The following is a 72,089-nucleotide window of genomic DNA, read 5'->3' on the forward strand; positions in this document are numbered from 1 at the left end:
GTAATTCTTGCTGAACAATAAGTATGAGATGGTTGGTAATTCTTGCTGAACAGTTAGTATGTGATGGTTGGTAATTCTTAGTGATCAGTTAAGTCTGAGATGGTTGATAATTCTTGGTGAACAATAAGTCAGAGATGGTTGGTATTATCTTTGATGAACAATAAGTCAGAGATGGTTGGTAATTCTTGCTGAACATTAAGTCTGAGATGGTTGGTAATTCTTGCTGAACATTAAGTCTGAGATGGTTGGTAAATCTTGCTGAACAGTAAGTATGAGATGGTTGGTAATTCTTGCTGAACAATAAGTCTGAGATGGTTGGTAATTCTTGCTGAACAGTTAAGTCTGAGATGGTTGGTAATTCTTGCTGAACAGTTAAGTCTGAGATGGTTGGTAATTCTTGCTGAACAGTGAGTATGAGATGGTTGGTAATTCTTGGTGAACATTAAGTCTGAGATGGTTGGTAGTTCTTGGTGAACAATAAGTCTGAGATGGTTGGTAATTCTTGCTGAACAGTTAAGTCTGATATTGTTGGTAATTCTTGCTGAACAATAAGTATGAGATGGTTGGTAATTCTTGCTGAACAGTTAGTATGTGATGGTTGGTAATTCTTAGTGATCAGTTAAGTCTGAGATGGTTGATAATTCTTGGTGAACAATAAGTCAGAGATGGTTGGTATTATCTTTGATGAACAATAAGTCAGAGATGGTTGGTAATTCTTGCTGAACATTAAGTCTGAGATGGTTGGTAATTCTTGCTGAACATTAAGTCTGAGATGGTTGGTAAATCTTGCTGAACAGTAAGTATGAGATGGTTGGTAATTCTTGCTGAACAATAAGTCTGAGATGGTTGGTAATTCTTGCTGAACAGTTAAGTCTGAGATGGTTGGTAATTCTTGCTGAACAGTTAAGTCTGAGATGGTTGGTAATTCTTGCTGAACAGTTAAGTCTGAGATGGTTGGTAATTCTTGCTGAACAGTTAAGTCTGAGATGGTTGGTAATTCTTGCTGAACAGTGAGTATGTGATGGTTGGTAATTCTTGCTGAACAGTGAGTATGAGATGGTTGGTAATTCTTGGTGAACATTAAGTCTGAGATGGTTGGTAGTTCTTGGTGAACAATAAGTCTGAGATGGTTGGTAATTCTTGCTGAACAGTTAAGTCTGATATTGTTGGTAATTCTTGCTGAACAATAAGTATGAGATGGTTGGTAATTCTTGCTGAACAGTTAGTATGTGATGGTTGGTAATTCTTAGTGATCAGTTAAGTCTGAGATGGTTGATAATTCTTGGTGAACAATAAGTCAGAGATGGTTGGTATTATCTTTGATGAACAATAAGTCAGAGATGGTTGGTAATTCTTGCTGAACATTAAGTCTGAGATGGTTGGTAATTCTTGCTGAACATTAAGTCTGAGATGGTTGGTAAATCTTGCTGAACAGTAAGTATGAGATGGTTGGTAATTCTTGCTGAACAATAAGTCTGAGATGGTTGGTAATTCTTGCTGAACAATAAGCCTGAGATGGTTGGTAAATCTTGCTGAACAATAAGTATGTGATGGTTGGTAATTCTTGCTGAACAATAAGCCTGAGATGGTTGGTAAATCTTGCTGAACATTAAGTATGTGATGGTTGGTAATTCTTGCTGAACAATAAGCCTGAGATGGTTGGTAAATCTTGCTGAACAATAAGTATGTGATGGTTGGTAATTCTTGCTGAACAATAAGTCTCGAGATGGTTGGTAATTCTTGGTGAACAGTAAGTATGGGATGGTTGGTAATTCTTGCTGAACAATAAGTCTCGAGATGGTTGGTAATTCTTGGTGAACAGTAAGTATGGGATGGTTGGTAATTCTTGCTGAACAATAAGTCTGAGATGGTTGGTAATTCTTGCTGAACAATAAGTCTGAGATGGTTGGTAAATCTTGCTGAACAATAAGCCTGAGATGGTTGGTAAATCTTGCTGAACAATAAGTATGTGATGGTTGGTAATTCTTGCTGAACAATAAGTCTCGAGATGGTTGGTAATTCTTGGTGAACAGTTAAGTCTGAGATGGTTGGTAATTCTTGCTGAACAATAAGTATGTGATGGTTGGTAATTCTTGCTGAACAGTGAGTATGTGATGGTTGGTAATTCTTGCTGAACAATAAGTCTGAGATGGTTGGTAATTCTTGCTGAACAATAAGTATGTTATGGTTGGTAATTCTTGGTGAACAGTAAGTATGTGATGGTTGGTAATTCTTGCTGAACAATAAGTCTGAGATGGTTGGTAATTCTTGCTGACTAGTTAAGGCTGAGATGGTTGGTAATTTTTGCTGAACAGTTAAGTCTGAGATGGTTGGTAATTCTTGCTGAACAATAAGTATGTGATGGTTGGTAATTCTTGCGGAACAATAAGTCTGAGATGGTTGGTAATTCTTGCTGAACAGTTAAGTCTGAGATGGTTGGTAATTTTTGCTGAACAATAAGTATGTGATGGTTGGTAATTCTTGCGGAACAATAAGTCTGAGATGGTTGGTAATTCTCGATGAACATTAAGTCTCGAGATGGTTGGTAATTCTTGGTGAACAGTAAGTATGGGATGGTTGGTAATTCTTGCTGAACAGTGAGTATGTGATGGTTGGTAATTCTTGCTGAACAATAAGTCTGAGATGGTTGGTAATTCTTGCTGACCAGTTAAGGCTGAGATGGTTGGTAATTTTTGCTGAACAATAAGTATGTGATGGTTGGTAATTCTTGCGGAACAATAAGTCTGAGATGGTTCGTAATTCTCGATGAACATTAAGTCTGAGATGGTTGGTATTTCTTGCTGAACAGTGAGTATGGGATGGTTGGTAATTCTTGCTGAACAATAAGTCTCAAGATGGTTGGTAATTCTCGATGAACAATAAGTCTGAGATGGTTGGTAATTCTCGATGAACAATAAGTCTGAGATGGTTGGTAATTCTTGCTGAACATTAAGTATGGGATGGTTGGTAATTCTTGCTGAACAATAAGTCTGAGATGGTTGGTAATTCTCGATGAACAATAAGTCTGAGATGGTTGGTAATTACTGCTGAACATTAAGTATGGGATGGTTGGTAATTCTTGCTGAACAATAAGTATGTGATGGTTGGTAATTCTTGCTGAACAATAAGTCTCGAGATGGTTGGTAATTCTTGCTGAACAGTGAGTATGAGATGGTTGGTAATTCTTGCTGAACAATAAGTCTGAGATGGTTGGTAATTCTTGCTGAATATTAAGTCTGAGATGGTTGGTAATTCTTGGTGAACAGTAAGTCTGAGATGGTTGGTAATTCTTGCTGAACAATAAGTCTGAGATGGTTGGTAATTCTCGCTGAACAGTAAGTATAAAATGGTTGGTATTATCTTTGATGAACAATAAGTCAGAGATGGCTGGTCATCTTTATGAGCCATACGTCAACGCAATAATCCTGTTATACTAGATACATATAAATCAAATACCAAGTTTTGTTCTATAGTATCATTTGATGAAGAATTGGTGTTTCTTTGTTAAAAACCCTTGTTCTACCTTAAGCCTTTCACAAGTGTTGCTTAACTAAGGCTTACTTGTTGATTGGCCTCACTCCACCCTAAATAAGCCTTACTTGTTGATTGGCCTCACCCTACCCTAAATAAACCTTACTTGTTGATTGGCCACACCCTACCCTAAATAAGCCTTACTTGTTGATTGGCCACACTCCACCCTAAATAAGCCTTACTTGTTGATTGGCCTTACTCCACCCTAAATAAGCCTTACTTGTTGATTGGCCTCACCCTACCCTAAATAAGCCTTACTTGTTGATTGGCCTTACTCCACCCTAAATAAGCCTTGTTGATTGGTCTCACTCCACCCCAAATAAGCCTTACATGTGGATTGGCCTCACTCCACCCCAAATAAGCCTTACATGTTGATTGGCCTCACTCCACCCCAAATAAGCCTTACATGTTGATTGGCCTTACTCCACCCTAAATAAGCCTTACTTGTTGATTGGCCTTACTTCACCCCAAGTGAGCCTTACTTGTTGATTGGTCTCACTCCACCCTAAATAAGCCTTACTTGTTTATTGGCCTTACTTCACCCCAAGTGAGCCTTACATGTTGCTTGGCCTTACTCCACCCTAAATAAGCCTTACTTGTTGATTGGCCTTACTTCACCCCAAGTGAGCCTTACATGTGGATTGGCCTCACTCCACCCCAAATAAGCCTTACATGTTGATTGGCCTCACTCCACCCCAAATAAGCCTTACATGTTGATTGGCCTTACTCCACCCTAAATAAGCCTTACTTGTTGATTGGCCTTACTTCACCCCAAGTGAGCCTTACTTGTTGATTGGTCTCACTCCACCCTAAATAAGCCTTACTTGTTGATTGGCCTCACTCCACCCTAAGTAAGCCTTACTTGTTGATTGGTCTCACTCCACCCTAAATTAGCCGTACTTGTTGATTGGCCTCACTCCACCCTAAATAAGCCTTACTTGTTGATTGGCCTTACTCCACCCTAAATAAGCCTTACTTGTTGATTGGCCTCACTCCACCCTAAATTAGCCGTACTTGTTGATTGGTCTCACTCCACCCTAAATTAGCCGTACTTGTTGATTGGCCTCACTCCACCCTAAATAAGCCTTACTTGTTGATTGGCCTTACTCCACCCTAAATAAGCCTTACTTGTTGATTGGCCTCACTCCACCCTAAATTAGCCGTACTTGTTGATTGGTCTCACTCCACCCCATTTAAGCCTTACTTGTTGTTTGGCCTCACTCCACCCTAAATAAGCCTTACTTGTTGATTGGCCTCACCCACCCTAAATAAGCCTTGTTGATTGGCCTCACCCCACCCTAAATAAGCATTACTTGTTGATAGGCCTCACTCCACCCTTAATAAGCCTTACTTGTTGATTGACATCACTCCACTCTAAGTAAGCATTACTGGGCTGTATATTGCCATTAATTAGTACCAGTATATCTTCCCATACCAAAAAAAGGTATAAAAAGTTATAACTTTTTAGTACCTTTTTAGTACCTTTTCTGTACCTTTTTCAAAAGGTACAAAAAAGTTATAACTTTTTTGTACCTTTTTGAAAACTTAGAATTAATGAATGTAACTTTTGATAACTTTTTTGGACTTAGACATTTTAGATGTAACTTTTTTGTACCTTTCTAGACTTAGAAATTTTCAGGTATAACTTTTTTGTACCTTTTCTGGACTTAGAAAATTTGAGGTATAACTTTGTGTAACTTTTCTGGACTTAGAAAATTTGAGGTATAACTTTTTTGTACCTTTTCTGGACTTTGAAAATTTGAGGTATACCTTTTTTGTACCTTTTCAGGACTAAGAAAATATTTACAACATCTGAAAAGATTGATTAATTTTAGCAAAACTTTGCTGGACTTAGAAAATTGCATGTATAACTTTTTTGTACCTTTTCTGGACTTTGAAAATTTCGGGTATAACTTTTTTGTACCTTTTCTGGACTTAGAAAATATTTACAACATCTTAAAAGACTGATTATTTTTAGCAAAACTTGTCTGTATCTTTTCTGGACAACCATAAGATTACTAAATAAATCTTATGTTTGCTTATGACACATAATAATTACTGTAAATGTAATCACAAATAATTATACAAGACAGTGACAGTGAAATTCTATTACAGGTAATTCAATCAATATAAGCTCAATCCCCATTTAAATGGAAATCTTAATTTAATAATGTACATACAATTGATTAAAATACAATTATCAGTGAACTGTAGGGAATTTGTGATGGGTCAGAGAGGCGAATCGCCTTTAGAAGACCTCAACGACAGGTAAGCTAGGTAACAGGTGATTGGAATCCGAAATGTGTGTTGAATTGTCCATGCATAGATAAATTTTTCATTCCAGAGAGGCATCAAAAATATTTTGATAAATAACATACATATAGATTTAAAATTAAACAAGAGATCCCAGAGGGATCTTGGAGCCCACCATTGAATGATCTTCATAGGTTCCATGTTAGATTGATCTTTTCTCTTTTTTTCCCCTTCCTCTTACTAATCTGTATAAATTGAGAAACATCCCTCCAGTGCTTTTTAAACAAGGGAAACTTATATATGAAATTTGAGATTTGGCTATAATGGTTGTCTGTCGACAATGTTTTCAGATTGGTCCAAAAATGCAATACGACGGACCAAGGAGAACCTACATATGAAAATTGAGAAAGATTCCTTCAGTTCTTTCTGAGAAATCTCGATACCAAACTTCAATTGTCAAAATCCAAGATGGCTGCCTGTCGGCCATGTTGTTTTCTGATCGGTTCCAAAATGCGATATGCATAACTAAGCACCAAGGGGAACCTACATATGAAATTTGAGAAAGATCTCTTCAGTACTTCCTCAGAAAAAGGGATAACAAATTTCAATTGTTAAAATCCAAGATGGCTGCCTGTCGGCCATGTTATTTGGTGATCGGTCCCAAAATGCAATATGCATAACAAGGCACCAAGGGGAACCTACATATGAAATTTGAGAAAGATCCCTTCAGTACTTTCTCAGAAATAGCGATAACAAACTTCAATTGACAAAATCCAAGATGGCTGCCTGTCGGCCATGTTGTAATCCGATCGGTCCCAAAATGCAATATGCATAACTAGGCACCAAGGAGAACCTACATATGAAATTTGAGAAAGATCCCTTTAGGACTTTCTCAGAAATAGCGATAACAAGAATTGTTTACGGACGGACGGAGGGACGGACGGACCACGGACCACGGACGCAGGGCGATTTGAATAGCCCACCATCTGATGATGGTGGGCTAAAAAGGTATTCACTTTTAATTTATTGCATTTTTAGTACAATATTCACACCCTTGAAATGCGTTTTTTTTGGGGGGGGGGGGGGGGGGGGCAGTTTTTTTAAAGTTTATCTTTTTATCTCAGAGTACCAATCATTGCTCAGAGGACTTGAATAATTACAACTTAGCATTGATAAGTCACGACATGAACAAACTCAGTTGTTATAAAAGATAAGCAGTTCGTTATATCCCAACACAGACGTTCATAAACGTACGTACATAGAACATGATGATATAATTTACTTCACGTGGGACGATGGGTCGCTCACCCACAAAAATATTTTCCGGAAAACCCAAGCTTCATTCATCCCAATGGGATTAATATAGCATGGTCTTTGTCAGTGCATCGCATATTTTCTGGATGTTTGCGCTTTTGACATTAATCTTGTAGTAGCATGCACAATTATGCCGCATTGGACACAAACTCCAGCGGTAAACAAACACACGTGTGTAACACTTGTGTCATTTTGATCGTCCAAACTCTCAGACGCTTTGATTTAACTCCATATAAGTAAAGCGTTTTTATGATCTCGATATGACGTAAATTGCAATAAACATTTTAATCTGAAAACAGCGCACACGATGTTTTGTCAATGAACACATTAAACAAAACAATCAATTGGTCATATATCTATAAGCCAGATCGTCAGATTATTCACAAAGGACATCTGCAGGAGAATTGATCTCGTAGCATTACAGTAGCCTAGTTAGTGCTGTTACTGAAACTTGAGGTTTTTAAAGTAAAACCAATTTTCATGAGGTAATACTTACCATAACTTTAGTATGCATATTCATCACTTACACCCATCTTTGTATCCCCAAAAAACAAGATTCAAAAATCCCGCCCTCCCTACCGTCACGTGACCTGTATCTTAATGATTACGCAACAGAGTGATCTCCCATCCTCAAAAACCTTTATGGAGCCACATGGGCAGCCAGGATAATGAGTTAAGGGGAGGAATAAAAGGGTGGGACTCCATAAAGTTATGGTAAGTATTACCTCAGGAAAATTGGTTTTACTTTAAAAAGCTCAATTTCATTTCAGTAATAATTACCATAACTTTAGTATGCGAATTCGTCTTACCGTAGTGGAGACTCGAAGCCAGGCAGCCCATAACGACGGCACAGCAACCCAGACGCAACTCCAGGTAGGTAGGGAGATAAATAGGTTCAAGAACCCCCCAATTTTAGCCGACAATGATTAAAAAATGGCAACTACCTCCGCGTATGCAGAGCAGGTGTACCATTGTGATGCCTGATCGCATGATAAATTAAAAAACCCTACAGATTACTGTGGAGGCACAGCCACAGACTGTGCCACCACCACCGGACCAAGAGAGTACAACCCATCTGAATGCGAAGCCAATGACCGGAGATAAAAATCTGTAAAGGTATTCTGCCCACGCCAGAAGGCAGCGGACATGACATCCTGAAAGGAGGAGCCATTGAGAAGAGCCCATTATGTAGCAAGGGCCCTAACCTCATGAGCTCTCACCTTGTAACGAGCCTGAACCTGATCATCAGAATGGTCATAAGCAAACTTGATAACCTGACAGATCCATCTGGAAATGGACTGGGAGGAGATCTCCTGCTGACCCTGCTTGATGGACAAGAAAAGCCGGGATCAAGTACCCCGCCCCCCCTTGGTTTTCTCAAGGTAAAACGTAAGTGCCCGACAGGGACAGAGCAGTTTATCCCGCTCCACAGAACCCATTGAGCCCTGCAAGGAAGGGATCTTGATAGGCTCAGGCAAGAAACCAGGAACCTGATTCTTAGCCAAAAAGGCAGGATCAGTGAGAAGGGTCACGGCAGAAAAGTTCCTAGCCCAACGGAGGCAAGAGGGGTGAGAGGACAAAGCATGGATCTCACTTCTCCTACGACCAGAAGCCAAGGCGATGAGGAACACCACCTTGAAAGTAAGAAACTTCAAGGTGGCCGACTCCAAAGGCTCATAAGGAGCACGCGTAAGAGAATCGAGCACCAGAGCCAGATTCCATTGAGGAGCCAACTGCCGTATTCTAGGTCTGTCCAACCCAAACCCCCTAATCAGGGCAGATAGAGAAGAGGATGAGCTCACCTCTGATCTACCCTGAAAGGAAAGCACACTGGCTATCGCCGTACGATAACCAGCAATTGTGCCCGGGGCAAGATTGCGATCTCTGAACAACCAAAGCAGAAAATCAGCAATCAGTTGTACACATGCCTTGACCGGATCAACCTTCCTGCCGACACACCAATCACAGAAAATCTTCCATCTTGATTGGTAGACGGCAGAAGAGGAAGACCTAATCGATCAAGCGATGCGAGCTGACACGTCTCTAGAAAAGCCCGCCTGAGCGAGGCCTCCTGAGATAGCCTCCACTCGTGAAGGTGGAGTATCTCTGGACGAGAGTGCATCGTCCTGGACCGAGGCTGGCGAAGGAGATTCGTTCTGAGTGGGAGAATCAGAGGATCTTCCACCAGAAACGACAAAAGCTCCGGAAACCAAGGCTGCCTCGGCCACAGGGGTGCTATCAGGAGCAGGGAGCAATGATGCTTCCGAAACTTCTGCAACACCCTGCCCACCAAATTGAAGGGGGGGAATGCATAAGCATGCATCCCCTCCCAGTCCAGAGATAGAGCGTCCACGGCCCAAGCCCTCGGATCTGGAACCGGAGAGACAAACGTTGGCAACTGATTGTTCAGGGATGTGGTGAACAGATCTATGTGAGGTCTGTCCCACACCTGACAGACTCCCTCGAAAATCGAAGGATTCAGTTGCCATTCCGTCAACACCGGTTGGCGGCGCCTGGACAGAGTATCCGCCAACACATTCAATCTGCCCGGAAGATGCTTGACAAGGATAGTTAATTGCATCTCCTGGCACAGAAGAAGAACACGGATAGCGAGGGCACACAGGATGTGGGACCTGGTACCCCCCTGCCTCTCCAGATACGCGACAACTGTTGAGTTGTCCGTAGCCACACAAATCACCTTGGATTGCAAGATCCCCCGAAGAGACTGCAATGCCAATAGAACAGACCTCATCTCGAGCACGTTGATGTGCTCGGAGAGCTGTTCCCCAGACCACTCCCCCGACCGGCAATGCCCGTCGAGGTACGCCCCCCAACCCGTCATGGAAGCATCCGTGAACAGGGTCATAGTGGGAACGGGCTTGGACAAAGGAACCCCACGGAGAACGTTGTCCTGAAGGGTCCACCAACGGGCAAACTCCTTGACCGACTGGTCCAGAGGAATCCAAGCTTCCCAGTCCCTTGACGAAGGGACCCAATTGCCAAGAAGGAACATCTGGAGAGGTCTGATGTGAAGTCTCCCCAAGGGGACCACATCTGCCAGGGAGTTGAGAAATCCCAGGAAACTGAGAAACCAACGCACCTGGACCCGAGACCAGCCGATGAAAGTCAGGGCGAGATCCCTGGCTTTCTCGAACTTCTCCATTGGTGGAAGGGCAATGCCCTGAACCGTGTTAAAACGGTTTCCCAGGAAAACGAAATCCTGAGATGGGGTCACCTCCGACTTCTCCCTGGATGGAATGAAACCGACCTTTAGGAAGAGTTTCAGGACCAATCGGGTGTCCTGCAACAAGGATCTCCTCACTAGGTGAAGCATGAGGGAATCGTCGAAATAGATGTGAACATCTATTCCCCGAGAATGCAGGAATCCCACGACCACCTGCAGCAGCTTGGTAAACACCAAAGGTGCAGTCGTGAGCCCGAATGGCATGGCCCGGAACTGAAAGACCTTCCCGTTGCAAGTGAACCGGAGGAACTTCCGTGCCGACTTCTTGATGGGGATGTGGAAGTAGGCATCCTTCAAATCTATTGAAGTGGCCCACATTCCATCTCTCACGGAGGCGATTATGCCCCGAGGAGTCTCCATCTTGAAGTGAGGAGAATCTACGTGCCTGTTGAAGGCACTTAGATCTATGATCGGGCGCCACGCCCCGGACTTTTTCCGTACCAGAAACATTCTGGAATAGAAGCCGGGGGTGCACTCCGCCAAAGGTACCTCCTCGACCGCGCCCTTGACAAGCATGGTCCTTACTTCCTCCTGGAGAGCCAAAGCCTTTCCTGGATCCCCGGGAGGAGGAAAAAAGATTGGCCTTGACGCTAACGGCGGATCCCGCAAAAGCGGAATGCCTAGCCCCTCCTTGACCACAGACAAGGCCCAGGCGTCCTCCGTGATCTCCCTCCACTCTGGGAGGAAGGCGGATAGACGTCCCCCCACAGGAAGATCTGGCCGTGGCAGATCGAGCCCTTGCCAAGCAAGAGAGTCGTCTGCCAAGCCTGATCCTAATCCTGCGAGAGACGGACCGGAATCTGAAACGGGAGGACTGCACTCCTCCCGTACAAACTCCTCGTCTGAAAGGACCAAGGAGGGTAGAAGAGAGTCAGGAACTCTTCTTCTTACCCCCAGGAGGGTTCTTCCCTTTCTTACCTTTCCCTTTGTTGCCCTTGAAGGAAGGCTTCGCCTTTGGCTGAGCAAAAGTTTGCGTAGCCGAAGGTTTTGCCTTCTTCTTAGGAGGCGCTGACCCCTGCGAGGTGCGGGCCTTCTCAGCCTGAATCCTCTTCACCAAAAGTGCTGAGGCGACTGAGTCCTCCTTCAAATCCTTCTGAACAGAAGGAAGGGACCCTCCAAAAAGAGTGGACCCAGAGAAGGGGGCAGTCAACAACCGGGAGCGGTAAGGTTCATTGACCGGGCGGTTTTTCAAAACTGAAAAACGCCTAGCCAACAAGACATTGACCAGCAAAGACACCTGCAAGGCTGCCAGAGCTCTCAATGCCCCGTTCAGGGCAGAGGTCATCCTGTCCTGGATGTCGGCCTGTTCTGTCTCGGAAATCCGACCCTCAGGCACATCGGAAACCCTATACAGACAAACTGTCAGAAAGTCTATATATGACAGAATCTGGATGGAAAGACGCAGCAGTCTCTCCATCTTGTGGTGCTCTTTAGATCCAAACACCACCTGATCCACTGACTTACCGGGCCAAGCCGCCAGCTCTCTCGATTCCAGTCTAGCTGGTTGAGAAACAAGCAGGCCATCATGTGTGGCATAGTCAGAGGGATGAACCTCAGACAGGTCACCAACACTGAGCTGCAACCCAGCAAACCCAGGCGTACGGGTTGAAGACGAATTCTTCTCCAGAACCCGTGACTGGGCAGTGGCCAGAGCTGAAGACACAATAGTGCCTTCTGGCAGAGAGCGGTCCGACTGGGCGGATGCTCTAGGAGCCACCAAGGAACCCAAAAGGGTGGTGGACTCCGGGATAGATGACGCAGAAGGAGGTGGGCAAACCTTCTCCCCGAGAATCCGGGAAACGTCGGCCCTAAGGGCCCGCATACCGGACAAGACGTGCTGGGCCTCAGCCTCAGCAGCCTCAGGGTCACCCTCATCCTGGGAATCCCCACCTAGAGGATCATCATCAGACGACCCGGACAGACCAGCGTCTATGTCCGAGCACCCAGGAGAGAGATGAACGACATCCTCCTCATCTGCCATACCCGCGTCCTCACAGTCCATAGCCTCCACACTAGCGGGACATGAAGTCTCGACTGCATGGAACGGGCCAGCCATAGGAACCAATTCAGGAGAATCCTGAAGGGGCTCCACAAAACGGCGTTTAGGTGCAGATCGCCTAACAACCGTGGCTGCAGGCTTAGACTTAGAAGTCACAGCCCTGCCCTTGGACCCGGAGACAAACGAGTCCGCACGCGAGGCAGAAGTCCTAAAGGTGCGGCAAACCTTCTTAGGACCGGCCACAGTGGCCCCCGAAGAAGCAGAGCGCTGGAGGGGGTCAGCGGAACTGCCAAAACGTCTCCGTGAGGGGGAGACCAAACCCCAAGGGTTCCAAGCAGGAAAAGCCATAGGGTTAAAACCATATCCCTGAGGAAATGGAAAATATCCCGCGGGTTGGGAGTGACCCCAGAACTGGTCAAACTGACCCGCCTGAGACTGGGGCTGGCCACCCAGTCCGAAAGACATGGGTGGACCACCACTCCCACCAGGTGGAAACCCGGACATGTGCGGGCTAGGCCCGCAACTGCCGGGATGCTGACGATACCCAAAACCATCCGCAGGCTGGCTTGGGTGGCCCAAGGATGGTTGCCCGCAGGCAACCCTATACCCTGAACCAGAGGGAAACGGCGCCTGGAACCCAGTCGCCTGTCCAGCAAAACACTCCCGTGGGAGAACACCCCCTGGGAAACCCGAACCAGCACACTCCGGGCTGGACCTAATAGGACCAGGGCCGGGTAACTGGCCAGGATGAAAAGCCGGACCAGAATTGATGCAGGAATAAGACAGCTGCGCATCCCTTACCCCAGTGGAAGTGGACAATCCCGCAAGAAAATCCGTAACCCCTGGACCTGAACTCGGAGGAACAGGCCCTGCATCAAAACTGCCCCCATCGACAACACCACCTGGATTGCCGAGATCACTGACCAAACCAGTGACCGGCGGCTGAAATTCCCTACCCAAAGGCAAGCTCGAAAGCTTACGGGAATTGTCAGCCAATTCGACCCTGGGCAGAGTTAAACCAGGGTCGGGATGTCCCTCCCCTACTCCAGGGAGTTCCTGAATGGGAAGGACCACCCTCCCGTCACGAGAAGAACCCGACGACACGGGAGCTCCCGAGATAGGAACAACAGAGTTGACAACCGACTCAGAGCCGGGAGCAACATTCTTAACATGCTTCCCTCTCTTGCCGGAAGATAAAGACGAATCCTTCCTACGGGAAGAAGAGGGTCGCCCAGGTGCTGAGAAACCCCGTCATGAGGTTCGTCCTGAGTAGTAACGCACGGCAAATCCTCATGACCGGAACGATCAAGGGAACATATTTCATTAGAATCCCGTTCTCCGTAGAGATAGGAACGCTCATGAGACGAACCCCGTCGTAGTCCCGAACGAGACATACTACCTACTAGCACACGACGTTTGTATTCAAAAAAACAACAAACACGTAAAAAACAAACTAAAACATACAACGTACGTAAACAAGAATGAACTTTACATGCAGTGTAAAACAGGAACGATGTCAAAAAAAACAACGAAAAACTGCTACAAACGGCCGAACAAAGACCGGCGATTTACAAACGACAGCGACTGCAAAACAATGGCGGACCACGTGGTACACCGCCCGCACACGTGGAATGTAAACACCGGCCGAAAACGGCACAAAACAAAAATATGTATATACAAAATGTATGTAACTCAACGCAAAAGGGGAGATGGGCAAAAAGCAAACAAGCGTTGCCAAAATTTGACCAAATAGTCAAAACAAACAGCTAAATAACAATGTTGGGATATCCACAAACTATGAGCCGTCAGCTATCAGCAAGCGCCATAAAGGAAAGAGGATGGGAGATCACTCTGTTGCGTAATCATTAAGATACAGGTCACGTGACGGTAGGGAGGGCGGGATTTTTGAATCTTGTTTTTTGGGGATACAAAGATGGGTGTAAGTGATGAATATGCATACTAAAGTTATGGTAATTATTACTGAAATGAAAGTGCACATCATGTGTGTAGGCTACCTCACGAAAAGTGGGACCACGCACCAAAAGTTAACCGACCCCGTCAGACACAAGCTGATCACCGAAGACCTCATACTCGGGGCATCAATTAGAATATAATTAGCGGCAGTCTACTGTACCGAACTCATTGAATTTTGTAAATACCTGTGTACCTGAGGAGTGTCCAGTTCACCTGCTGACATAGCGGTGTCCTGGGGCGTTAATTAATTAGTTACATCGTTGTCATGCCTGACTGCCTATGATTTGTTGCATTGGCCAGTTTACCTGGGTATCTCACCTGTGCACAATATTATCGGTATCAAGAATATAACAGAACATATGACACGTTAGTTTCTCTGTACAGACACTTATGCATGTGTGCCATCATGTGCACTGTGAAAGAGTACGATGTTGCAGTAATCATAATAATAATTAAATAAAAATATATAACAACAACTAAAATATATATATATAATAATATCGATAGGATTTCTCATGATATCGTAGGCGGCCTAATAACTTTATTCGACATTTTTCTTCTTCGTTCACTTGGCCCTACTATACACATGTATACCCACCGCCAGGCGGCGCTCCCTTCAGTTTAGCGGGAGATTTGTATTACAAGTGGCGGCCATTTTGTTTGTTTACGGAAACGTGATGAAAGCTTAGACCTAGAACAAAATCACGTTATATATACAGTACGGTATATATTGGCGACATTTAATTTCCCCACTCACGGAATACAATCGACAAACTGGGAACAGAATATCAAATTTCGTCTAGCTTTTGGCGACTTATGATACCCCTTTCACCGGCAAACACTGAATTATCGGACAACATGAAATCAGGGTAAGTTATGTTCTAATTTGTCTTCGAATCGCAGATTTTGTCGCTCTCGCGATCGTCATACATTAAACAACATTGAGTGAATCTGTTCATATGAAATACTTCATGTTTCAGGACTAAATTCACCAGCATTCATGATCCTCGGACCACCCGCCCCCTATGCACAGCCGATTTATAAATGTTGCATCTTTCAATCGTAAGTTTAATTTGCTTGCCAAGTGATTATTTTTTAATCCTTCACCTTCACATTCAGGGTCAATATTATGATATATTTAAAATGGATTCACACATATATGTGGCCATACACGTTTTTCGTTTATGGCGTTTGGTATGAACGTCCCAAAGTATATATAATATACTTCGTTTTTCAATGGATTTTCTTGAAATTCGATCCACTATATATTGGGGTAGGCAATAATTCGTCAGCTATTTTACCTGATAATTTTTTTCATGTTTTCCCGTACATTTGTTACTATTTTTTACTGAAATAGACGAATATATGCACCATAATTTATGGTAAGTATGAACATTTTGTTCTTTATTCCTAATTATACGCACAACACTATTTTTTTTTAAATGTAATTAACATGCAATTAATATCTACGGAATCGGCTACGGTAAATTAAATATATATAGAAATGAGAGGGATTGTTACTTGTTGTGTGCGTGAAATTTCAAGGAAATCCAATAAAATAAAGTCCTAATTGAAAATTTGTCAAAGTATACGCATTTGAAATAGATCTACAAAGTAAAATCTATATACAATTTTAGCACATTTTATTTATTATACATAGACCATTGGAAAATTTGAGAAGAATCTTTCTTCTTTTATTTTATGTGAATTCATTTAAAATGTTTTATTGCTGAATTAACACACATTGATTACTCTCACCATCAGTTTCCCTTTTAAGTTGATCATCCCCGCCCCCAATATATTAGCTTGTATGCAATGCAAGATGGCTGACAGGCTGTCATTTTGAATTTTATAATTTTGAAGTTTCTCAGAAAGTTATTTATGGATCTTATTCAAAAGAAACATTTTAGGCTTCTGTTTTCAAATTAATAAGATCTAGAAGAAGAGAAAAGTGATTCCTTATTTGGGAATCACTTTTCTCTTCCTTCTTAGGCTAAAGAACAGTCTTGTATATATGATATATATAAAATTGATATTTATATAATAATCATACAATTACATGATATCTCTGGGGGTATCTTCTTTTTGATTTGACATGATAAGTTGTGTTTGTTAGCCTATAGTAATTACTTCTGTCTCCCAGCCCTTCTAGAATTTATTGACAAATTTACACGAAATGGGCCAGGTACAGTTCACAAAATTATGTCAAAACCCAGGGTCAAAGCTCATGAAGGTCATTAGATTGAAAGGTCAAGGTAATTTTTTTTTCTTTTCATCAATATTTTGTTTTGGCATGATGAAGCAAATTTAGTTGGAATTAAACTAGGTGTAAACTGACAAGGTCAAGGTCAAATTTTGCGTTTTTTCACTGATTAAATATTTTGTTTCAAGGCTAAAGCAAAGTTGGTCAGAATTAAACATTATAATAATGCATGGAGTCAACTGACCAAAGGTCAAGGTCACTTGGTCAAAGGCCAAGGTCAGATTTTGTTTCAATATAATTCCAACCAATATTACTCTGTGATTTAGGCAGATGGGTTCTTGATGATTATGGGAGATATATATTATTTATTGCCTCATGATGAAATTGATGGGGTCCTTTAAATTTTCAGTGTTCTAGTTAATAAATTATAATAACCCAATTAACTCTCAGCCTGTCCTAGTTATTAAGTTATTACACCAAAACCAGCGTTACAATATGTAAATAGATCACTAACTGTTTTCTTTTCTTTTCTTTTTGATGGACTATAGAGTGTCAATCCCAAGAAGAACCCTGATCAGCTCCTGGAAAAATCAGTGTTCTTGCAGTATTGTCAGTCAAATCTCAAGGAAAGGATCCCAGAAGAGGAACATTTACATTATTTCAGACTTTTTTCTTTCCTGTGTAACAATGCCTCAAACAGCTAACACATTTTATATAGTAAACAATACAATGTGTATTAATAACAGTCCAGTTAGAGTGCTGTGTTATGCAGTAAAAATACTTAATTCTTGATGACATGTTGGTTTTATGTTTACATTAAACGGTAGTTATAATATATACTAAAGAAACATAGTGGATAATGCCTTGTACAGGAGCAGGAGTATGACAGTGTAATAGTACATGACTGCTGCGTTCATCCATGGAAGGAGTCTGTTATTCGAAATAAAGCTTTCCATGAGGACGAAAAATAGTGCTTTTGTTAGTCTTTCAAGAAAATGTGCAAAGTGAAAGGAGATTTCCGTGATGTTTTATGAATAGTAATTCATTGGTCTAGAAGACATGTATTTAATAAGTATATTTCTGGATAAAAAAACATTCTGAAGCAAAATCTTTTTATATTTTTCTGTACCTTTTCCATACTTTTTCTGTAACTTTTCTATACCTTTTTTGTACCTTTTCAGTACCTTTTCAGTACCTTTTTCATACCTTTTTAGTCCCTTTTTTATAACTTTTTAGTACCTAGAAAAAGTTATAACTTTTTTGTACCTTTTTCATACCTTTATAGTACCTAGAAAAATTTATAACTTTTTTTTAACTTTTTAGTACCTAGAAAAAGTTATAACTTTTTTTTGTACCTTTTTTATACCTTTTCTGTACCTTTTTAGTACCTTTTTTGTAACTTTTTAGTACCTAGAAAAAGTTATAACTTTTTTTTAACTTTTTAGTACCTAGAAAAAGTTATAACTTTTTTGTACCTTTTTCATACCTTTTCTGTACCTTTTTTAGTACCTAGAAAAAGTTATAACTTTTTTGTACCTTTTTCATACCTTTTCTGTACCTTTTTAGTACCTAGAAAAAGTTATAACTTTTTTTTAACTTTTTAGTACCTAAATTATACCTATTTTTGTGTGAAATGTAACTTTTTTATACCTTTTTTGTACCTTTTTTATACCTTTTTTGTACCTAATAAAAGTTATAACTTTTTTTAGGTACAGAAAAGTTATCAAAAGTTATAACTTTTTAGTACTAGATTGGAACCGCTGTTTAAACATGGTTCCAATCTAGCATCAAAAGTTATAACTTTTTTGTACCTTTTTTTGGTATGGGTTTGTATACAGAAAACTTGCATTAAGGCAATTTGTTGTTCTCATTCATAATAAATACTTGAATCAATTTGCTCAGTGATAAACCTTTATACATTGATACATAGTATTGTTGTGGGTAAAGCTTTGTAAAGCCATTCTACACTGACTGTTCCAGTCACACCTAGGTATAATCTCCTATAAATAATCAGGAATACTCTGGGTACCCATTTAACCTGTTGTCTTCTGTACTAAATCCCCCTGGGTTTATCCTCGGTAAAATGTGCTATCATTTGGAGACAAGAAGACTGTGCTAATCGCCCTCATCACAGTAACTGATCAGAGAATACCCATCAAAACAGCTTATTCTTGTCACACTATCACCAGCCCTGTACAGTTTCTATAAGTACACTACCTTGTAGACATATGTCAGTACTTCAAACTGCTACCACAACAGGTTTGGAAAGAGTTTCCAGTCATTGAGAGCCTGTACAAAGAGATGTCACTACCAGTCCTTTATACTGTTAAAATCTTAATTAATTAGAGGTTTAAGGAGATACCTTGGTTCATTGACCCCAGCCCTGTGTCTGTATGGGATGATAACACTTTGTCATTGACTGAATTCTATCTAAGCATGCAAATCATCATAACAATGGGACAAAATCTTGGTCTAGGAGATTGGCTTAAAAGACATTCTCCTACTATACCATAGTGCAATTGTCATGTCTTAGAAAATGTTCTACAATTTCAAATTAGAAAAAATTGATCAGTATGGATTTAGATTATCATTGTGACACGGCCACCCAAATCTGTAATGAATGTGCATATTCAGCAGAAAAGGTGTAGGGTGTGTATTTATTGAGTTTTACAACCATTTAAAATACTTTCAGTCATGGTTTGGTATAGCCATTTGAAAATATGTTCAGACATAGTTCATAACAGCCATTTAAAAATGAAAATGTACTTTTAGTCATGGTTCAGTACAGCCAGCAATTTAAATATATTTTCAGTTATGGTTCATTTCAGCCATTTAAAAATACTTTTAGTCATGGTTCATTTCAGCCATTCAAAAATACTTTTTGTCATAGTTCAGTACAGCCATTTTAAAATACTTTTTGTCATGGTTCAGTTCAGCCATTTAAAAATACTTTTAGTCATGGTTCATTTCAGCCATTCAAAAATACTTTTTGTCATAGTTCAGTACAGCCATTTTAAAATACTTTTTGTCATGGTTCAGTTCAGCCATTTAAAAATACTTTTAGCCATGGTTCAGTATACAGCCATTTAGATTTAAATACTTTTAGCCATGGTTCAGTACAGCCATTTAAATTTAAAAACTTTTAGCCATGGTTCAGTGCAGCCATTTAAATTTCAATACTTTTGGCCATGGTTCAGTACAGCCATTTAAATTTAAATACCTTTTGTCATGGTTTAGTACAGCCATTTAAATTTAAATACCTTTTGTCATGGTTCAGTACAGCTATTTGAATTGAAATACTTTTGGCCATGATTCAGTACAGCCATTTAAAACAAGTTTCAGCCAATGGCTGAATCTTCGTGAGACTTCATGTTTTAAAACTGAAAGTTTAAGCATTTTGCTATGGATGCAGCAGCCATTTAACTTTGAGAACATTAATTTTAGATCTTCTGTCAGTGTTAACACTAGACCTTGGTACATATTAATTTTAGATCTTCTGTCAGTATTAACACTAGTCTTTGGTACTTGTTAATTTTAGATCTTCTGTCAGTGTTAACACTAGACCTTGTTACTTATTAATTTTAGATCTTCTGTCAGTGTTAACACTTGACCTTGGTACTTGTTAATTTTAGATCTTCTGTCAGTGTTAACACTTGACCTTTGATACTTGTTAATTTTAGACCTCCTTTAACACTAGACTTTGGTACTTGTTAATTTTAGATCTTCTGTCAGTGTTAACACTAGACCTTGGTACTTGTTAATTTTAGAATTTCTGTCAGTGTTTGTACTAGACCTTGGTACTTGTTAATTTTAGATCTTCTGTCAGTGTTAACACTAGACCTTGGTACTTGTTAATTTTAGACCTCCTTTAACACTAGACCTTGGTACTTGTTAATTTTAGAATTTCTGTCAGTGTTAACACTAGACCTTGGTACTTGTTAATTTTAGAATTTCTGTCAGTGTTAACACTAGACTTTGATACTTGTTAATTTTAGACCTCCTTTAACACTAGACCTTTGGTACTTGTTAATTTTAGATCTTCTGTCAGTGTTTGTACTAGACCTTGGTACTTGTTAATTTTAGACCTCCTTTAACACTAGACCTTTGATATTTGTTAATTTTAGATCTTCTGTCAGTGTTAACACTAGACCTTGCTACTTGTTAATTAACCTTCCTTTGGTGTAAGGATCTTTAACCCTTTAACAACAATAAAACTTCTGTATGATAGCTCATATTTATGAAAATCAAATTAGTCTAGAAAAAAAGAGAATTCAAAAATATTTTTTTTAGAGATATTATTTTGAGAAAAGAGGTTTATAAATGTACTGTTCTCAGGCTTGATAAATAAGAACGGTAGTTAAATCATCAATGGAAATTTCAAGAAGAAAGCGAATATGAATCCACAATTAATGAGTAAGGTTTTGGTTGTAACATGAAAGATGATGATGATTAATTGTAGAAGAGGAAACTAATTGGAAGAATAAAATCAGACAATGTTTATTTTCAATTAGTAGAATCTTTCCAAATAATCATCATTTACAATTGGCGTCTCCAACATGATCTGACCATATCAGGCTCTGGTGTGTGTGCTATATGGCAGTGACATGTTTATGTTAGAAACTCATAAAATTAGGTCCTCATTTAACTTGGCCATATTGGCATCACAGATTTACTGCCTGCCATAGTAATGTAAACATGGAATAGCCCCATCATTTTAGTCCTGTCTGTCACATGTACCTTAAACATTGGATATGTAGCACCCTAGTTTTATCACTAATTGTCACAGTACTGCTAACATAAACAGCAGAATCTCTAATGTCTTTTTTCCAGTAAGAAAACAAACTATTTCATCAATTAAAAAAAGATAATTATTTTGCACTTCTTCTTTTCAGTTTTGCAGAAACAATTTATTTCTCCCATCATGAAAAATAATTAAATAAAAAAATAATTCAGCATTTATTTTCAAATGATATTTGAATCTCATTTTAGTTGGTACTAATCTGATGTTCTTGGCATCTGATACAAACAGATGATTGAAAGAGTTGGTGATGAGGAAAAGTGACCACATATTGGACTGTTCTGAGGATTATCAGATACCAGTTATAAATGTATAATGTTCCACTGTTGATACACAGATAGAAATTGTCACACCTCGCTGCTCTAGAATGAGATTTTATCTCCTATATGAGGAATATACATTTATCAATGTCCAGTTTACAAAAGCACAGACTACAGACTGGATATGAGTTGTTTGCCACTATCTAAATAGTCCCCAAGGGATTCAGCCTGGACTATTGTGGAACATTCTATTTACCATAACCCTATGATGGGACCTGAGGGAAGAGGTGGGACAGATTATACTGCTACTATTGAGATAGTGAGCTATAATTATCAGACTATAGTTACATAGAGGGAGATAGGGAGCTATAATTATCATATCATAGTTATATAGAGAGAGACGGGGAGCTATAATTATCATACTAGATTATACGGGGAGCTATAATCATCATACCAGTTACATAGAGGGAGATAGGGAGCTATAATTATCATACCATAGTTACATAGACGGAGATGGAGAGCTATAATTATCAGACTATAGTTATATAGAGGGAGATAGAGAGCTATAATTATCATACTATAGTTACATAGAGGGAGATGGGGAGCTTTAATTATCATACTATAGTTGTATAGAGGGAGATAGGGAGCTATAATTATCATATCATAGTTATATAGAGGGAGATAGGGAGCTATAATTATCATATCATAGTTATATAGAGGGAGATAGGGAGCTATAATTATCATACCATAGTTACATAGGGGGAGATAGGGAACTATAATTATCATACCATAGTTACATAGAGGGAGATAGGGAGCTATAATTATCATACCATAGTTACATAGAGGGAGATAGGGAACTATAATTATCATACCATAGTTACATAGACGGAGATGGAGAGCTATAATCATTATACCATAGTTACATAGAGGGAGATAGGGAGCTATAATTATCATACTATAGTTATATAGAGGGAGATAGGGAGCTATAATTATCATACTATAGTTACATAGACGGAGATGGAGAGCTATAATTATCAGGCTATAGTTACATAGAGGTAGATGGGGAGCTATAATCATCATACTATACTGTAATTACATAGAGGGAGATAGGGAGCTATAATTATCATACTATAGTTATATAGAGGGAGATAGGGAGCTATAATTATCATACTATAGTTACATAGAGGGAGATAGGGAGCTATAATGAACATACTATACTGTAGTTACATAGAGGGAGAAAGGGAGCTATAATGAACATATTTTAGTTATCCTGATTATTTTCTTTTGATTGAATGCCATACTTGCACATGTTGGGAACAAAATGGTCTTGCTTTAAAAAGAATCCCAAGATTTCAGGGCTAATACATAAATATGTCCTTTCATTCATTTTAAATTTGCTGCATTTTCAGTACGGATCAGAACTAGGTCACCTGGGTATGCCACTGGTGAGATGTGGTATTATAAGTATGTGACATAGACATATGTAAAATTAACACATACCGCGTGAGTGACAACTGATAAAAGGATGTTGTTTATGTGTACGAGCAACAGCATATTCACCGCTACTACTGGCATTAGAGCAGAACATACAGACCAAAAGGTTTTGTTTTGTTTTTGTTTAACGTCCTATTAACAGCCAGGGTCATTTAAGGACTGCCAGGTTTGGAGGTGGCGGAAAGCCGGAGTTCCCGGAGAAAAACCACCGGCCTACGGTCAGTACCTGGCAACAGCTGCCCCACGTAGGTTTCGAACTCGCAACCCAGTGGTGGAGGGCTAGTGTTAAAGTGTCGGTATACCTTAACCACTCGGCCACCGCGACCAAAAGGACTGTATTGTTACTTTTTGTTTTATTCAGATGGACTGTATTTGTTTTGTCTGTCTTGGAATTAACATTTTTAAACTTTTCCAAATAATTTTGTATTTGACATAATGAACAGATGAAGTTCATCTAAATCACATAAAAAGATAACAGAGGGATTAAAAGTGTGGAAGATCAACATAGATGGATACGACTGCTGTTCTTTTACTCCAGTAGATGGAACTTACATAAACCTGTTACTAGATAAATATCTACAGTGATGTGCCCATGCCCATTGTGGCTGAGATATGATGTATACCAACACTGATGTTTAGCAGACATATTATAAGCTTGTGGCTGTGATTGTTTCCCTAACCATGGCATACTGCTACCTCCTCCCTCTACCCCCTCTGACCTCCTCCCAATGGCTACCTCCTCTCTCTACCTCCTCTGACCTCCTCCCTCTACCCTCTCTGATCTCCTCCCTCTACCCCCTCTGACCTCCTCCCAATGGTAACCTCCTCCCTCTACCCCATCTGACCTCCTCCCTCTACCCCATCTGACCCCTCCTCCCTCTACTCCCTCTGACCCCTCCTCCCTCTACCCCCTCTGACCTCCTCCTCTACCCCCCTCTGACCCCTCCTCCCTCTACTCCCTCTGACCTCCTCCCTCTACCCCCTCTGACCTCCTCCCTCTACCCCCTCTGACCCCTCCTCCCTCTATCCCCTCTGACCTCCTCCCTCTACCACCTCTGACCTCCTCCTTCTACCCCATCTGACCTCCTCCCTCTACCCCCCTCTGACCCCTCCTCCCTCTACTCCCTCTGACCTCCTCCCTCTACCCCCTCTGACCTCCTCTCTCTACCCCCTCTGACCTCCTCCCTCTACCCCATCTGACCCCTCCTCCCTCTACCCCATCTGACCCCCCTCCCTCTACCCCCTCTGACCTCCTCCCTCTACCCCATCTGACCCCTTCTCTCTCTACCCCCTCTGACCTCCTCCCTCTACTCCATCTGACCCCTCCTCCCTCTACCCCCTTTGAACTCTGCTTTTAGCCTTCTCAGAAACTTGTAAAATCACTATTTCTCAGAAATCTGAATGGTCAATTCATATGTCAAAGTCAAATAGACATTGTCCTTATGTTCTAGACAAGTCCCTTTAATTTCAACAGTTTTTGTTTTTTGTTTTTGTTTTTGTCTTTTTTTTTTTGGGGGGGGGGGGGGGGGGGGGGGACTGCCTTTTTATGCTTCTTATACTATTTCATTTTGCTGTCATCTCCTATTGCCTTCATTTTTTGTTTCTTCTATTTCCACAAACCTTCTCCTCCCTTCCTGTTCCCGATAGAAGCTGTGTGTATTGGTATACAGCATTCATCTGGTATAAGACATTTGATGATAACTTACAAGATAAACTGTTGGAGTAGGCACTTTAACCCAGCATGAGGATTGTAGAAGGTTTGATAAAGCGATAGATTTATTTGCAATCAGAAATATTTGAATTAATCACTGTCTATATTATTACTTATAGAATAAACAGCTGTCGTTTAGCCCCATGTAAACGACAATACAACATGATGATTTTCTGTGTATGGATAACCATCACAGTAGGCTCAATCTTGTTAGCTGTTTGATCAGCTAAATAGATGTATTTGTTAAATGATAATAATTGACTTCTCATTTATCCTCAGATAAGTTGGTGTTGGACAAGGAACCACCTACAGCCCATCATCCCCACTCCAAACCCCGCCACCGCTTCAAACCCCGCCACCCCTCCGAACCCCACCAACGCTCCAAACCCCACCACCCCTCCAAACCCCACCACCACCCCTCCTAACCCCGACCACACCTCCGAACCCCGCCACCCCTCCAAACACCACGACTGCTCCGAACCCAACCACCCCTCCAAACCCCACGACCCCTCCAAACCCCACGACCCCTCCAACTCCCACCACTGCTCCCAACCCCACCACCATCCCTCCAAACCCCACAACCCCTCCGAACCCCACCACCGCTCCAAACCCCACGACCACTCCGAACCCTGCCACCCCTCCGAACCCCACCACCGCTCCAAACCCCATGACCCCTCCAAACCCCACCACCGCTCCAAACCCCACCACCACCCCTCCAAACTCCACCACCCCTCCAAACCCCACCACTACCCCTCCAAACCCCACCACTCCTGCAAACCCCACCACCCCTCCAACTCCCACCACTCCTCCAACTCCCACCACTCCTCCAAACCCCACCACCCCTCCAACTCCCACCACTCCTGCAAACCCCACCACCCCTCCAAACCACACCAGCCCGCCAAACCCCACCACCCCTCCAAACCCCACCACCCCCCTCCTAACCCGACCACCCCTCCAAACTCCACCAACACCCCTCCAAACCCCACGACCGCTCCGAACCCCACCTTCCCTCCGAACCCCACCACCACCCCTCCAACTTCCACCACAGCTCCAAACCTCACCACCACTCCAAACCCCGCCACCCCTCCGAACCCCACCACCACTCCAAACCCCACCACCCTCCAACTCCCACCACTGCTCCAAACCCCACCACCACCCCTCCAAACCACACCAGCCCGCCAAACCCCACCACCCCCTCCTAACCCCGACCACCCCTCCAAACTCCACCACCATCCCTCCTAACCCCACCATCCCTCCTAACCCCAACACCCCTCCAAACCCCACCACCGCTCCACCCTTCCTAACCCGACCACCCTTCCAAACCCCACCACCACCCCTCGAAACCCCACCAACGCCCCTCGAAACCCCACCACCACCCCTCCAAACTCCACCAAACCACCACCACCCTTCCAAACCACCACCACCCCTCCAAACCCCACCACCCCTCCAAACTTCACCACCCCTCTTAACCCCACCATCACCCCTTCAAACTCCACCACCACCCCTCCAAACTCAACCACCACCCCTCCAAACCCCACCACCACCCCTCCAAACTCAACCTCCCCACCATCCCACCACCACCCCTCCAAACCCCACCACCACCCCTCCAAACTCCACCACCACCCCTCCAAACCCCACCACCACCCCTCCAAACTCCACCACCCCACCACCACCCCTCCAAACCCCACCACTGCTCACTATCTGCATTAATGGGTGAAGCAGTCAGTTTAGATACTGGAGGTCTCCCCATCCCTACTGGAGCTCACACCCATGACCTAACATTTCACAGCAGTACAGACTGGCAGTTTGTGATATCCACACATATTTGGGAATCCTTATCTGTTCTATCATGTATAATTCCTGCATCTTATCTAGAAAAGTAATCCTACTTTTACACTATTTAAGTCTTAATCATAGAAATTATAATCTAATTCTCATCCATTTGCTGCCGTGCAGTTTCCAGCACCACGTACAACAAAACAACAGTCCATACTGCCTTTAAACAAGTGCTCGGATGCTTCATAAACACTGCACATGAAATTGAATCTTTTGCTTGACTGGCTATGAATTAAAATCTCGCTATACCTCAATCTTCTGATACCTAATGATTGAGTCAAAGAAAATCTTATTCCAATTTATTGGAATAGCGATGCAAAAGAATGATAGCAAAACACACTTCACCCGATATTTTCATTAACGGTTTTGTTCGGTTTTGAGCTAATTATATATGATCACCAGTATTATATCTAGGACAAAAATAGGATTTTGATGAAAGTTGTTATTGACATTGTTGGTTAGATAGTGTTTTGGTGGATCATATAGCAGGATTCTGCCTTCCCATTCAATTATCAAATGTGCTGCAAGCTACAGTCTGCATTAATTGATAATTACATGTACTTTACGTCATGTAAAATATTTAACAAAATTGGTAGGTATAAGGGAATCACAAAGGATGAGCACATTTGTATCCATAACAAATCTATGTTTAGATATCCCTGGACCGTAGTCGTCACGTACGTACGTAGGAAACAAATGATGTCAATTTTGGTTCACAAATTGTTTTTGATTGGGGAGATTTGTGTGGATTGATATTTACCATCTAACTTTCTGTATTAGTCGATGTAAAGTGACCTTTTGCAGACTAGAAAGTGGTGAGAAACAGCTTGGAAAGGTATCGACATGAAGCTTCAGATAGCCAGCATCAACATCTCTTGATTATTGATTGGGACATGAGAAACGGAACATCAATGTTAAAGGCAATTGAAAACACGTCAGTTGAGAAGAAAATCCATCTATATACAAGTATTGGGCAAATTGAAGTATCATTTCAAATCCTTAATACATCTCGAAGGTTGATGAGAAAAATAATAATGGGAGAATCTGTCTAGAGATAGAGACGTTGAGTATTGGTGTGACAGCCACCACTGGTGTCAGCTTACTGGTCCATAACTTATACAACACTTTCAAGGGGCTGTAATGAACCTATACAAATTTTAACTTCTAATTCAATATGTTTAGCTGAAAACTACAAGAATAAAGTTAGATGAAATATTGTTACTTTGTAATCTGGACTATTTGGTGTATAGACCAAATGTGAAAAGTGATGTTCAGCTAACTATGCTGCAAGCAATCAAGCACAAGTGCCATGGCTGAGTCCATAGTTGTTTGTTGGCTATACAGTCAATTCTATGTAACGAGGTATATTTTCCATGTTAATTAAGCTAGAAAATGAAGTCTAGGGATGACTGAGGGTGACATTTAATTAATTTGTCATGACTGAGGTCGGGCTTCATAGACAAGATGGCTTAGTTTGCTATCTCTATGGTCCTCTGATCAGCTGGTTTGTTGGTCCATTTTACTGGGTGATATTAACAAGGATGTAGATTGCAGCTGCAGCCCATTGCATGGTATTACAATGCTGTACTTTCATCAATTCATCAAGATCAGACTCATAAAAATATCACTGACATTTAAATATAAGTACATTACAGTACAGTCACATTTAAATGTTGTAGCACAATGATTGATATAATTATTTCAACACTCCACTTACAGACACCAATGTTGATGCACCTGTCTCTGTATTGTTATCCATGTCCCTAAAATTACTGTCTATTTTTACATACCAAGTATTTATATATATAAATATGACCTCAGGAAATTGCATTTAAAGAGTTATGAATGCAATTATGAGTGACAGTTTGACTTAATCTTCCTCCTGGTTCCAATAATTTTCTATAGGCCAGAAGCCAAGCTATAAGCTAGATGTCTGATGAGGGTGAAGGAGTGTATAGTCCCCACCACATCACACTTAAATACAACCCTGGCCATGATATACCAAATCCATTCACATTCATTTTTACCAGCCTGAAGAACATATGTTTTATAATTCAGAACGCAAAAATATTGAAGTGATGTAATGTATCTACAGGAGTATATAAGTGGTACTGATGATGTAGACATGTCAACATTACAGGCATATTGTAAGGTTCGTGGAATTTGAAATATAAATTTTGAACACAGTGTTTAAAATATTGATAATTTTCACAAAACACAAGTTTCTTTCACATTTCAGCCATATCAGTCTGATTGATATAAGCACATTTACAAAAGATATTCCCCAAAAAGGCGCTCTCTTGAAAATACACTGGAAAGGTATGCCTAGGTTATAAGTAATCTCTAAAATACAATTACAAGACCCCTTCGAAATAAATCTATTGTAAAAAATATATCTACAAAAGAAATATCTATAATATACAGTCTACACTCGACCTATCGCCACCCGAATCTACCGCCACCCTCGCATACTGCCATCTAAACCTTTGGAACGGATTTCCCTCCTATACAATTCCCTTGTTAAATTCGCCACCCTCGCATACCGCCATCTCCTGTGTTTGTTAAAATGCAAATGTCCTGAATAGCTATATATTTCCCTCGACGAAATCACCATTTTGTTCTGTTTTTGGTGAACAAGGAACTCTTTTAAGTGTTCTATTTATAGACAGGACATTTCCTGTTTTCACTTGCAAATTGTACAGGTGACATAGCTTTACGCTTGGATGATTTTCTATCGCTGAGGTAGCTTGAGGTAGCTTGAGGTAGCTTGATTTCTACTCACTTTGAGTTCCTACTGTGTATTGTATGAACGTTTGGCTTCGTCAGTCTAGGTGAAAAAGCCACTGCCGAATACTTCTGGATAAAGTTCAACAGATAATAACGGATGGCAAGTGGCAAAAGCAGATCAATGACTACATTTTGTATTTCCAGAAATTTGTGACATATATAAAAATGTAGCCTATAGAATATTTGACTAACATTTTTATTATCTACGTGTACACATTGTAAATCGTGTAACGTTATTATGGCGAGATTATCTCGTGTAGATGAACCAAAAACGCAAACTTAAGGAAATGATAAATGTATTAAAATCAATACAATACATTTGTTAATTACAATACTCAGCTTGTATTTAATGAAATGCTGGTAATGCAATCTGTTAAACAATTTCATGGTTGCAAATTTCATAATTGGATACTATCACCACCCTCGTTATACCGCCATAGCTGCTGTGGACGAAATGTGGCGATATAACGAGGGTAGGCGGTACGGTGTAGCAATGTTGAAGATATCTCAAATTTCAGTGGATTTTGAATCAATAGACAATAGGATATAAAACTGAAAAGGTCATACATTCTCTCATGTGGTGGATTTAAAGATTCTCTGCAAAAACAGTACTTTCACATGAAGTGTGTAATAAAATGTTCTCAAAGTAACAAGAGTTTACGATGCTACAATGTAATGATCCTTTGGTTTTTGCTGAAGTACATGTCTGATAGAAAAAGTTGGATGTCACTGGCCAAGCCCTAGAGGGACATTTGACCGCTGCCACGGAAGAAATATCAAATTAATTCTAGACGGCTGCCTGGATTAAATGTCAAGTGCAAAGAGCGAGTGAACAATAAAGAATTCTTTAAAATTCAATTCATCTTGATAATCGGTAGTACAGATTCTTAATGGAATGAGGAAATCACCAATTACAGCTGCTAATTAACAAATAGTATTTTAATAGTTAATTATTGTGTTTTGAAAATGTTAGATTGTTCAGGACTGATGCACTCTACACATGCCTTGTTCATGTTTAATATCTGATATATGTTACATTGTTGAGAACAACTTGTTCATGTATAAGATTAAATATGTTACATAGTTGAAAACAACTTGTTCATGTATAACATTAAATATGTTATATTGTTGAGAACAACTTATTCATGTATAACATTAAATATGTTACATTGTTGAGAACAACTTGTTCATGTATATACATTAAATATGTTACATTGTTGCAATAGAACAACTTGTTCATGTATATACATTAAATGTGTTATATTGTTGAGAACAACTTGTTCATGTGTAACATTAAATATGTTACATTGTTGAGAACAACTTGTTCCATGTATATACATTAAATGTGTTATATTGTTGAGAACAACTTGTTCATGTGTAACATTAAATATATGTTACATTGTTGAGAACAACTTGTTCATGTGTAACATTAAATATATGTTACATTGTTGAGAACAACTTGTTTCTGTAATATACAGTATATAATATCAATATCTATTGTTCAGGACTCTTTGATCATATAAGTATGACAACATCAGTTACAAAGTAATGGTTGATACTGAAGTCTTAGACAATTTACACACCTTTTAGGTAGGAATTACATATCTGTTGAATTTTCATGAATAATTAAGTGACAGTTAGCCAGGCATCTAAAACAGGTGAAAAGTTTATATTATTATCATAATGTCATATATATGTGAAGGAAGTGCTATATTGTGGCACAATGAGAAGCTAGGTACAGCTAATGGAAACTGTATGGGGATGGGGCGTTGGACCAAAATATGGAAATAAGCACAAAATGGCTGTGGTGTCACTTGTTGAAAAAGATATGTTCAGGAAAATCATTTTCTGCCATCATCAGTGATGTTATCCACAGAGAGATGCTATAATATTCTAAATATCTTAGGACTTATCAAAAGCTGGTCCTCTAAGTGGTAGAGGTAATTACTGGACATATCAAACTCCTAAGGTAGTAATTTCAAAGACTTCGGACAGCGTTTGTGATGGTATAACCTTGTTGTTTGTGTCACTTGTCCATCCAGTCACCGGCCTCATCCTTCTTAAGGTGATCTGTTTTACTAGAGTAAGTAGCATTAGGCCTTCGTTGAGCCGACACATATCACCATAAACATGTGTTTTATCCAGGCCGAAACTGTCGTCCAGTCGGCCAAGTCTAGGTCTGTCCAGCCAGTCTAATGGCATTAAGTTACAATCCTGTCTATGTGGAGACTGGATTAGCACAGGATATAGTGGCTTTCAAATACCCAAAAGGCTTAAAGATTATATGGCAGTATAACTAGTTGTCTTTCCTAATAGTTAATAATCTGTATCAGACACAGATTTGAATGACAGCATCCCTGGAGCCCCAAAGTCCAGGAACTTTATTTTGATAATAAACTTCTGAATTATGTAAATTTCTCTTGAATTTTGAAAATCAGTAATGATAACACAAATTAATCAAAATCAATAAAGTATCTAGATACAGTAAATTCCCTATTTGTGTATGTCTATAGAGATATTGTATAGGGAGAAATTCTCCCCAACACACTATAGGAGATATTGTATAGGGAGAAATTCTCCCCAACACACTATAGGAGATATTGTATAGGGAGAAATTCTCCCCAACACACTATAGGAGATATTGTATAGGGAGAAATTCTCACTATACACTATAATATATAAAAACACATCAAAATATATAGTATAAAGTGTAAATCAGTATTAGATTTGGGGTACCTATATCACTGTATTTGGACATACTCTAACCCTGCCCCTCTGTCACTGTATTTGGACATACTCTAACCCTGCCCCTCTGTCACTGTATTTGGACATACTCTAATCCTGCCCCCTCTGTCACTGTATTTGGACATACTCTAACCCTGCCCCCTCTGTCACTGTATTTGAACATACTCTAACCCTGCCCCCTCTGTCACTGTATTTGGACATACTCTAATCCTGCCCCCTCTGTCACTGTATTTGGACATACTCTAACCCTGCCCCCTCTGTCACTGTATTTGGACATACTCTAACCCTGCCCCCCCCCCCCCTGTCACTGTATTTGGACAACCATGCCCCCTCTGTCACTGTATTTGGACAATCCTGCCCTCTGTCACTGTATTTGGACAACCCTGCCCATCTGTCATTGTATTTGGACAACCCTGCCCCCCTGTCACTGTATTTGGACAATCCTGCCCTCTGTCACTGTATTTGGACAACCATGCCCCCCTGTCACTGTATTTGGACAACCCTGCCCATCTGTCATTGTATTTGGACAACCCTGCCCATCTGTCATTGTATTGGGACAATCCTGCCCCTCTGTCACTCCAGTGTGTGTTGTATTTCCAGCAGTTATACCTACAGAGCCTTGTCATTCAGCTTTCTGCTGTATGCATGTCATGATGTGGTTGTCCACATAGAAGGCTGCCTTGTAGTTGCTGTTATTCGTGATATTTCTCCATATAGACTGCATGTATTCCTTTGGTTTCTGGTAAATACCTCAGTGTGACCTTGTTTGACCTTGTTTGACCTTCAAATTTGTCATTCATGGTTTAATTTTCAGCACACTGGATTTGGATGGTACAGATATGATTGCCACAATTTTGTGTTTCCTGTATATTGAACATTTATTTTCATTATGGCTGCTGTCAGTTACGAATTGACCACTCTACTGAAGTGGTTTTGTATCGGCAGGATAGCGACAAGAAGCCCAGAAGCCACAGTTAAAGTTCTGGCCTTTTAATATGTCTAGACGCACGCTTTAGACAAAAATCTTGGTAACAAATAGGTAACGTACCACAGCTGTGATAATTGCTAAATTGATTCTGTAATCAGGAGACTCCATATTTAGGTGAGGAATATCGGAAGTCTGGCAGTAACATAGATATATATGCCGCTGTGTAGATATAGCTGTATGATTATGTTGGTAACATTAACTTGCTCAGCTTTACATCAACATACTCAATATTTTTGGAAATAGATGTATAGAAAGATGAATCTTTTTCTGGAAATGGTACAAAATTGTATCTTATGGATTTTAACTAATTCGTTCATTCCTTATAACAAATCGGCAATGTGTTTCATCAACGAATGGAGACCTATTGTTGAGATACTAATGTCAATCAGACTTTAAGAATACATCTGAAGTAAGGCACAGACGGTTTTATCAACTTTCAGATGAAGAAAGTGGAATTTTTCCAAAGCATTTTGAACCAATATTAGACTACAGTTTGGAAATTCATTCCCTCAGCTGTTTCTCTGTCCACTATATGATGCTGATGTTTTGTAAAGGGGCTCCTTTCAGATCCAACCCTAAAGTTTGGAAGTTAAGCTGTGAAAAAAATATTATTGTTAGTTCAAATTTTTGTCATGTTTAAAACTTAGCTTCATTTTGAGCCAAATTCTGCAGTCTGATGATTTGCATTGACAATAAATTATGTAAAGCTAATTTTCATCAAAGTGACTGGCAGTGGAGGCATGTAATTAACCAGCATGTTATTGTTGTTTCTCAGTGTCATTGTAGATCTCTATATTGGTGATAGCCTGCCTCAGTGCCTTTCTCCTTCCTATATACTTTCCGGGTAGTTTTTGTATAGGTATAAAACCCTGTTATATGAAGCTGTATTTATTTTTTCTCATATGATTACCTGGTAAAAAATGATGAATGTTTTATCTTTTCTGTGACATAGGATTATATTTGTTTGGTTTTCCTGATGGAATGACGAAGGTAGGTCCATCGATAACGAATGAAGGTCCATCGATAACGACTGTAGGTCCATCGATAACGAATGAAGGTCCATCGATAACGAATGGAATGTAGGTCCATCGATAACGAATGGAATGTAGGTCCATCTATAACAAATGTAGGTCCATCAATAACGAATGTAGGTCCATCGATAACAAATGTAGGTCCATCGATAACGAATGTAGGTCCATCGATAACGAATGTAGGTCCATCGATAACGAATGTAGGTCCATCAATAACAAATGAAGGTCCATCGATAACGAAGTTAGGTCCATCGATAACGAATGTAGGTCCATCGATAACGAAGGTAGGTCCATCGATAACGAATGTAGGTCCATCGATAACAAATGTAAGTCCATTGATAACGAATGTAGGTCCATCGATAACGAAGGTAGGTCCATCGATAACGAATGTAGGTCCATCGAAAAACAAATGTAGGTCCATCGATAATGAATGTAGGTCCATCGATAACAAATATAGGTCCATCGATAACGAATGTAGGTCCATCGATAACGAATGTAGGTCCATCGATAACAAATGTAGGTCCATTGATAACGAATGTAGGTCCATCGATAACGAAGGTAGGTCCATCGATAACGAATGTAGGTCCATCGATAACGAATGTAGGTCCATCGATTACAAATGTAGGTCCATCGATAACGAATGTAGGTCCATCGATAACGAAGTTAGGTCCATCGATAACGAATGTAGGTCCATCGATAACAAATGTAGGTCCATCGATAATGAATGTAGGTCCATCGATAACAAATATAGGTCCATCGATAACGAATGTAGGTCCATCGATAACGAATGTAGGTCCATCGATAACGAAGGTAGGTCCATCGATAACAAATGTAGGTCCATCGATAACAAATGTAGGTCCATCAATAACAAATGTAGGTCCATCGATAACGAAGATAGGTCCATCAATAACAAATGTAGGTCCATCGATAACGAAGGTAGGTCCATCGATAACAAATGTAGGTCCATCGATAATGAAGGTAGGTCCATCGATAACAAATGTAGGTCCATCGATAACGAAGGTAGGTCCATCGATAACAAATGTAGGTCCATCGATAACAAATGTAGATCCATCGATAACGAAGGTAGGTCCATCGATAACAAATGTAGATCCATCGATAACGAAGGTAGGTCCATTGATAACAAATATAGGTCCATTGATAACAAATATAGGTCCATCAATAACGAAGGTAGGTCCATTGATAACAAATATAGGTCTATTGATAACAAATATAGGTCCATCAATAACGAATGTAGTTCCATCGATAACGAATGTAGGTCCATTGATAACAAATGTAGGTCCATCGATAACGAAGGTAGGTCCATCGATAACGAAGATCACTGGAAGGGTGCCTGTTAGTTTTTGTGGCTGCAGTTGTATAATGTTTCAATTAAGATAGATATTCTATTGTGTCATGTCATGTAATAAATTCTCAGGTCCCTGTGCTACCTAGCGTGGATGGAACCATTTTGTTGTTTTTGCTGTTTGACAACATGTTCCAAAGCATATATTTATGGCTCTCCTTCCGTGGCACTCTATCATTTTCCAGTGATTGTGTGTATAATTTGCATGTGTTTTTATGGCGAATGACAGGGTAGCCTAATGTAACTGTTACAGTACAGTATCAGGACGCGATATTATGTCGCAGCCTTATATTGTCGCTCAAATAATGTGCTTTATCTTTTTACCAGGTAGCCTTATCAGCTTTTAATTGCTGGATATGATACATGTATCAACATGTACCTATTTTTTTTAGCAAACTTTTAAAATATTACGTGAGGATGATGGCTGACAGATGTAAACATAAGCAGACAATATTGTGAAAGTTGCCTCCCTTGAACACAGATTACGCTGCATACGTGAAATGCTATGTAAGGAAGATTGTTTGTACATAGCTATCTTACATATATATATATAGGCAAACTCTATCCAGCCTTGGGAATTAAATATGAGAGAAATGTTACCAGGGTTACATATACAAAATGTATTGACAAACTGTATCTAACATGGGGAGATATGAAAGAAATGTTCTAGGGTTACATATATATAGGCAAACTATCTAACATGGGGAGATATGAGAGAAAAGTTACCAGGGTTACATATATATAGGCAAACTATCTAACATGGGGAGATATGAGAGGACAGTTACCAGGGTTACATATATATAGGCAAACTATCTAACATGGGGAGATATGAGAGGACATTTACCAGGGTTACATATATATAGGCAAACTATCTAACATGGGGAGATATGAGAGAAATGTTACCAGGGTTACATATATATAGGCAAACTATCTAACATGGGGAGATATGAGAGGACAGTTACCAGGGTTACATATATATAGGCAAACTATCTAACATGGGGAGATATGAGAGGACAGTTACCAGGGTTACATATATATAGGCAAACTATCTAACATGGGGAGATATGAGAGGACAGTTACCAGGGTTACATATATATAGGCAAACTATCTAACATGGGGAGATATGAGAGGACAGTTACGAAAATGTAGGATATCTTAAATTAACAAAATTGGAATATTACCGCTACCATAAGACAGGTATTGATTCTGTATAATCAAAATTAGGATGTTGGAATGTCATCTCATTTATGGAATTAAGGTCTTGTACTATGGATTCCTCGTTTCTTTTTATTTATTTTTTTACCCATTTCTTTTTCACTGGAATAAAGTGGTGAAGAAAGCACAATAAATGTTAACTTAATTGGATTGAACCTAGTAAATAACTATTATTCCTTGTCATATTTTGTGTGTTTCCTACGAGCTGTTATAAACATGGACTACTTCATACATAGTGATGAATTTGACAGCAGATTTTTACAGGGCTTTAAATGATGTCACATCACAGGCTAGAAATGAGAAACCCAAACACAGCAACTGCTGTTATATTGGGGAGAAAACCGCTTAACCTTTCTCCATGGTTTGTTCAGGAATTTTCCCGTCCATTAAAACCAGTCTGGAATGGTTATTGGAAAGTTTTTATTGTAACGGAACTCTCCTATGGGAGTGTAAAAATGTCTGCTAGAAGTAGAAATCCAACACTTTCCTTCTTTCCAACATGCTGGATACATTAAATAATTCAAAAATCTGACTTTGCCATCTTGGGAAGAAATATATATGCACTACATGTTCATTGCCAGAGAGGTGTTAAACTGCCATGTTAGACAACGGAAGCCTGGCAGGGTGGTGTCCTGAACATTTCCAACACCAGTTTTGGTTTGCTTGGATTGAAAATACACTTTTTGTCCTATATTTTCATCTTGAATTTCTTCACATTGATCTTATCTTTATTCATCTCCCTGGGCAGTCTTCTAATGTAATCTAAAGTGTAAAAGGAACAACAACAAAAAATCCAAATGATCCTTCAACATAGTCGCACATTTAAATATTGCTGTAAATATCTCACTTTTAAACAAAGGCTGTTATGGCCGAGTTTGTGAAAACACATGTAACTTAGAATTCTAAGGGTTGTCTTTGTTGTTGTTGAGTGTGAAAAGCTTTTTTGTATGAAAAGCATTATTTCACAGAAAAAAGTTATTCTCGGTGTAATTAATGGTTATTTGTGAGAAATGTTCTGTGATATAAGAAGGCAGGCAATCTGATAATGAAGCATACATATTGTTAAGATTTCGGTAGTAATTTACCACATGTATATGTCTGTACTATTACCATTATGATAGGAGATTTTAATCTTGATTATCTCCCTTGGGAGAGGTGCCCAGGTCTAGTTTCTGGACATAAATGATCCTATGATCCTACTTCTGTCTGGGGAAAAACTTATGGGAGTATTTTAGAATTGATCAATAAAAGTTAAAACATTATGTCATTGTTAATTTTTTTTAAATATTTGATGCTTACAAATTACTTGATACTGGCGAAAGGACATATGAAGAAAAAAGGTAAACCACCAGCGCGATGTTCGCACTAATACACCTTTGTGACATTGTGTTGTGGTGTATTACAGCTAATTAACTTTAATCCCACGGAACGACAATATGTCATGTCACTTGGGTGGATTGTGACAACATCATCACAACTCCACATTTTAGATATCTCAGCCTGTTTCCTCTCTGAACAATTAAGGCAGTATATGACTTTATTATGCCATGAATATTACTTGATCCTTTTAGCTCGAGTCGTTCCCTTGAATTGTCAATGGAAAGAAAAAGTTTCTCCACACATGTTAATGGGTTGTCTGCTTTGTAAGGTCAATGCTGTGATTGGTCCCTGGTCTAAAAGTGCTGTTTATAGGGCAGAACTTCCTGTTGCTTGTCACAGGTTAATACCTCCGTGTTGTTGATACTCAATAATGATACTCAATAATGCTTCCAACACACAAATCCGCCTGTTTCAATAATGCTTCCAACACACAAATCCGCCTGTTTGAAGTAGTCACCAAGATGCCACTTTTCGAAGAATCTTTATATGCTTTTAGCATTGCACAGAGAGAATCTTCAAAGATTTTACAGTATTTCTAGCATGGTTCTGTTGCTTTAAATTTAAAATTGCCGTCGGGCAAGAATAAACAGTTTCCTGAACTGGAGCAAGATGTGTTGTTACTCACTCTAATTTGATGGCAAGTTGTCAATCTAAGGAACTCACAAGTATTAATTGTGTTGATATATTTTTCATGTAATATTTCAGAAGAAATTTCCATCGTAGAATCCTTTGTTTTAATTCTCTTGTAATCCCACAAATCAACTTTTGTATGAAGTACTGAAGAACACAGATGGACTACAGTATGTCACATGAAAAGATTTTTTACCATGTAAGAGGTGGCATTTAGTGGCAATTTGTCAGTGTTGAGGGAGACAGGTCCTAGCTAGCACACTATTGGATCCCTCGGATTACAGCTTTGATTCTGTTCCATGGATTTGCTTATGAAAGCCAAGTGTTTACATGCAACGATATACCCAGAGGGACCTTTTTTTTTTTTACTTCAGTGTTCTCTGTTTTACTGGATTCAGATTAGTCATCTGTATCTCACCAGTACCTGGTCTTAAACAAACATTTAATGTATTGAATGTATATCCATGGTACAATTTAAAGAAATACAGACATTTGGGGTTAGGAAATGTTGTCTGTGTTTTATATATCTCTGGGATTCACTGAGAAAGAATTGTAATGTTCACATTTTTTTGTAGTCTTGATATCATGCTAAGTTACTACTGCTATGTAGAAATAGAAAATTAACTTTTAAATTGAAGTAATCATGTGTTTCAGTCAGCTCTGTTAAAAGCTTGACCTTTTGGTTATGTTTTAAGTAAAGATCAAGGTGAGCAGCTGATGTTGATGAGTCTGTAAAGTGTCCTTGGTTTAAGTTCTACAGGGTACATATCAAATCAGCATGGACAATTGATATATTTGTTTGTCAAAGACAATGCTTCATCAATAGATATATAAGAGAAATTGAAGGGACTTGTTGCCTTTTCTGTAAGCATTTATGCAAGAGACAGACACTTTCCATGAATTTAATCAGTTCATTTAAAGAATTAAAAGTCCACTTATTTACCATACTGGAGTATACAACTGTAATACTGATTTATTTGGATATGTCATGGTCAAGAAATAATCAACCAATTGTCAGGAAAATTGACATGAGTGATCGATCTGTGCGCCACCGTTTGCTTTGTTGTAAAAATTCAGTATGCCTTTCCATGATCCTTTTCTTGATATCTAGATTTTTTGCAGTAAACATTTCAAAATAAGCATGAAAAATGCCAATATTCTCTGTCAATGTTAGTGGTTTAAAAGGGATATCCAGTTTTAGTTGTAGTTTTAGTCAAAGAGGAGTTATCTCCCTTTTGTGTTTTATCACCTGTCCTTTTTCTGGTGTGACAGACCAACATGGCTCCCGACTACATTAGCATATGTATAAACACTGACAGTGGGATAACGTTTACGATCTGTACTCAAACTTAGGTCTCACATTTGATTGGAAATCTTTTTCTCGAGAGGTAGCATTTTACGATTGTTTCACATCCTGTTAATAGTACCAATAGTTGTAGTTTGATTGAAAAAACTAGCTCAGAACCAGCAATTAAACGTTGTTTATAAGGGTTGTTGGAAAGTTTAAGTGATCCATTATAATAAACAAAGTACATCTTTTTCTTTCTTACAAACTAATTTTTATCAAGAAAAACAAAAACAAAAAAAAGCAACCTCATCATAACAAAGACATTAACACTGGCTGTGCAGTTTGTCTCTCACTAAATGTTTAATGAAGCTGTATCAGTGGAGTTTCAATGACGCTGTGATATTCCTGCCCCCTTGTATCTCTATTGGAATAAAAGGCCATTCAATGATCCCCTATCGTTTTCTTACAATAAACATTATCACATAAGTTAACTGACATTTCCCTCATTATAGCCATTACTGTTTTGTTATATTCATACAAAATACCACATTCTCATAGACCAATTCCCACAATGCAATTGTGACATTTTGTTCTTTTATAAAGATAATACTCGCAGGTAAGCGTTCGATTTTAAAGTACGAATCACTCCCCCAGATTTCCTACAAATTGGTTTGTACTTTTGAAATTGATTGTTGACGATGGATGCAATCAAAACGTTCATAGAGAAACGTAACAGCTGAGTAGACATTAGGCAAAACGACGTTGTTTTATTGGACCAGCATCATTAGAGTTCTGTCCCCTGGGTATATATAGATCAGTCACTCGTTGAAGTGGACCGGTGCTTCTATAGAATGTTAGTTGTCATAGGAAGAAGTATTTGATTAGGATATTGCCTGTGAACCTGTGAAATTCTAAATGTAGAGAATCTATACTTGATTTGAATGTGTTCTTTATTTGACTAGAAAGGAGAGATAATTACGTAGGCCTCTTGGGCGTGTTTTAATACATGCCTGGGGATATTTTTATTTGACAATGAAGTCTTTAGCCGTTATGTTGGCGCCAAATGATCACTATTTTATAACTTGGTTGTGGGAGTACCGCTGTCCGTATGGTCAGGATCTACCTAACAAACAGGAAGTAATTCGTGTTTAACAACATTTTTGTAACTTTTTCATTCCTCGTGGCTTTTGCATTGTTGGTTTCTGGTCAAATACAATACTGCTTTGTCAGAATGTGACAATGACTTTATCTATACTAGGTAACACAGAGAAAACAATTAAACTAATTATATATCTATATTTATATGGCATTAAAATCAATGCAAGTATCTATAATGAAGACCCTGATTTGTTTAATTGAAATCAAGAGATCGATTGTGTGGTCAGAGTGAGATATGTTTGATTTTAAAGATCGAGACAGAAGGTTTAGAGACGATAAGATCGAGACAGAAGGTTTAGAGACGATAAGATCAAGACAGAAGGTTTAGAGACGATACATGAGAAACAGATAACCAATCTCTAACATAAGGTGTGAATGTCAAAGGTCAATTGCAAAATTTTCATAAAAAAGATCTAAGCTGCCTATTTGTTGTGAAAGAAAATTGATAGAAAGTTCAAAATGAACTATTTCAAGATTTCAGTATGATGTGGCCCAAAATGATGTGTTAGGAAAATTTATGAGGTCTTTCCACAGATATTTAGTATGTTGAGGAAATTCAATCCTTCAATTTCAACTTTAGTCCGTAAAATATGCAAACAAGGAATCAAAGAACTGCTTATTTTGAATACTTTCTCATGCAAAGCCAGAAATGTGATGGATTCTCTATTGATTCAGTTCGTCTGTGCCAAATCTGCCTTTTTATGGAACCCGCATCATGTAAGGCTTGCTATCGGAAATGGTAAAAATCGGCTTTCTAGTGAGCTAAACATACGGGATAAAGTTTTATTAAAATTCATTGTTATTTTGATAGATTTTCTATTTCAAATCTGCTGTGTCAATAGATCTTTGTTTCCGTGAATGATAGCAGACAATACACTGAATTGCAGTTTTGCTGGAAAGATTGAAATTATGAGTAAACAAATATGACTAATGAAGCATTTGATATTAAATTATTCAAAAGCCAATTGAGACATATTATTGATTTATGTTGAAATGCTTGATGCAGCTGTCAAAGTCTTAAAAGTTTGATAATGTTTAAGATTTGTGGATATTCTGACATAGAACATTTAGTTATCCCACAGAATCTTCAGGCGTTTGACAGATATTAATTTTACTTTTACCTGTTTCCACAGAACATCTCGTCATCTTTATCATTTCAAGGACAAATCATTTTCAAAACTTATTTTTTGTCTTAGTAAAAAAAGATTTATTGCTTGTTATGCCCCCGACATGAAATAGGGGGGTGGGGGCATATAGTGTTATCCATGTCCACCCAATCCTGTCCCAGTCCCGTCCTTTCCTGTCCCAATGCAATTTGTAACTAGCAGAAACTACTGATGTGATCCTCACAAAACCGTTTTTGGATGTCAAGTGCCAGTTGGGGCATTTTTATCTTATAGACATTTTTCATTTCTAGTTTTTAGATTTCATTTTGACAACTTACTGTTTAATGTGCAGCCATGGTCACAATAGGATCAAATTGATTCCTCAACTGTTTTTTGAAGTGTAATTCTATAGCTCTGACTAGAGTGATACTCTGGATGCTGGGTTGTCATCCTCCAGAAGGCCAGTTGTACCTCTTTGTATAACCCACTAACCCATGTTACAACCATCAGTTAGTGTTTGACCTCGAAGCAGCACAGATACACTCCTGTGATTACTGATTTACACAATTGTCATACAGATAGAACTCATACAGAAGGCGTCCTCCGCCAAAATTCTGCTGTGCTGGCGTCCTATGTTGGTATTAAGGGGTATTTTTTAGAAATTCTGTCTGATCAAGAATGTAGAACTGGAGTCCCTGAGGATCTACATTTATATTTGAATTTTTTCTATCCTTAATATCTGCATTATGATCTACTTGTTTGCTTGGAATTGGGTAAAAATATATAATTTGATAGTTATACACACAGAGATGAGAAAAATTTAAAACCACTGATACAAAATAAAATCAAAATGGAAGGGTTATTGATCCTACATTTACCCCTGCTGTAATGACTACCATATAGCGTGCCATTTTAGATAAAACCCAGGATATTGACCGCTGTATATAATGAGAGGCTTGATGTACTTACTATAGATTAAACCTGTATCTTGTACAATAAATTTCAGATTTTGTCAATATTTAAAAAAAATATATATATATTGACAGCCATATCGATCTTTGGGAAGTTATAGGTCTACTGGATGTTCCTGAATGATACTTAGGTGTGGAGGAGTTCCTGTTTAAGTAAACACATCCTTCCTTCAGCATAACTCTGAAGATTGATGAGATTTTGCTTAGAAAAATACAAGATTTAATTAAGCAGGAAGGAACATTTAAACAATTATCTATGATGAAAAATGTCAGTTATTGCGTCATTATAAAACCATAATTTGTAATTCGGCGATGTCCATATATTACGAGAGTGTGGTCCTTAACAGCGTTCATCGTGGTTTTAATGAGGTCCATCATTCACCTTAATTCTGGAGTAATATATTGATTTTCTTGTGGTAAAACCAAAATTTGTAGCACCAGAAACCCATACACATATATTTTTGTCTCTGCGTTACCTCCTGGTCCTCTACGTGATTATACAGTAAACAGGGCTGCCGTCATCTGCGATCCATTTTAGTGTTTCTTATAGCCTACCATTAAGTCGGCCTGATGGTGGGTATCTCTGCCTCTCCTGTTATGTATAATATGTTAGGCATATCATGGTTCAAGTCTCACAATACTTCGGCTTATTCAAGGCAAATTAAATGTATAGAAGCCAAAGGAAATGTTCAATGGTTATATCTGTCATGTTTGTTGTCAGTCAAAAATCCTTGTCTGATATTCACCTATTTACTGTCTGGCAGGTAATATTTTGAACAAAAAAAAAGATATGTCTTCCGTGAGTTGGAAGTTAGGGTCATAGTTAGATTTTTAACCTTAGTTCAGCTATTGTTTTGGTTGTGAATGTAGAAAATGAAGAGAAATATTAATTGAACTGTCAGTTCTGATGTGTTTCTAGGTTTAATTGGGATCAGACATGAAATATTTATGATATCTCAAATTCTTACTAATAAATGAGATGGGAACGCCATTGGTACTATAGCTATAGGAGTTGACAATATCCTGACCAGGTTTTGCATTAATTTTTGATGTTTGCATGTAGGAGAAATACTTAAGTCTGTATGTTAAGCTCACCTGGTCAAAAGGGCCAAGTAAGCTATGCCATGGTGCAGCATCTGGCATTCTTCCAGTGTCTGTCAAGCTTCAACTTTTCAAATTAAAAACTTCTTCTCATTTACTGAGAGTCCCAACGTCATTATGTTTGGCTGATAGGTTCCTTGGATGAGGCCAGACAAAGTTTGTGAAAACAATTACTTTGACCCATGTTCAAGCTAACTAAAAGTTACATGGGTCCAATTGATTAAAACCTTTAAGCAACTTCTCCTCACACACTAAAAGGCCTATAATCATAATATGTGTCTGTTAGGTTCCTGGGATATAGCCATGCTAAGTTTGGAAAAGAAATAGCCTTTACCCCAATGAAAGGTCATAGAGGTCAAATCTGTTAAAATATGCAATTGAACTCTTCATACAAACCATCACTCCTATAATTGTATTTGGCTGGAAGATTCCTGAGTTGGAGCCCCCCAAAGTTTGCAAAATGAAATTTCCTTGGCCTATGTTCAAGGTCACAGGGGTCAAATTTATTAAATCATTCAAACAGCTTCTCACAAACTAAAAGGCATAGAATCAAACTGTTTGGCGGGAAAATTCCATGGGATAGAGCCCCACAAAATTAGCATAGAAATAACCTTGGACCATATTCAAGGTCAACTGGTGTCAAATTTGTTAAATCATTCAAAGGACTCTTCTGATTAGTTGAAAGACAGTGAATTATCAAAGAAGAGAAAACCAGGTTACCGATGTAGGACCATTGGGCCTCTAGTATTGATATATACCTTGGTAAAAAATTTGAAAACATGTTCATCCATTCATTTCCCGATTTAGGAATCTAAACAAATTTTGTTATTGATCCAGGAATTTCAAGAATTTGTCTAGAAACTTCTACTCCGCTTGGCCTTGCAATTACTCAATTGTGTGGATACTTTTGGTCCCAGGGGTCAGGAAGGATTATTGAATTGTCAAGTGTCATGTCTGTTGTCGCTCACAATACTTTTTCCGATCCCCAATACTTTGAAACTTTGTCTGGATGATGTGACGGCACATTAAACTTAGAGGATTTCTACGTCTGTAGGCTTATGGGAATTCTCTATCAGTATACCGTATATCTATTCCAGGAGTTCTTGTAAAACGTTAGGGGGACCCAGACTTTAAACCTTTTGTCAATCTACAGACAAGATATTAGATGACGCGTCGTCTGCTGACAAGGAATATAGCATGTTTCATGGCTACACATATGATAAGTCTCTTGGTGAAGAATTGCTTTGACAGTATTTCTAGTTCAAATCTGTCGACCAACAGGTCGGCACTTTAACCGTAGGGAATACCACAAAAGATTCCAATTTGAAGTTGATCTTGAGAGCAGTAAAAATGTTGAATATTTTATAGGTTAGCAGTCGGTCCAAGCTATGGATTTTCTGGGGTACAAAAAAAGCAAAAGGGCCCCTTTTTTGGTAAAGAGGGGGAAACCAAAAGGGAAATTTGGTAGAAATTGTCCAGACATGTGAAACCAAGTTTTTAAAATTTTTGGGGGCTTTTAGAAAATCACTTTTAAAAGATTTTTTTGGGTTTTTGGCCTGTAGTGGACAAAAAAAAAATAAGTTTGAATTTTTTTTATTTTGACGAATTGGGTCAAAAAATAGAACTTTTTAATTCGAAAATTGAAAAAAAAATTAAAGAAAAATTATGGTTTTAATGATTTATGCCCCCAAAGAGGGGGTGTTCAAAAAGCCCTGGTGGGGGGGGTGGTTGGGCTGTTTGGTTTAGGGGTATCTCTGCCTCTCCTGTTATGTATAATATGTTAGGCATATCATGGTTCAAGTCTCACAATACTTCGGCTTATTCAAGGCAAATTAAATGTATAGAAGCCAAAGGAAATGTTCAATGGTTATATCTGTCATGTTTGTTGTCAGTCAAAAATCCTTGTCTGATATTCACCTATTTACTGTCTGGCAGGTAATATTTTGAACAAAAAAAAAGATATGTCTTCCGTGAGTTGGAAGTTAGGGTCATAGTTAGATTTTTAACCTTAGTTCAGCTATTGTTTTGGTTGTGAATGTAGAAAATGAAGAGAAGTATTAATTGAACTGTCAGTTCTGATGTGTTTCTAGGTTTAATTGGGATCAGACATGAAATATTTATGATATCTCAAATTCTTACTAATAAATGAGATGGAAACGCCATTGGTACTATAGCTAGGAGTTGACAATATCCTGACCAGGTTTGGCATTAATTTTTGATGTTTGCATGTAAGAGAAATACTTAAGTCTGTATGTTAAAGCTGACAGTGCAAGTTAAAAAGCATCCAATTGAGATTAAAAAAAAAAACAACACATGTTCAGATTTCCGAAAATCGTTTTCGAGACATCCCCCAGTTATGGTAGTGTCGTATCTAAGGACGGGCAGACATTTTTCTTTTTCGTTATGCATGGATACGAACCGCTATAAAGGCGCGTGCGTTCATTGAGACAAGTATCAGTCTATCGATACATGCGCAAAGCGACACATCTCTCCATTATTATATAGTATACGTTCTCAATACACACGCCAACAAGTTTTTGTTTTCATTGTACGCAATTGTAGAACTTGGATATGGAATTTGAAGAGGTAATTATATATATAAATATATATTTTATTTTACAATAAAAGACAGAAAAGAAAATTTTGACAATACAATAAATTTGGGCCTCAACAAAAACATGCACCTAATAAAATTATAAACAGAGTATATATGAGTAAACTCCTACCTGAGTCTTTACAACTGTTACAGTATTATATCCATAGTTTCCATCGATATATTTTCCGTGTCTTCGTATCATTTGTGCACATGTCATAACGCAATTAAAGCGTGACAAAACTGCACTACTGCACTACAACAGCCCTAGTGTAGTGTAGTGTAGTGTAGACAATATGAATACATCCGAGGAGTTCCGAGTGCTAGTGTAGACACGAGTAAAAATTGTAACTCCTCAGACTGTTTACTTCTTATCGAAATGGCTGCACCCACGAAAAACACGTGAGAAAATGGATAGAGTATTGCGGATTAATTCGTTATGCATTTTCAGCATTTATTTGGAGATTTTATTTTGAACAAGATTTGAAAGATAAACTGAGAGACACTGACCATCTTTCTGCTCAGGTTCCAGGTAAGTGCTTCGTCTGTTTGGTGTCGTTCGCGAATACAGTTGTAGGTCACGTGATGTACAGATGTAGTGTAGGTGATACAGGTGTGCCACCGTGAACACCTGAGGTTAGAGTGAATGCGAGTGTGACGAAGCACATTCTTTTTATAGCAGCGGCGGTTTGGTTGTATCCACGCCTAGCAAAAAAGAAAAATGTCTGCTCGTCCTTAGATACGACACTGCCATAACTGGGGAATGTCTCGGAAACGATTTTTGGAAATCTGTACATGTATTATTTTTTTTAAATCTCAATTAGATGCTTTTTAACTTGCACTGTCAGCTTTAAGCTCACCTGGTCAAAAGGGCCAAGTAAGCTATGCCATGGTGCAGCATCTGGCATTCTTCCAGTGTCTGTCAAGCTTCAACTTTTCAAATTAACAACTTCTTCTCATTTACTGAGAGTCCCAACGTCATTATATGTTTGGCTGATAGGTTCCTTGGATGAGGCCAGACAAAGTTTGTGAAAACAATTACTTTGACCCATGTTCAAGCTAACTAAAAGTTACATGGGTCCAATTGATTAAAACCTTTAAGCAACTTCTCCTCACACACTAAAAGGCCTATAATCATAATATGTGTCTGTTAGGTTCCTGGGATATAGCCATGCTAAGTTTGGAAAAGAAATAGCCTTTACCCCAATTAAAGGTCATAGAGGTCAAATCTGTTAAAATATGCAATTGAACAATTCATACAAACCATCACTCCTATAATTGTATTTGGCTGGAAGATTCCTGAGTTGGAGCCCCCCAAAGTTTGCAAAATGAAATTTCCTTGGCCTATGTTCAAGGTCACAGGGGTCAAATTTATTAAATCATTCAAACAGCTTCTCACAAACTAAAAGGCATAGAATCAAACTGTTTGGCGGGAAAATTCCATGGGATAGAGCCCCACAAAATTAGCATAGAAATAACCTTGGACCATATTCAAGGTCAGCTGGTGTCAAATTTGTTAAATCATTCAAAGGACTCTTCTGATTAGTTGAAAGACAGTGAATTATCAAAGAAGAGAAAACCAGGTTACCGATGTAGGACCATTGGGCCTCTAGTATTGATATATGCCTTGGTAAAAAATTTGAAAACATGTTCATCCATTCATTTCCCGATTTAGGAATCTAAACAAATTTTGTTATTGATCCAGGAATTTCAAGAATTTGTCTAGAAACTTCTACTCCGCTTGGCCTTGCAATTACTCAATTGTGTGGATACTTTTGGTCCCAGGGGTCAGGAAGGATTATTGAATTGTCAAGTGTCATGTCTGTTGTCGCTCACAATACTTTTTCCGATCCCCAATACTTTGAAACTTTGTCTGGATGATGTGACGGCACATTAAACTTAGAGGATTTCTACGTCTGTAGGCTTATGGGAATTCTCTATCAGTATACCGTATATCTATTCCAGGAGTTCTTGTAAAACGTTAGGGGGACCCAGACTTTAAACCTTTTGTCAATCTACAGACAAGATATTAGATGACGCGTCGTCTGCTGACAAGGAATATAGCATGTTTCATGGCTACACATATGATAAGTCTCTTGGTGAAGAATTGCTTTGACAGTATTTCTAGTTCAAATCTGTCGACCAACAGGTCGGCACTTTAACCGTAGGGAATACCACAAAAGATTCCAATTTGAAGTTGATCTTGAGAGCAGTAAAAATGTTGAATATTTTATAGGTTAGCAGTCGGTCCAAGCTATGGATTTTCTGGGGTACAAAAAAAGAGTTCTTAAAGGTCCAATTTGGTACCCTTTGTATAGGAAACACATTAAATGTTGGCATTGGATATGAAATTGTCAAGACATAGTTGACAACCAAATGTCTACCAACATGTTGAGCTCTTTATTGAAATCACAATACAAAGATTTTTGGTTTGTTAGTGTAGTCCTTAAAGAATTATTGACTGGACATTAAACAAAAATACAGTTTAGTACATTTCTTTTATTACTTTTAGCTTTACAGCCAATCTGAGTCAATAAAATAAGAAACATAAATTTCCAATTTACAGCATATTGCAAAACATATCTATTAATATTTCTTAATTGATAAACTTCATATGTGTATATAGATTTATATATAACCTTTTCTACACTAAATAGCTGAATCAATTTAAACACAGGCAGATTTTTACAATAGACATTTTTTATATTACTTTTCAATTTCAACAAATTTTATTACTTTTTGAAAAAGAATTGACCAACAGGCATAGCCTTTATTAGTTCTGATCTAAACATCTCCTTGATATAAATTTCTGTATGCATTCAAGAATAAACTGTTATTTGTCTTCGATAGAGTGTCTTGTGCACATTACATAATCGTCATGATCTTACTATTGTACTGTATTACCAACATGTCATACAGTATAATTGTCGTGATCTTACTATTGTACTGTATTACCAACACGTCATACAGTATAATCGTAGTGATCTTACTATTGTACTGTATTTACCAACATGTCATACAGTATAATCGTCGTGATCTTACTATTGTACTGTATTACCAACACGTCATACAGTATAATCGTCGTGATCTTACTATTGTACTGTATTACCCACACGTCATACAGTATAATCGTCGTGATCTTACTATTGTACTGTATTACCCACATGCCATACAGTATAATCGTCGTGATCTTACTATTGTACTGTATTACCCACGTCATACAGTATAATCGTCGTGATCTTACTATTGTACTGTATTACCAACACGTCATACAGTATAATCGTCGTGATCTTACTATTGTACTGTATTACCAACACGTCATACAGTATAATCGTCGTGATCTTACTATTGTACTGTATTACCCACGTCATACAGTATAATCGTCGTGATCTTACTATTGTACTGTATTACCCACGTCATACAGTATAATCGTCGTGATCTTACTATTGTACTGTATTACCCACGTCATACAGTATAATCGTCGTGATCTTACTATTGTACTGTATTACCCACGTCATACAGTATAATCGTCGTGATCTTACTATTGTACTGTATTACCCACGTCATACAGTATAATCGTCGTGATCTTACTATTGTACGGTATTACCCACACGTCATACAGTGTAATCGTCATGATCTTACTATTGTACTGTATTACCAACGTCATACAGTATAATCGTCATGATCTTACTATTGTACTGTATTTACCAACATGTCATACAGTATAATCGTCATGATCTTACTATTGTACTGTATTATCAACGTCATACAGTATAATCGTCGTGATCTTACTATTGTACTGTATTACCAACACGTCATACAGTATAATCGTCGTGACCTTACTATTGTACTGTATTACCAACATGCCATACAGTATAATCGTCGTCATCTTATCATACAGTATAATCGTCGTGATCTTACTATTGTACTGTATTACCCATGTCATACAGTATAATTGTAGTGATCTTACTATTTTACTGTATTATCAACATCATACAGTACAACTATACAATAAGGACTACATTGAGAACATAAGTGGAGAATGAGTGTCCACAAAGCCTTCATTGTAAGGTATCATTATTTACAACCATTCTTTGAGGATAAAACTGGACACAAAGATTGAGAATAAAAACCTTTACGACCCTTTAAATACATTTGCTTCAAATCCTGATCTGTTCATATTGATGGAGAATGAATATTGTTTTTTCTATGGAGGCCACACAGTATTTATCCACAGGAAACAATTAGTATCCTCCTTACTAGCCGTATTGATAATGTGGTGCTGTTACTCTATACAAGACATATCCAATGAGAGCTCAGAAAACCCAGATTTTGCTGTGCTGGTAAAGTGTGTGTTGTTAATAGGACATATTGAATTAGAATGAGAGCTTACAAACCCAGAGTACCCTTCTATGAAAAATAATCTGGGCACTCTTAATGAAAATAACACAACACACAGAGTCCATTTTATAAGATATTATACCTTCCATTGGGAGTCGACCATTTCTCGGTGCCAACCTTCCATTTAAAACCTTTTAACAGTGTCATGGTATTTATATCAGCCAATATATACATTATCTTTCTATTTAGCAGAGAAAGCCATTGTCAAGAAGCATTTAATTGTTCCACACCTTTGGGACTCCTTGACCCAGTGAGTGAAACTGTCAAAATGCAAATATGAGAGATTGTGTAGTACATGAGGGGCCTGTCCTTAATAGTAATCGAAAAAAAAAACAATTATAATAGTCCTCAGCTTCATCATCATCATCATCCTTTCTGGACAAGTTTGTGGAGGGGAGATTCATATGTACGTATGTGTAGAACGATATTGTCCTGGAGGCTTAATTATTTAATGGATTTTAATCAAACTTAATTCTAATAGTCCAATTCTTTTGTTTCTCAGATGAGTTTGTTTTCTGAGGATATCAGTAGAATGTTTTCTGAGGATATCAGTAGAATAGCTGCTATATATATATTTATAGAAGTTTTATGTTGTCAGTCTGGTGGCCTCATCTCGAAATTGATTCAATCAAACTATAATATAAGTGATCATGTAAAAATGTCTCGGGTAATTCGTTTTTAGGGTGATCGGACAAAGTCTGGGTCATCACTTTCACCCAGAGAAATTAATTATCATCAGTCTTAAAACTGTTAGTTAGTCAAATATACCACAAAATAGTGAATTTTGATAAAACTTAGTTGTTGCCATCACTGTAAAAATGGTTTGCTATGGTTTCAAATCATGGATTAGACTTAAAAAAAATTTCTAACCCACACTAAAAACAATGGTGGTTGATTCAATGGCTTAATTTTGGATGAGATTTTAAAACACCAGGTTGAATTAGTAATGTTACTGGAATGACAGTATTTAACAATAATAAAGCAGCTGGTGTCATCCCCATAACAACAGATTGTTGTGTCAGTTTTTAAGTTTAAATGTCGGAGGTTGCTGCTGTAATGACTGGTGCCATAATTGAGACTAATCCTTGCCCTCAGCTCTCACCCTTTCTTTCCGATAAATATTAATGACCATTTAATTGATACAAAGACTCATATTCTGGTACGTTTCCTGGAATAAAATTCACGAACAAAACTGAAACATATGTTGTAGGAAAATAAGAAAACTTTTTTTTTTATTTTAAAAATGTTGTTTGCAATGGCAATGATTTAGAAATTATTTACTGGAAATTTTCAGTTTTTAGATTCTCCAGGGAAATGAAACCTTAACTCCATGTTACATATATTTATTAACTTTCAAGTGCCATGACACTCTTTCAGTTCAGAGAAGTGGTGAGAAATGTCGTTATCTGTACACTATATAAAGCTGCCTGTTTACACGGGTACTTGTGAAATTCTTTTTTAATCTGCATGGAAATAAAAAATATTTGTCATCACATGATATATTCCTTTGAAGTATCTCGTTACCTTGGTGAGGATGAATATGTAAGCTACCAAGTAATGTTTTGTGTAAAAAGTAACTGGGATGATGTTACATGTTTACCCTGGTGAATCTGATACTTTACCTGAGTCACAAGGTTACCATAGTGATGTTGAATGATGTTGACTTTACCAGGCCCCGACAAGGTTACCATGGTGATGTTGAATGATGTTGACTTTACCAGGCCTCGACAAGGTTACCATAGTGATGTTGAATGATGTTGACTTTACCAGGCCCTGACAAGGTTACCATAGTGATGTTGAATGATGCTGACTTTACCAGGACCCGACAAGGTTACCTGGTGAGGTTGAATGATGTTGACTTTACCAGGTCCCGATAAGGTTACCTGTTGAGGTTGAATGATGTTGACTTTACCAGGCCCTGACAAGGTTACCTGGTGAGGTTGAATGATGTTGACTTTACCAGGCCCCGGCAAGGTTACCATAGTGAGGTTGAATGATGTTGACTTTACCAGGCCCCGACAAGGTTACCTGGTGAGGTTGAATGATGTTGACTTTACCAGGCCTCAACAAGGTTACCTGGTGAGGTTGAATGATGTTGACTTTAACAGGCCCCGACAAGGTTACCTGATGATGTTGAATGATGCTGACTTTACCAGGCCCCGACAAAGTTACCTGGTGATGTTGAATGATGTTGACTTTACCAGGCACCGACAAGGTTACCTGGTGAGGTTGAATGATGCTGACTTTACCAGGCCTCGACAAGGTTACCTGGTGAGGTTGAATGATGTTGAATGATGTTGACTTTACCAGGCCCCGACAAGGTTACCTGGTGAGGTTGAATGATGTTGACTTTACCAGGCCTCGACAAGGTTACCTGGTGAGGTTGAATGATGTTGAATGATGTTGACTTTACCAGGCCCCGACAAGGTTACCATAGTGAGGTTGAATGATGTTGAATGATGTTGACTTTACCAGGCCCCGACAAGGTTACCTGGTGAGGTTGAATGATGCCGACAAGGTTACCTGTTGAGGTTGAATGATGTTGACTTTACCAGGCCCTGAGAAGGTTACCTGGTGAGGTTGAATGATGTTGACTTTACCAGGCCCCGACAAGGTTACCATATTGATGTTGAATGATGTTGACTTTACCAGGCCTCGACAAGGTTACCTGGTGAAGTTGAATGATGTTGACTTTACCAGGCCCCGACAAGGTTACCTGGTGAGGTTGAATGATGTTGACTTTACCAGGCCCCGACAAGGTTACCTGTTGAGGTTGAATGATGTTGACTTTACCAGGCCTCGACAAGGTTACCATAGTGAGGTTGAATGATGTTGACTTTACCAGGCCCCGACAAGGTTACCTGGTGAGGTTGAATGATGTTGACTTTACCAGGCCCCGACAAGGTTACCTGGTGAGGTTGAATGATGTTGACTTTACCAGGCCTCGACAAGGCTACCTGGTGAGGTTGAATGATGTTGACTTTACCAGGCCCCGGCAAGGTTACCATAGTGAGGTTGAATGATGTTGACTTTACCAGGCCTCAACAAGGTTACCTGTTGAGGTTGAATGATGTTGACTTTACCAGGCACCAACAAGGTTACCTGTTGAGGTTGAATGATGTTGACTTTACCAGGCCCCGACAAGGTTACCTGTTGAGGTTGAATGATGTTGACTTTACCAGGCCCCGACAAGGTTACCTGGTGAGGTTGAATGATGTTGACTTTACCAAGCCCTGACAAGGTTACCTGTTGAGGTTGAATGATGTTGACTTTACCAGGCTCCGACAAGGTTACCATAGTGATGTTGAATGATGCTGACTTTACCAGGCCCCGACAAGGTTACCTGGTGAGGTTGAATGATGTTGACTTTACCAGGCCCCGACAAGGTTACCATAGTGATGTTGAATGATGTTGACTTTACCAGGCCCCGACAAGGTTACCATAGTGATGTTGAATGATGCTGACTTTACCAGGCCCCGACAAGGTTACCTGGTGAGGTTGAATGATGTTGACTTTACCAGGCCCCGACAAGGTTACCTGTTGAAGTTGAATGATGTTGACTTTACCAGGCCCCGACAAAGTTACCATAGTGAGGTTGAATGATGTTGACTTTACCAGGCCCCGACAAGGTTACCTGGTGAGGTTGAATTAGTAAGTTACCTGTATAACCATGATGATATTGGGGTTATAAGTTGATGACATTTGACAACTGTAACACAGTATTCACCAGGCTTACATAACTGTGGTGATGCCCTAACTCCATGACCACCATAGGATGTACATTATTGCAGGTATCACACCGCCATGGTTTTGATGTGACATATGTGCTGATTTCATTCGTTGAGTTTTCATGGTTGTGTTACCAGACCTGTACTATCATTAATAAATTGTTAGTGGTACTGTGTAACAGTATTAAAAGTTCAGACCTTACATTCCCCAACTTTGACAGATTTAGGTCATCTTTAAATGAATGAGTTTATTGATTCATGGGCGTATTGTGTAGACTTTACATGCCCTCCAACTGTCAGAGAGGTACATTGGTAGACAAATCTCGTGGAATATGTCTCTTACAATCCGATTGAGCCTTCAGCTGATTACACAAATTTGAATCCAAAATTTCATCAGAGCAAGGCTTAGGATTGTAGGGTACAGATGTCCTGTAAAGGAAGTCACTTCATGTCACAGTTTAGGTAATTTTGTTACCTGACATAATGAATTCATCAAAAAGGAACCAGTATAAAACCTTATGGGAATGACAATATAAGGCAGAAGGTTCTCCTACCTTCCTCTCACAAACATCTCTACTCTTCACCAACCAGTCGCCTCCCTTCCTCTCACAAACCTCTCTACTCTTCACCAATCAATCACCTCCCTTCCTCTCACAAACATCTCTACTCTTCACCAACCAGTCGCCTCCCTTCCTCTCACAAACCTCTCTACTCTTCACCAATCAATCACCTCCCTTCCTCTCACAAACCTCTTCACAAACCAGTCACCTCCCTTCCTCTCACAAACCTCTTCACCAATCAATCACCTCCCTTCCTCTCACAAACCTCTCTGCTCTTCACCAATCAATCACCTCCCTTCCTCTCACAAACATCTCTACTCTTCACCAACCAGTCGCCTCCCTTCCTCTCACAAACCTCTCTACTCTTCACCAATCAATCACCTCCCTTCCTCTCACAAACCTCTTCACCAACCAGTCACCTCCCTTCCTCTCACAAACCTCTTCACCAATCAATCACCTCCCTTCCTCTCACAAACCTCTCTGCTCTTCACCAATCAATCACCTCCCTTCCTCTCACAAACATCTCTACTCTTCACCAACCAGTCGCCTCCCTTCCTCTCACAAACCTCTCTACTCTTCACCAATCAATCACCTCCCTTCCTCTCACAAACCTCTTCACCAACCAGTCACCTCCCTTCCTCTCACAAACCTTCTCACAAACCTCTCACAAACCTCTTCACCAACCAGTCGCCTCCCTTCCTCTCACAAACCTCTTCGCCAACCAGTCACCTCCCTTCCTTTCCTCTTCTTTCCCCTTTTCTATTCTGTAGATCTGACATGTCCTGTCTTTTATCCCCCTCCTTCCTTCTGCCTGTTTTTCCCTGAACATCACCTTCTTTCTCCACCCTAACCACCTCCGGATGACTCTATCATCTTCCCCACTTATTGCCCCTCCCCAACATTTCAGTTCAAATATTGAGTTAGGTGGCAAAAACAGAAAGGGAAGCCTCCACATAGGAATCCCTAGAACAGGCAGATCTACAGGTTTGTAGAACTCCTGAGAGCCAAGCAACAGGCCTTAATATCGTTGTAATTTGGGGAGGGTTTGGGAATAATTCACTTCAATGTTTTGAAGCCATATGTTTGATTTAGTGGAAACCAGTAACAAACTGCTGTGATGTTTGTTTTCATAACTGTCATTCTATGTATTTAAATTCTTGCTGGCTGAAACATCAGACCATAGCTTTGGAGTGAAATCAGGTCAGTTTCATTGGTTGATTTAATCACATCCTGCTAGGAAAATAATTCAAGCAATGTGATAGGGAAGCACTTTGTTTATTTCCGTTTTACCTTGTTTAGAAACAGGAGAGTTGACTTGCCTTTGAGTACAAGATAAAGAATGTATCAATTCTCAACCAAAACCAGTAACCATAATTATTGCATTATTATATGTACCCCATAATGAAGTTAGGGGTGGTATACTGGAAATGGCCTGTCTGTCTGTCCATCCATTCGTCCGTCTCTCCATCCGTCTGTCGTCCTATAATCTTGTTCGGACAACTTCTACTAAAGTTTTGTTTACAGTAGAGACATAGAATTTGATAGATTTGATGAGGAAGATATCAAAAAAAACTGCACAGATCTTGGAAAGAATACAGAGTAACCTTCAGATGCTATTGACAATGAATCCGATATAGAGTGTTAAACTCCTATGATGACAGCGAAGAAATAGGAAGACAACGATCCAATTTTACTAAATCTAAATTCGATTTGGACGTCATGTTGTCCTCTTCGCTAATGTTTTACTGGACTAATATACAGGGGTAAATCATCACTTACAAATGGATGCAAAACCAATTGATTACTTTTTAGGTCACCTGAGACAAAGTCTCAAGTGACCTATTCTTATCCCCTTTTGTCCGTCGTCGTGCGTCGTCCGTCGTCCGTCGTGCGTCGTCCGTCGTCCGTCGTGCGTCCGTAAACAATTTACATTTTCAACTTCTTCTACAAAACCACTAAACTAAATTCAATGAAATTTGGCAGGATGCTTTTATGGCTAAAGGTCAACCAAAATTGTAAATTATATGGTCCCCACCCCCCAGGGGCCTGTGGGGCGGGGCTAAAAAGGGTCAAATTGACTAAAATTTCAAAAATCTTCTTCTCTACTCTCAGATATGTTGGAATCAAACACTCTTCATAGATGGAAGGGTCTTAAGGTGCTTTACCAAAATTGTAAATTTCATGACCCAGGGGTCTCACGTTTGCCCCTGGGGAGGGGGTAAACTTTACAATAGTTTATATAGGGAAATAACATTTTTGACTTTAATTTGATTTATTTCTGTTGGAATTCATTCTAATTTGGTATACATTGTCAGCATGGGATGACGGTTTGATGGCATAAACATGTTGGCCCTGACTGACCCCCAGGGGCTGATGGGCGGGGCTAAAAAGGGTCAAATTGGCTGAAATTTCAAAAATCTTCTTCTCAAGACCGAAATAAGGTGGAATCAAATACTCTTTATAGTTGGAAGGGTCTTAAGGTGCTTGACTAAAATTGTGAATTTCATGACCCTGGGGTCTCAAGTTTGCCCCTGGGGAGGGGGTAAACTTTACTATAGTTTATATAGCGAAATCACATTTTTGACTATAATTTGTTCGATTTCTATTGGAATTCATTCTAAGTTGGTTAATATTATCAGCTTGGGATGGCAGATTGAGGGTATGCACATGTTGGCCCTTTCTGACCCCAAGGGGCTGATGGGCGGGGCTAAAAGGGTCAAATTGACTTAAATTTCAGAAATCTTCTTTTCAGACCGAAATAAGGTAGAATCAAATACTGTTTATAGATGGAAGGGTCTTAAGGTGCTTTACTAAAATTATGAATTTCATGACCCTGGGGCCACACATTTACCCCTGGGGAGGGGGTAAATTTTACTATAATTTGTATTGGGAAATCACATTTTTGACTGATTTATTTGATTTCTATTGGAATTCATTCTAATTTGGTTAACATTATCAGCTTGGGATGGTAGTTTGATGGTATGGACGTGTTGGCCCTGACTGACCCCGAGGGGCTGATGGGCGGGGCTAAAAAGGGTCAAATTGACTGAAATTTTAAAAATCTTCTTTTCAAGACCCAAATAAGGTAGAATCAAATACTCTTCATAGGTGGAAGAGTCTTATGGTGCTTTACTAAATTTATGAATTTCATGACCCTGGGGTCACAAGTTTGCCCCTGGGGAGGGGGTAAATTTTACTATAGTTTATATAGGGAAATCACATTTTTGACTGATTTGTTTGATTTCTATTGGAATTCATTCTAACTTGGTTAACATTTTCAGCATTGAATGAAAGTTTGATAATATGCATATGTTGGCCCTGACTGCTGATGTGCGGGGCCAAAAAGGATCAATTAAATTAACTGAAATATTTCAAATCTCAGGTGACCGTTAAGGCCCATGGGCCTCTTGTTTTAGTTCATACCAGCTGGATATTTGTACAATATTGCAGCGAAAACAAACAGGTACACGGATCAAAAAGGTTCTGATCTAAGATGGCAGCCAACAAGTTGACAAGGTATCAATATATCATCATGGACGTCAGCTACCACGAATTTGGAACTACTGGTCCACAGATGAACCTTTCTTAGATCCATACATATCGTCAATAATGACAAAATATCATCTCATAAAAATTTCAACAATTGTCCTGTAGACAGAAATTAACACCCTGATTTTATTTTGTATGGCTTAGGCCTGACTGCCCAAGCCCCCATCCACCAAGTCCCAGGGGACTTTGTCCAATAGGTCGTAACCAAGTTACTGATAGCTGTAAGAATATAAACCTGATAATGTAATCCCAGCCTTAGTACCTCTGTAGTTGCTTCGAAAACAACATTGGTGTTTGGGACCTTTGAATTGGTTGCTGTATTTAATGTGATGAGAAGAAAAAGCGGAAAATTGTGTGTTCAGTATATAAAGTCTACTCCTCATGATCAATCGCTTATATTTTAACAAACTTGTCTTTTAAGCATCCTTGGTACCCAGAAGTCCAACGATACCGAAAGGATACCATAAATTGGAATATTTTGGTGTTGGAAAATTTTGGACCAAACAGATGATTTTATTTTGATGTGTCTAAATTTGGTGTTTCCAGCAACCCTGTGTCACATATTGACATATTCTGACATTCATGCAACAGACTTCTGCCATCTGAACCGGAGATATAATGTAATGTTTTCCTCTGACCTCCAATGAAGTTTTATTGTCATCAATCAGTGATGGCTTTTTATGTCATGGCAGTTCACAGACCACTACTGAAGTGTTTTGTTTAAATAGAAACAAGAAATTATTACTACAAATCTATTCATATATAGTCATTAATACAAGATTTAGAAAATCTACCTTTATTTATTTTATGACATAACAACACATTCCGTGTTAACAGATTGATACAAATGTTTTATTTTGTTTTCACATAATTATAAGCCACATACATTACCTAATTAATGAGCTGGAAAATGATGCAACTGGATATTTGGCATTTTAATACTGATGACGTTATAACTTGGTTTGTTCAGTTTTGCACTTTCATGTCTGGTGCCAAATAAACCAAAACATAACAATAACCAAAATATCCCTATTTATGGTAGTGGATGTCCTTGGTAAAGCTGAAATAAAAACTAGAAAATATTTGTCACAATTAGTATAATATTTTTATAAGTTGTGATCATCTCGGATATATGTGACCTCTCTTACAATTTTTTTGCCAATATTTCCCTTTAAAGTTCTTTAAAAGGAAATGCTTAATCGGAATTCCCATCTACTGGTTCCTACAAGACGCTTTTATTGTTAACCTTTTATTGTTAACCTTTTATGTTTGTCATTTAATAGAATCGTTTAGTGCATAAGTGCAGATGCACTTGACAACTGCTTGATATATAACCTTCATCTGGCAAGCCAGAAAGGACTATCAATTTCTAGTACGAGATTCATACTAACTATCAGTGTTAATGACTGAAACCATATGCAAATGAGATGAGGGTACCGAGGGGCCTCACAATCTACTTGGGCCATCATTTTAAAACTTTAAGGTGCCAATGCACTCATATTGAATGTTTTTAAGTTTTTTATCATATTCTTTAAGGATCCCTAAAATCTTAAAGATCTTATGCTATCATATACTGTCCGAGATAGAAATTTCCACCTCTGTACTGTGTAAACCATCATGATTTCAAGTCATATTTTTAATACATAAATGCTCGTAACAAATTTAATCTGAAGTAGCGGAAAAAATACTGGAGAAATAAATATTGATGTATATTAGTTTCAATTATGTGTTAAGTACTGCACAACCAATTTATTTTTATGTATAAAAACATTGATATTATCAGGAAAAGAATTTTCCTGGATGTTTTCTGCCTTTAGTGGGTGATTAGTTAAGTTAATTCACCATTTAAAAAAACATCTGTTTTATCTTAACTGTGCTTGTATACAGGAAGGAAATCTAATCCTCCCATGTTTGTTGGTGAACTTGTAACAGAAATACAAGTGTTTTGATGAGAATTCAGTGCTGATGTGATTCATATTTGCAATGAATGTATGAAAACCGTATAATTTATAAGTGGGATACTTACACTTACTTACACACAAGTACTTACAGGGATTGATGTGGAAACCATAGAAAATCTTAAATATACAAAATATACGTAAACTTAATAAAATGTTTGTGATAAATGGCAGTGGAGATTGATAAGTTAAACCATGAAATATACATCACAATATATAGGTATGGTGTTACCATGGTCACAGTATATAGATATAGTGTTACCATGGTCACAGTATATAGATATAGTGTTACCATGGCCACAGTATATAGGTATAGTGTTACCATGACTACAGTATATAGGTATAGTGTTACCATGGCCACAGTATATAGGTATAGTGTTACCATGACTACAGTATATAGGTATAGTGTTACCATGACTACAGTATATATAGGTATGGTGTTACCATGGTCACAGTATATAGATATAGTGTTACCATGGCCACAGTATATAGGTATAGTGTTACCATGACTACAGTATATAGATATAGTGTTACCATGGCCACAGTATATAAGTATAGTGTTACCATGGCCACAGTATATAGGTATAGTGTTACCATGACTACAGTATATAGGTATAGTGTTACCATGACTACAGTATATATAGGTATGGTGTTACCATGGTCACAGTATATAGGTATAGTGTTACCATGATCACAGTATATAGGTATAGTGTTACCATGACTACAGTATATAGGTATAGTGTTACCATGGTCACAGTATATAGGTATAGTGTTACCATGATCACAGTATATAGGTATAGTGTTACCATGACTACAGTATATAGGTATGGTGTTACCATGACTACAGTATATAGGTATCGTGTTACCATGACTACAGTATATAGGTATAGTGTTACCATGGCCACAGTATATAGGTATGGTGTTACCATGGCCACAGCATATAGGTATAGTGTTACCATGACTACAGTATATAGGTATAGTGTTACCATGGCCACAGTATATAGGTATAGTGTTACCATGGCCACAGTATATAGGTATAGTGTTACCATGGCCACAATATATAGGTATAGTGTTACCATGGCCACAGTATATAGGTATAGTGTTACCATGGCCACAGTATATAGGTATAGTGTTACCATGGCCACAGTATATAGGTATAGTGTTACCATGGCCACAGTATATAGGTATAGTGTTACCATGGTCACAGTATATATATATATATAATGTTACCATGGCCACAATATATAGGTATAGTGTTACCATGACTACAGTATATATAGGTATGGTGTTACCATGGTCACAGTATATAGGTATAGTGTTACCATGATCACAGTATATAGGTATAGTGTTACCATGACTACAGTATATAGGTATAGTGTTACCATGGTCACAGTATATAGGTATAGTGTTACCATGGCCACAGTATATAGGTATAATGTTACCATGACTACAGTATATAGTTATAGTGTTACCATGGCCACAGTATATAGGTATAGTGTTACCATGGCCACAGTATATAGGTATAGTATTACCATGGCCACAGTATATAGTTATAGTGTTACCATGGCCACAGTATATAGTTATAGTGTTACCATGGCCACAGTATATAGGTATAGTGTTACCATGACTACAGTATATAGGTATAATGTTACCATGACCACAGTATATAGGTATAGTGTTACCATGGCCACAGTATATAGGTATAGTGTTACCATGGCCACAGTATATAGGTATAGTGTTACCATGGTCACAGCATATAGGTATAATGTTACCATGGCCACAGTATATAGGTATAGTGTTACCATGGCCACAGTATATAGGTATAGTGTTACCATGGCCACAGTATATAGGTATAGTGTTACCATGGCCACAGTATATAGGTATGGTGTTACCATGGCCACAATATATATGTATGGTGTTACCATGAACACAGTATATAGGTATAATGTTACCATGACTACAGTATATAGGTATGATGTATGTGTGTGCAAAAAATATGCCACACTAACTGGTTTACATATCTGCCCATCAGGTCTGTTCCATGGTAAACCCTTACTTCCTAATTACTATAGAACTAGTAAGCAGTTATGATGACAACTTAATGGTCCTTTTATAGGCTTGTAATTAGAAACTTCAGGCTTAGATCTGATGATTCAGAAAGATTTGCTTGTCTTCATCACAGCAGGAGTGGAAAATGATTTTATAAAAAAAAAGTCAATATTTTCTGATAAAATATTTAATCAACTACAATATTTATAAATTTTGTTGGGAAGATGCAAGTTTCAAATGCTGTTTTAAAGTTATTGTAAAATACAAAAAGAAATTTTCAGGTTTTCTGTCATTAAACTAACAAAGCCTTAAGCTTTGATTGAATTCCTTATTATTTGTAGAAGTGGTTCTTTTTAGAAATATTTTATGGTGCTAAGATTACCTGGTATGCTAGATTGGGCGCTTAGATAATATTATGGTTCAAAGAGCATGTCTGAGATTTTCAGTAACAGCTCTGCTGATTAAAAAACTAGCGATCATCTAATGTTATCATCATTCATTAAAGGTTTCTTTGAAAATAGAAACATAGGCTGCAAGATATTTCATCAACTATCAATTTGTAGCTGAGACAACAATGGGACAAGGTTGGAACCTCACTGGGCAGAACTCCAATCCTCAGGGGGCTCCAGCCATCCATGGCCATTGTCATGACGAATTCTGAATATCTTGTGAACTATTTAGATTTCCTGGCAAGGTGATGTGGTGACCTGTCACCCAGATTACAATTTTATACTCTTTTTCTAGTACTGTGTCCTCTGTAACACAGATTACATTTTTAGCTCACCTGGACCGAAGGTCCGGTGAGCTTATGTCATGGCGCAGCGTCCGTCGTCCGTCCGTCCGTCGTCCGTCCGTCCGTCGTCCATCGTCCGTCAACATTTGCTTCAAATCGCTACTAGTCAAAAAGTTCTTATTGGATTTTGACCAAATTTGGTCAGAAACATCCTTGGCGGAAGAGGATCAGAATTTGTATAAATGGTGACTCTGACCCCCGAGGGGCCAAAGGGACGGGGCCCAATAGGGGAAATTGAGGCAATTCTTTTAAATTGCTACTAGTCATAAAGTTATGAATGGATTTGAACCCAATTTGGTCAGTAACATCCTTGGGGGAAGGGGAACAGATTTTGCATAAATGGTGACTCTGACCCCCCGAGGGGCCAAAGGGGCGGATCCCAATAGGGGAAATTGTGGCAATTCTTTTAAATCGCTACTAGTCATAAAGTTATGAATGGATTTGAACCCAATTTGGTCAGTAACATCCTTGGGGGAAGGGGAACAGATTTTGCATAAATGGTGACTCTGACCCCCGAGGGGCCAAAGGGGCGGGGCCCAATAGGGGAAATTGGGCAATTCTTTTAAATCGCTACTAGTCATAAAGTTATGAATGGATTTGAACCCAATTTGGTCAGAAACATCCATAGGGGAAGGGGAACAGATTTTGCATAAATAATGACTCTGACCCTCGAGGGGCCAAAGGGGCGGGGCCCAATAGGGGAAATTGGGCAATTCTTTTAAATCGCTACTAGTCATAAAGTTATGAATGGATTTGAACCCAATTTGGTCAGAAACATCCATAGGGGAAGGGGAACAGATTTTGCATAAATAATGACTCTGACCCTCGAGGGGCCAAAGGGGCGGGTCCAATAGGGTAAATTGAGGAAATTCTTTTAAATCGCCACTAGTCATAAAGTTATGAATGGATTTGAACTCAATTTGGTCAGAAACATCCTTGGGGAAAGGGGAACAGATTTTGCATAAATGGTGACTCTGACCCCCGAGGGGCCAAAGGGGCGGGGCCCAATATGGGAAATTGAGAAAATTCCTTTAAATCGCTACTAGTCATAAAGTTATGAATGGATTTGAACCCAATTTGGTCAGAAACATCCTTGGAGGAAGGGGAACAGATTTTGCATAAATGGTGACTCTGACCCCCGAGGGGCCAAAGGGGCGGGGCCCAATAGGGTAAATTGAGGAAATTCTTTTAAATCACCACTAGTCATAAAGTTATGAATGGATTTGAACCCAATTTGGTCAGTAACATCCTTTGGGAAGGGGAACAGATTTTGCATAAATGGTGACTCTGACCCCGAGGGGCCAAAGGGGCGGGGCCCAATAGGGAAAATTGAGAAAATTCCTTTAAATCGCTACTTGTCATAAAGTTATGAATGGATTTGAACCCAATTTGATCAGAAACATCCTTGGGGGAAGGGGAACATATTTTGCTTAAATGGGGACTCTGACCCCCAAGGGGCCGGAGGGGTGGGGCCCAATAGAGGAAATTGAGGCAATTCCTTTAAATCGCTACTAGTCATAAAGTTATGAAGGGATTTGAACCCAATTTGGTCAGAAACATCCTTGGCAGAAGAGGATCAGAATTTGCATAAATGGTGACTCTGACCCCCAAGGGGCCAAAGGGGCGGGGCCCAATAAGGGAAATTGAGGCAATTCCTTTAAATCGCTTCTAGTCATAAAGTTATGAAGGGATTTGAACCCAATTTGGTCAGAAACATCTTGGCAGAAGAGGATCAGAATTTGCATAAATGGTGACTCTGACCCCCAAGGGCCCAAAGGGGCGGGGCCCAATATGGGAAATTGAGAAAATTCCTTTAAATCGCTACTAGTCATAAAGTTATGAATGGATTTGAACCCAATTTGGTCAGAAACATCCTTGGAGGAAGGGGAACAGATTTTGCATAAATGGTGACTCTGACCCCCGAGGGGCCAAAGGGGCGGGGCCCAATAGGGTAAATTGAGGAAATTCTTTTAAATCACCACTAGTCATAAAGTTATGAATGGATTTGAACCCAATTTGGTCAGTAACATCCTTTGGGAAGGGGAACAGATTTTGCATAAATGGTGACTCTGACCCCCGAGGGGCCAAAGGGGCGGGGCCCAATAGGGAAAATTGAGAAAATTCCTTTAAATCGCTACTTGTCATAAAGTTATGAATGGATTTGAACCCAATTTGATCAGAAACATCCTTGGGGAAGGGGAACATATTTTGCTTAAATGGGGACTCTGACCCCCAAGGGGCCGGAGGGGTGGGGCCCAATAGAGGAAATTGAGGCAATTCCTTTAAATCGCTACTAGTCATAAAGTTATGAAGGGATTTGAACCCAATTTGGTCAGAAACATCCTTGGCAGAAGAGGATCAGAATTTGCATAAATGGTGACTCTGACCCCCAAGGGGCCAAAGGGGCGGGGCCCAATAAGGGAAATTGAGGCAATTCCTTTAAATCGCTTCTAGTCATAAAGTTATGAAGGGATTTGAACCCAATTTGGTCAGAAACATCTTGGCAGAAGAGGATCAGAATTTGCATAAATGGTGACTCTGACCCCCAAGGGCCCAAAGGGGCGGGGCCCAATAGGGGAAATTGAGGCAATTCCTTTAAATTGCTACTAGTCATAAAGTTATGAATGGATTTGAACTCAATTTGGTCAGAAATATCCTTGGGGAAAGGGGAACAGATTTTGCATAAATGGTGACTCTAACCCCCGAGGGGCCAAAAGGGCGGGGCCCAATATGGGAAATAGAGGTAATTCCTTTAAATCGCTACTAGTCATAAAGTTAGGAATGCATGTTCTAAAAACAATTCTTGAGGTCTTTCAGACCTTAGAGAGTCTGGACTTCATTAATCTTTAAAGCAGTTCGGATTCCCACACTATAACCATATGTAGCATTGTTAGAGATTTACAAATAAAACAAATTGAATATGAACATTATTTTGACATTTGGTCTAATCCAACCAGGTGAGTGATACAGGCCCCATGGGCCTCTTGTTATACTCTTTTCTAGTACTGTGTCCTCTGTAACACAGATTACAATTTTATACTCTTTTTCTAGTATTGTGTCCTCTTTAACACAGATTACATTTTTATACTCTTTTTCTAGTATTGTGTCCTCTGTAACACAGATTACATTTTTATACTCTTTTCCTTGTACTGTGTCCCCTTTCAATAGTATAATGATTTGCTTGGCAAAGCGTTGCTTTGGATATTTGTGTTGAACATCCACCAAAGCAAAGATGTGTATGAGGTACCCTCTCACCTGGCGGAAACAAAATTTATAAATTGACAGTTTGCTTACTGCTCACTGCTTGACATTAAGATTTTTAATGTAGTTTTTAATAAAGACTGGTTCACCCATGATCTGTGTAATGTGACAGGGTGTCATTCTCCCCTGTCCTGGTAAGATATCACTATAAAGTAACTATATATGACCTTTGGACTGGTATATAAAACCCCATTTAACAAACTCAATATTTTGTGTAAATTGGGGCTAAATTCGTGGTTGATTAAAGTTTGATTAAGACTAAACAGGTTCTGGTTTTGACAGGTTTTATTGCTAGTGTTAAATTTTATGAAGGACATATTGGTAGCTAGGTGTTTTCATAAAACATCTCAATCGAATAATATAATGAAGACCGTGAGGTACAGGTTAGACTAACGAGGTTGTTATTTCATGCCCAATACACCACCATGTGTGCCTGTGGAAAACATGGCCATGATTTATGTAAACCACTAATCATGTGCGACCTCTCCTTAACAATGCACACAACATGTGTGTATGATATGCTTTGCAGTTGATGCGTGAAGTTATTGCAGGGTGGCATTTTGACGAGCATATTATTGTTTCTGCATATCATCAGTGCTGCGGCTCCATTTACGTTGCATATTTTTCAAATGTATTGTTTGTTCTGACTTATAAGGTAATGTCTCAATGTCACTTAGTGTCTACATTTATAAGTTAGGTCTGTGTCATTTAGACTCTTGTATTAAAGGTTAATTTAAGTCAATGTCATTTTGATTCTTGTATTAAATGTAAAGTCCTTGTCTGTATTGATGAATTTCATCTTACTTGTTAAACAAAATTTTGATAAAATGTCACCCAAGGTACACATTGAAATCCTCTTCCAAAATGAATTTTTGAGGTAAGATTGGTTCAGGTGGTTTTCATTTGGTTGAGAATCAATATCACAAAAAGAAGACAGTGCTTGTACATGTCATTGAAACATTGGGACCGTGTCATTAAAACAGTGACATCATGTCATTAAAACAGTGGCATCATGTCATTAAAACAGTGGCATCATGTCATTAAAACAGTGACATCATGTCATTAAAACAGTGGCATCTTGTCATTAAAACATTGGGACCGTGTCATTAAAACAGTGGCATCATGTCATTAAAACAGTGACATCATGTCATTAAAACAATGACATCATGTCATTAAAACAGTGGCATCATGTCATTAAAACAGTGGCATCATGTCATTAAAACAGTGGCATCATGTCATTAAAACAGTGGCATCTTGTCATTAAAACAGGAACATCATGTCATTAAAACAGTGACATCATGTCATTAAAACAGCAGCATCATGTCATTAAAACAGGAACATCATGTCATTAAAACAGGAACATCATGTCATTAAAACAGTGGCATCATGTCATTAAAACAGGAACATCGTGTCATTAAAACAGGAACATCGTGTCATTAAAACAGCAGCATCGTGTCATTAAAACAGCAGCATCATGTCATTAAAACAGCAGCATCATGTCATTAAAACAGGAACATCATGTCATTAAAACAGGGACATCATGTCATTAAAACAGTGGCATCTTGTCATTAAAACAGTGGCATCTTGTCATTAAAACAGTGGCATCTTGTCATTAAAACAGTGGCATCTTGTCATTAAAACAGTGGCATCTTGTCATTAAAACAGGGGCATCTTGTCATTAAAACAATGGCATCATGTCATTAAAACAATGGCACCGTGTCATTAAAACAGTGGCATCTTGTCATTAAAACAATGGCATCTTGTCATTAAAACAGTGGCATCATGTCATTAAAACAGCAAAATCGTGTCATTAAAACAATGGCATCTTGTCATTAAAACAGTGGCATCTTGTCATTAAAACAGGAACATCATGTCATTAAAACAGGAACATCATGTCATTAAAACAGTGGCATCATGTCATTAAAACAGTGATATCATGTCATTAAAACAATGGCATCATGTCATTAAAACAGTGACATCATGTCATTAAAACAGTGGCATCATGTCATTAAAACAGTGGCATCATGTCATTAAAACAGCAAAATCGTGTCATTAAAACAGTGGCATCATGTCCTTAAAACAGTGACATGTCATTAAAACAGGAACATCAGTTCATTAAAACAGTGGCATCATGCCATTAAAACAGGAACATCATGTCACAAAACAGTGACCTCATAATGTCATAGCACATTGATGTTATTTCACAAACTAGTGGCATCTATAGTGTCATAATGCGGGTGTCATGTCACTAAACAGTGACCTATTAATGTCATAACACAGTGATGTCATGTCACAAAACAGTGACCTGTTAATGTCATAACACGGGTGTCATGTCACAAAACAGTGAACTCATAATGTCATAACACAGTGATGTCATGACAGAAAACAGTGATATATTTTATGCAATAACACAATGGTAACATGTCCCATAATAGTGGCACCCATAATGTCATAAAATTCCATGCCTCGTTAGTATCATTCTGAATAGATATGTACAGCCTTGTATCCACTATTGTATGAAGTGAGTGATCTGATTTAATTGCCACTGATGATAGCCCTGACAGCCTTATTTCACACGTCTAGAATGAAGTTTTCATTATCCATCTATGGTAATGGGAATGACCAAATATGGTGTGGCAGACGTAATGAATCCCTCCCATCATCATTAAATATTTAATTGAATGGCCATTTATGGACCTCATTCCAAAAAATTAGTTTGAGATGAATGACAGAGTACAGAACTATATGAGAGCTTTAATCTAGATCAATATGAAAACTTAAACCATTACAACCACTTGTTACTCCTTGAGAATGGTGGCAGATTTAACGCTGTACCAAGGAAAGCTCTCAGTATGTTGGAGTGAGGAGGCAATTCTAAACTATTACGGTGCTGTCATCCAATGTAATTTACATTGCGGTTACTGTTGTGATAGAACAACCAAGCACAAACAATTACATAATGAAATATTTAAGTGAACCAAGCAACATGTGCATTAGGAAAACTCGAAACCACTATGGCTGCATGGGTTTGTACTTTTCTGTTGTAGAAGGTTTTAATCTGTTTGCTGCAGATTAACATAAAAGATATTTTGTTTCAGAGGTCTGGATTATTTGAAATAAAAAAGGTCACAGGGGTCAAATAATGAAAAAAAAAAAAAAATAAATTCAAAATTCTTTCAAAATGCTTTATTCGAATCACAGTTTGAAAAACATGCTCTTAAGAAGGTGTTTGCAAGATTTCAAGGTCAAATCATCAAAATTGATAGAGATATGGTGTTTTGTAGAATGTTTTCCCGCCAAATTATCCAAAAATTGCCAATTCAAATGTTTTTCTGTCATTACTGTGACACATATAGAGTACACCTGACAATTAACACATCTGCAGCATGAGTTACTGGCTGCAATAGATACACAATTAGTTGACCTTGACCAACAAAGTTCAAGGTCACAGTAATCAAATGACTGGTAAAAGGATGGAGATGGAGAGAAAAAGAAGAGAAAACAAAGGTATAGCATATGAAATTGACCATCAGATCGATAACATGTCTTAAAAAATAGATCATTTCCTGGATGTATAAATCCCATGTTTTGGGTCCAATCGACTGGAACTTCAAAGATCTTTAGTTGAATTAAATGCTCATCATGGATGGAAAGGTCTTCAGATGATTTATCAAAATTGTAAATTTCATGTCCCATAGAGTTCACGTTTCTCCCAGGATAGGTGCTAAACTTGACAAGAGATTATGTAGGAAAATCACATTTTAATGGAAATGATTCAAAATTGGTTAGAATTATGAGGAGGTACAAAGCTATACTACTAGATATACAGAAACTGTTTAGAAATGCCTTGAAATACACAGAAGATAGAAGTTATAAGTTTAAGAATAAGGTGACCGTTAAGGCACATTGGCCTCTAATGTTCATTTACTCATTTTTAGGTCATCTGACCCGAAGGGTCAGGATGACCTATAGTCATCATGCTTCGTCCGTCGTCGTGCGCCGTGCGCCGTGCGTCGTGCGTCGTGCGCCGTGCGCCGTGCATAAACTTTTCACATTTCAATCTTCTTCTCAAGTTCCACCAGTGGGATTAAGCTGAAACTTGCCTGAAATGATCCTGAGATGGTCCTGACCAAGTGTTGTTATTTTTCGGGTCAGTCCGAAATCCAAGATGGCCGCCATAGCCGCCATTTTGAAAACACATTTTAAACTTCTTCTCAAGTTCCACCAGTGCTATTGAGCTGAAACTTGCCTGAAATGATCCTGAGATGATCCCGACCAAGTGTTGTTATTTTTCGGGTCGGTCCGAAATCCAAGATGGCCGCCATAGCCGCCATCTTGAAAAACACATTTTAAACTTCTTCCCAAGTTCCACCAGTGCTTTTGAGCTGAAACTTGCCTGAAATGATCCTGAGAAGATCCCGACCAAGTGTTGTTATTTTTCGGGTTGGTCCGAAATCCAAGATGGCCGCCATAGCCGCCATCTTGAAAAACACATTTTAAACTTCTTCTCAAGTTCCACCAGTGCTATTGAGCTGAAACTTGCCTGAAATGATCCTGAGATGATCCCGACCAAGTGTTGTTATTTTTCGGGTCAGTCCGAAATCCAAGATGGCCGCCAAAGCCGCCATCTTGAAAAACACATTTTAAACTTCTTCTCAAGTTCCACCAGTGCTTTCGAGGTGAAACTTTCCTGAAATGATCCTGAGATGATCCTGACCAAGTGTTGTTATTTTTCGGGTCGGTCCGAAATCCAAGATGGCCGCCATAGCCGCCATCTTGAAAAACACATTTTAAACTTCTTCTCAAGTTCCACCAGT

At 38.9% G+C, this 72,089-nt stretch overlaps 1 protein-coding gene and 1 long non-coding RNA gene across 2 annotated transcripts; both read left to right on the forward strand.

The window, feature by feature from the left end:
- The first annotated feature begins 14,341 nt into the window (after positions 1-14,341).
- On the forward strand, positions 14,342-17,486 carry LOC117331524. Its single transcript, XR_004533568.1, has 3 exons — positions 14,342-15,184; positions 15,296-15,377; positions 17,067-17,486. It is a non-coding gene; the product is annotated as an uncharacterized LOC117331524 (long non-coding RNA).
- A 7,325-nt stretch (positions 17,487-24,811) lies between these two features.
- Positions 24,812-26,498, forward strand: LOC117331039 (proline-rich extensin-like protein EPR1). Its single transcript, XM_033889631.1, has 2 exons — positions 24,812-24,827; positions 25,066-26,498. Exons 1-2 carry the CDS (start codon positions 24,812-24,814, stop codon positions 26,496-26,498), a joined length of 1,449 nt encoding a protein of 482 aa, XP_033745522.1.
- The last annotated feature ends 45,591 nt before the right edge of the window (positions 26,499-72,089 follow it).

The sequence above is a fragment of the Pecten maximus genome, chromosome 7, assembly GCF_902652985.1.
Source record: "Pecten maximus chromosome 7, xPecMax1.1, whole genome shotgun sequence".
In the NCBI taxonomy this organism is placed as follows: Eukaryota; Metazoa; Mollusca; class Bivalvia; order Pectinida; family Pectinidae; genus Pecten; species Pecten maximus.